Genomic DNA, 70,267 nt, shown 5'->3' on the forward strand with positions numbered 1-70,267 from the left:
TTCTGGTGGGCACAGATGGATCCTTGTATCGTTTCTACTAGATGTTTATTTTCATTCCGCTGTTTAATTATCGCACTTTGAGCCCTGGTATTGTAATAAATAATTTCTAAGAACTCTTTTTATATGAAATGGACTAAGTATTGTAAGCTCATACTCATTATTGGATTCTAGAGGTAAAACGTGGATTGATTTGAGTTCTCCCGTGGGGTGTGCTCGACGGAACTGTCCGATGTAGCTCACTTTCGGGGTGCTTAGTGTCTAATGGAAGACGAGCGTCTCCGAAAGCATGTTATTTCGGGCGGTTCTACCACAGTTTGTTAAACCCCTATTGCAGGTTTTGACTTGTGCTGCTAGTTGAGGTCATGTCGGTGGGCTCAACATGATCTGGACATCTCTTCTACCTTAGATGCTTTACCTAAGTCGCTTCCACAATTCTACTCACATTTTGGAACTTAAGTTAAGTATTGACTTGAACATGTTTTGTAAACTAATATTGTAAATCTTTGGCACTCTGATGTAAGCTATTTTTGTACCAAGTGTTGTAATATTGTGGTAACTCCATGTTGATCCTATATGAGTTGTAAAATGTGGATGGTTCGGGGTTCCCCGAGGACACCCGATAGACTACCTGAGTTATCTGGCTCTCGTATGCAGTAGTCAGAGGTCTTAAGGATAATAATAGGTGCACGTGGGCCATATAATTAGGGTGGTTCTACCACACTTGGTCTGATGGACCAAGGCGATGGTGAAGGGCAACCTAGTGGGCTTGAAGGACCGAAGCAACGGTGAAGAGCAAGTGAGACTAAGGTCGATGGACTTGAAGTCTATATGGTGGTTTAGGTGATCCACATCATCTATGAAGATCAAGCCAAAGATTCATTGTTCATATCAAGTAGCTTAGTGAATATGTCGGACAACATTTTCCTTGCGGGCATCACACATGTGGAATTTGGATTTGCGCAAGGCAAAGGTATGAAACACATGGTGTTTCATTTTATCGGCTATGAGGTATGTAGAAAAGATTAAGATAGCCGGATTTAGATTTGATAGCCATACTATCAAGAGGGGCAAACATATTTTGCATTACAGTTATCTAGTGCCACTTGTGAGCTCTAACGTTGAGATACGTTTAGTGGTAAGTGGTGGAATGTTATTAACCTTTGTGAAAAGTTTGTTAAAAGCTAACTGGTGGTGAGTTGGACGATCGTCTTGCGAGAGATCGTTACTTGGTGTTGGCTTACCTTGGAAAAGGTTTTGAGAAGCGCTGGGACTAACTTTGAGATGCTTTGGAACTCTCCATTGAGGTGTGAAGTAGCCATCCAAAGCAAAGGAGGCGATGCGCTTGGTAAAGTGTTTTCTAGGCAGTCGTGGACTGTCTACCCCCTGCTGGCGGATTGTTCGTCGGTCACTCCTAGAAAACCAAATAGATTGGAGACAATCTATTCTTGGTTGTCGAGGTAACGACGGACTGTTTGTGCCCTAGTGGCAGACAGTCCACCGATTGAAATTCTTGGGACACAAAGTTGCTGCAGACTTTGTCCAGGGGCCGTATGTAAACGGCGGATAGTCCACGCCCTGGTGACAGATAGTTCGTCGGTCAAAAACATCGACGAGCAGAGTTGCTGACCTTGCTGATCAGGGAGTCGAGGGACAATGGCAGACAGTCCACTCCCCTGTGGCGGACTGTCTGTGACCCTGGATTTTGAATCTAGTTAGTTAAGTGAACGACGGACAGTCCGGGAGTTGTACTGCGGACTGTCCGGAAATGTCTAATCAGCACAATAATGGCTAGTTTTTAGGTGCTCCTCTCTATATAGTGGGGTGCCCGGTTGGAGAGGGCTCTCTTGGCCATTCTAATAGCATACTCTTTGGGAGAGCACCTTTCTAGCACCTCTCATACTCCTTGCTTGAGGGCAACATTTGGAGAGAGAGAGTGTGCTCCACTAGTGCGAATCTTTGCGTGAGAGATTGCTTGTGACACTAGGTGGTCGTCGTGCGGGTGTGGTTGCTTGTTACTCTTGGAGCTTGCTGGTTCCTAGACGTCTTGGTGATTGCGTCTCCGTGAAGCACGCAAGAAGGATTGTGCGGTGCTCTAGAGTTGACTTTGTGAGGGGTTATTGAGCTCATCCCCGCCGGAGGAAGGCAAAGAGCATCTCTAGTAAAATCAAGGCTTGTGTGAGTGTCTAGTTGATTTGGCCGGCTCAAAGTTTAGTGTTCAAGTGGAGCCTACCTAGTGAGGCAGTCCGAAGCTTGCGGGCTTGGAACTAACAAGAGGAGACGCAATCCTAGAACTCGCCTCACTGTGGACTAAGTGACAGGCAAGTCACCGAACCACGTAAAAACATCATGTGTCATCCTCTACATTGTGGTTTGCTTATCTCAACACAAGTTTACTTCATTGCAATATATATTGTGCTTGTGTTGTTGAGCTTGTGTTTCTTGTTTACCGCTTCTATCACTAGCATGTGTAGGAGCTTCGGTGCGCTTACTCTTGTACTAGTTGCTTAGCTTGTTTGAACTTGCCAACTAGAATAGCTTAGGAGAACTCTCACTAGCTTGGTACCTTAGTTACTCTCTAGCTCAATCTTTTATAAGGGTGCTAGCAAAGATAAAGGGGTATAGTCGAGGCTAGACCGTAATTTCACTTACGCATTTAAATTGGTTAGCTCTTGCGATTATTTTTTAGAAATGACTATTCAAACCCCCCCCCCTCTAGTCGGCCATCTCTACCCTACAGGGGCTTTTCATCTCTGGGTTTTGCTCCCTCGTGCTTCCAAAAGAGCCGTTAGGCAAGCGGGCGCAGGAGTGTCTCTAAAATCTGTTGCCCCATCATTGTAGGTAGCCACAGTGACACCACAAGCAATGAGCTGCACAAGTAAGCAACGTCAATTGGCAAGTGAGAACTCGCAAAAGGTGTGAATTCTATCGGAATGGACCGAAGCACATGCTAGTCGAGGAATTGTGTCAGTAAATTGTCGATTTGTTTTTTGGAAATTGTAAGTTGTGAATGATTGATCGTATATCATGTATGAGTACAGGGGATTACATATAGGCAGCTAGGGTGGCGTACAAGCCTACCGCATGGGCCTAATCACATTCACTAACATGGGCCTAATTACATCATGCTAACACTCCCCCTCAGTCTAATCGGGAGCATCGCTAACGGTCAGGCTGGACCGAAACTCCTGAAACAAAGAAGTAGGAAGCCCCTTGGTGAAGACGTCGGCGTACTGTGATGTTGTAGGAACATGAGTAACCCGAACGTGACCGAGGGCAACCTTCTCTCGAACAAAGTGGAGATCGATCTCAACGTGCTTCGTCCGCTGATGCTGCACTGGATTGCTGGAGAGATAGACAGCACTGACATTATCGCAATAGACCAGAGTGGCACGGCGAGGAGGGCGCTGAAGCTCAAGGAGCAACTGACGTAGCCAAGTAGCTTCTGCGACGCCATTCGCCACAGCACGGTATTCAGCCTCCGCGCTGGACCGGGAGACTGTGTGCTGTCGCTTGGAAGACCATGACACAAGGTTGTCTCCGAGAAAGACTGCGTAACCGGAAGTCGACCGTCGGGTGTCGGGACAACCAGCCCAATCGGCGTCGGTGTAGACAACGAGCTCTGTGGGGGAAGAGCGGCACATAGTCAATCCAAGTGTCGTAGTGCCCTGCAAGTAGCGCAAGATACGCTTGAGGGCTGAAAGGTGAGGCTCTCGAGGATCATGCATGTAAAGGCAAATCTGCTGGACAGCAAACGCAATATCTGGACGAGTGAAAGTCAAGTACTGTAGAGCTCCTGCTAAACTGCGGTACTGAGTAGCGTCACCAATAGGGGGTCCATCTTCGGATAATTTGGAGTGGAGATCAACAGGCGTGCTGCACGGCTTGCACGCACTCATCCCGGCGCGCTCCAAAATGTCCAAAGTGTACTGCCGTTGGGAGAGAAACATACCCTTAGCAGAACGTGTCACAGAGATGCCCAAAAAATGATGAAGCTGTCCCATGTCGGTCATAGCAAACTCACGCTGAAGTGCCGCAATCACCTGGCGTAGGAACTGGGCAGAAGAGGCAGTGAGAACAATGTCGTCGACGTACAGCAGCAAATATGCGGTGTCAGATCCCCGGCGGTAGATGAACAGTGAGCTGTCGGACTTGGTTTCAACAAAGCCAATGGAGGACAAATATGAAGCAAACCTGTGATGCCATGCACGAGGAGCCTGCTTCAGTCCATAGAGGGATTTGTTGAGGCGACATACCAAACCCGGACCAGAGGAGTCCACGAACCCGGTGGGCTGCACACAATATACTGTCTCGGCGAGGGTGCCGTGTAAGAAGGCATTCTTGACGTCCAACTGATGAATAGGCCAATCCTGAGAGAGAGCCAAAGAGAGAATAACACGAACTGTCGCTGGCTTGACAACTGGGCTGAAAGTCTCATCATAGTCCAGGCCAGGACGCTGTGTAAATCCCCGAAGAACCCAACGAGCCTTGTACCGATCAAGAGACCCGTCTGCATGCAGTTTGTGCCGAAAAATCCATTTGCCGGTTACCACATTGACGCCAGGAGGGCGAGGAACCAAGCTCCAGGTGTCGTTGGCAATCAAGGCGTCAAATTCAGCCTGCATAGCTGAGCGCCAATTGGGATCTGACAGGGCGTCACGAACGGAGCGCGGGAGCGGCGACACAGGCACAGCGTGGAGGTTGAGACGATCCACGGGCTGTGCAATGCCGGCTTTGCCTCGGGTGCGCATAGAATGCGCGTTGTTGACTAGAGTGACGGAGACCGGTCTCGTGGCCAGTGTGCGGCCCGTGGCCGCGGCGCTACTGGCAGCAACCTGTACGTGACGTACAGGGGCAGCAGCGCCGGCCGGGGACGGACTGGGCGCCAGCGGTCCAGTGGGCGAGCCAGCAGGTGGCCCTGGCAGTTGCAGCCCAGCGACAGGGGAGCCGCGCGCCTGCTGCGCGAGTGGCCCGGTGGCGGGCATTTGCGGCGCTGGGGACGAAGGACCAGCGCGCGGCGACGTGGCTGCGGGTGTACCTGCATGCACGAATTTTGCTCCAGGAAGTGGAGTGGTTAGCTCATCATCATCAATAAGAAAATCCAAGGCGGAGGATGCCATGGGGGTGGTGGACATGTCGGCGAAAGGAAAGAAGGATTCATCAAAGACGACATGTCGGGAGGTGATGATGCGATTCGACTCTAACTCGAGACACCGATAACCTTTGTGCTCCGAGGAGTAGCCGAGGAAAACACATAGGGATGAACGAGGTGCAAGTTTGTGGGGTGCAGTGGATGACATGTTGGGATAGCAGGCACAGCCAAAAACTTTGAGGTGTTCATAAGATGGTTGAGTAGAGTAGAGATGAAAAAATGGGGTGGAGGAGGAGGCGAGCGTTTTGGTGGGGAGCCGGTTGACCAGATATGTGGCGGTGTGAAGTGCCTCAGCCCAGTAGACCGGAGGAAGGCTCGCCTGAAATAACAGAGAACGCAAGATGTCGTTAATGGTGCGAATCGAGCGTTCGGCCTTGCCGTTTTGCTGTGACGTGTAGGGGCACGACATGCGGAGTGCAACACCGTGAGAGAGGAAGAACGTGCGGGCCATGGAATTATTGAATTCACGGCCGTTGTCGCACTGGACACTCTTAATAGGGGTGCCAAACTGCGTGCGTACGTGAGCAAAAAAATTGGCAATGGTGGAAAAAGTGTCAGACTTGAGGCGAAGCGGAAAAGTCCAAATGTAGTGTGAACAATCATCTAAAATGACCAGATAATATTTATACCCAGACACACTGACAATAGGAGATGTCCAAAGATCACAGTGTATTAAATCAAAATTGTTTGTAGCTCGAGAGGTGGAAATACTGAACGGGAGTCTAGTATGGCGACCGAGCTGACAAGCATGACAGAGATGATGGGTGTCATCTTTATTACAGGAAATAGCACTGGAACTAATGAGGCGGGACAATGCTTCACGCCCAAGGTGACCGAGACGACGGTGCCATAAGGAGGTGGGTGCAGCGAGGAGTGCAGTGGCGCTGGTGGCTGGTGAGAAGAACGGGTAGAGGTCGCCAGAGCTATTGCACCTGGCGATCACGTTCCTGGTTTGTAAATCCTTCACAGAAAGACCAAACGGATCAAATTCAATAGAACAATTATTGTCGGTGGTGAAGCGACGAATGGAAATCAAGTTCTTAATGATATGTGGAGAGACCAAAACATTGTTAAGAACTAGATTACGATGTGGAAAAGAAAAAATACGGGATCCGATGGCTGTGACAGGAAGTAAAGCGCCATTGCCCACAATGATAGATGAAGGTGTAGATAAATTGGGCGGGGAGGTCGTGGAGAGTATACCAGCGTCCGCAGACATGTGTGATCCAGCACCAGAGTCGGCGTACCACTCCGCCTGAGCCGGAGGGTTGAGTGCCATCGTGTTGAAGTTCTGCACCAAGGACTCCTGGTTCCAAGCGCCGCCGTGCGTGGGGTTCCAAGGGGCCGAGTGATACGGCGTTCCCTGGAACGTCGGTGTCGAGGGCATGCTGCCCCCGTAGCCGTAGGGGTAGCCAACGCCGGCGCCGTAGAACATGCCGCTGGGACCGCCGCCGTAGGGCCCGAGACCGCCGCTGGGTGTGCCACTGAAGGGGGCACCATACTGAGGGGCGCTGGTGGTGAACGCCGGCGGTGGGGGCGGCTGGCGGCCGTACGGCCACATCTGCAGGGTGCTAGCCCAGGGGTGTGCGAAGCCAGGAGGCGCACCACCCAGGCCAGGCTGAGGCGGTGTCTGCTGCTGGTGCTGGTGGCCCGGACCCTGGCCGCGCCCGCCCCTGCCGCGCCGACGGCCGCGCTGACCACCTTGCTGACCACCTGTCTGAGCGCCTTGCTGGTGGCTGGGAGGACGGGCAGGAGCAGAGGGCGCTGCGGCCCCTTGGCGTGGAGCAGCAGGCGCCGGCGGCGTGTTGGCGATGAGGGCCGGAGGTGGAGACGGTGGGCGAGCGTCGATGTCGATCTCCTCAAGTAGCAAATGTGTGCGAGCGTCGGCGAAGGACGGAAACGGGCGATGCATCTTGAGGATAGACACCATGTGGCGGAACTTGCCGTTGAGCCCGCGAAGAAGGGTGAGCACCATCTGGCGGTCACCAATAGGATCACCGAACTCGGCAAGAGATGCAGCCATGGTCTCCAGTTTGCGGCAGTAGTCGGTGACCGTCATGGAGTCTTGACGGAGGTTGCGGAATTGCGTCTCCAGGAGGAGGGCACGTGACTCCTTCTGGCCAAGGAATTCATCCTCGAGATAGCACCACGCCTCACGCGCGCGGCGTTGCCGGATCATGAGCGACTGTTGAAGATCGCTGGAGACGGTGCCGAAGATCCAAGACAGCACGACGCAGTCCACCTGGACCCATACGGGGCGGTCAGGGAGGGCTTCGTCGTCGAGGACGTGCGGTGTCAGGGCATACTTGCCGAGCACAGTGAGAAACATGCCGCGCCACTTGGTGTACGTGCCGGTGGCCTTGTCGAGGATGATAGGGATCAGCGCTTTGACGTTGACGACGGCAGTGGCCTGCGCCCAGACAGCCTCATGGCTGGCCTCGTACTTCTCCAGGGCGTCGGCGCGGAGGCGTGCCTCCTCGGCACGGCGCGCAGCTTCGGCGCGTTCCTCGGCGGCGCGTTCCTCGGCGAGGCGGCGAGCTGCGGCTTCTTTGGCCGCCGCTGCGGCAGTCTCGGAGTCATCTCCCGCCATGGAGACGGCGGGGCGGCCGCGCACGTGAGAGCGCGAGGCGGCGGGACGTCCGCGCGCGGGAGAGCGCGACGGGACGGGGTGGCCGCGCACGCGAGATCGCGCAACGGTGGGTTGGCTGCGCACACGAGATCGCGGCGCGAGGGTGGATCAGCAACCGGACCAGGGGTCGGGGCGATCGAGGACGCGGCGAGCAGGTCGGCGACGTTCCGGGCGTGGTGAACGGCGGCCAGGGAACGGCGAGCTGCTCGGCGGCGCGCGGAAGCGGAATTAGCGGATCGTAACCGCTCTTTGATACCATGTAAGTTGTGAATGATTGATCGTATATCATGTATGAGTACAGGGGATTACATATAGGCAGCTAGGGTGGCGTACAAGCCTACCGCATGGGCCTAATCACATTCACTAACATGGGCCTAATTACATCATGCTAACAGAAATCACTGGTAGTTTCTGTGTCAATCAAGTTCGAGCTTCAGCAGGGATGTATAGCTTCTGCTAATTGCCAAAAATTAGGATTAGGACCGTTTAATCCAACACACTGAATAATAAACTATTAATTAATTCTTGTTAAGTAGTACACGAATAAAGAGCTTCATGAATGTTTTCGGTAACACATTCTTTCCCAGCCTGTACCCACTAGAAAGGAACTTATTTGACAGGGTATTACAAATACTCAGGAGTCAGGACAAACAGTGAAACGAGGCAATTGCTGTCTGGCACTTCAAAGGTATTCTATTGTGTTGCCTGAAGTTACACATCAAAGCTCAAGACAAATGCACACTATTATACTGCAATACTCAATTCTCTAGTCAAAAGTGCTCCGCTAACATTTAAACATTAGAAAATGCTATGGTACAATCTTTACTTAGCTGTCCGATCTCAACTACAGAACCATGGAATAGCGTACAGAAGGAACGCCCGCTCGCCCGCGTAACGAAACCACGAAACAGAAGGAGTGCCCGCCCGTGCCACTCGCGGCGGGCCCACCATGCCGCTAGCATCGAGAAGAAGGGGAGAGGGCGGCGTCCACATGCGCCTCTGGTTCGGATGTCCAGCCGGCGCCGAGAGAAGTTGGAGACACCAAGGCGAAGCACTCAAAGGCGAGGAGCGAGCGAGATGCAACACTCAATCTACTTTTAAAACATCCAGATGCAACACTTGCTACATACATCTAAAGACAGATAAAATATTTGAAACATGTATTTGAAACACTTGCAAAAACATCTAAAAACACTTGAAAACCATGTAAAACATACACAACATCCAGATAAATACTTGCAATATATGTGTGAAACATATGTAACATTCAAATAAACACACTTGCAACATATGTCTGAAAAAACAGCTGAAACATTGGGAACAAAAGCTTGCAACATACGTGTACAACCATTGCAACACGTGCATACTTTTGCAACATTCACATAAAACACTTGCAACATTCAGATGAAATATCTGAAACACTTGAAACATATTCTTGCAACACCCGTTTTTAGCGTGCAATGTTACCTTGCTGCTTGGACGAATCACGGAGCTCGACGCCGGCGAAAGGTCAGCAATGGCGCATGGAGCTCGTCGGTGCGCCCCTGGGCGAGGACCTGCTCGACAGCCTGAGTGAGCATCTGCGCGAGCACCCCTAGGCGAGCACTTGCTCGATGGCCTAGGCCAGCACACCATTGGCGAGTACCTGCTCGGCGCCTAAGCGGGCAGCGGAGGCGGCCGCGGCGGCGCATATGCCGTGGTGCAGGCAAGCAACGCGGTGGAGCGCGGAGTGGGGAAGGCGGGTAGCGCGGTGGAGTCGGGCGCGAAGGTCCGATGGAGCGGTGGATAAGCCTCGACGGTGGAGGCCGAGTGCGTAGAGAGAATTTTTTTGGTAAGAGGTGCGGACTGGAGCGAGCGGACGAATATGTAGCTAGTGGAAGTCGCGTTCGTCCGTCCCCGGACGCCCGCACAAGAGCATTACCGTTTTTTAAATTAATTAATTAACCTAAGAAAAAATATCTGACTTTAGAGTATCCAGATATGATTGATACCGATATTAAGAGTTTGAATTCGGATATTGAACTTTGAACAAATTGCTCACCCAGCCCATCAGTTTGTTCACCGTGGCCCAAATGTCCTGACATCATTAGCCCAATTCTGTCCCAAAACCAGCCTGGCTGAAGTGCTGATGCGTGCTACTCTCGCCGTCAAAAAAACACGTGATCATGTGGTTTAAATCTGGTCCAAAAAACATGTAAATCTAGATTAAAAATAAACTTTATGATGGAATCCACCAATAAAAAAATACATATGCAATTAGAAAATCATGTTAACTCTGTATTTTTAGTAAAGAATCTAGATGGTTCTTTTGAGTTCCAGGCGTGTATCGAGAGGAAGATAGCAGAGACATATGTGTAATTTTATATTTTCATTAATGTGACCTTGAAAAACGAGATTTCCATGTTGTGTGGGATCGAGGGGTAGCTCACTAGCTCAGTAGGGCCCCCCTCCCATATATATTAAAAAAAACTAGCTCTCTCAGTAGGGCTCGTCCGGCCCGTCGGTTAGCGGCTAGCGCACCAGCGTGGGATTCAGGACCCCGAACGTTCTGGCCAGATCGAAGTAGCTGATCGCAGATCGCACCGCGACCCTGCTACGTGGCGACGCAGGATTGGTACCTCACGTGGACCGTCTTTTACGGTGCCCTATGAGCTGTGAGGTGGAGGTCCGGCACGGGCCAGAACACTCTGGCGACTACCACGCTCATCGCGGCCACGGCCAGAAGCCCAGAACCTATATAATTCCAGCGCCTGCCGTTGCAGGATCACAGAAGAATCAATCAACCAAGGCACAGCTCGCAAGTGACTAGACGAATTGGACATCCGAACAGCTCATCCGGTGATGACGGCGATGAGAACGAAGCCAACTATTCTAGCTCTCGTTCTGCTCTCTCTTGTTTGCTCAGGGTACTTGGGCGGGGTGGCTGATGGCGTGGAGGCACGGAAGGGGAAGATGGGGAAAGCGGCGTCGGGGCCGGTGATCGGCATCGACCTGGGCACCACGTACTCGTGCGTCCGGGTGTACCGGAACGGGCACGTGGACATCGGCGCCAACGACCAGGGCAACCGGATCACGCCGTCGTGGGTGGCATTCACCGACGACGAGCGCCTCGTCGGCGAGGCCGCCAAGAACCAGGCGCCGCTCAACCCGCAGCGCACCATCTTCGACATCAAGCGCCTCATCGGCCGGAGATTCGACGACGAGGAGGTGCAGCGGGACGTCAAGTACCTCCCCTACAAGGTGGTGAACAAGGGCGGCAAGCCGTACGTGGAGGTGCGGATGAAGGGCGGCGAGAAGAAGACGTTCAGCCCCGAGGAGATCAGTGCCATGATCCTGTCCAAGATGCGGGAGACGGCCGAGACCTACCTCGGCCAGCGCATCACGGACGCCGTCGTCACCGTGCCGGCCTACTTCAACGACACGCAGCGGCAGGCGACCAAGGACGCCGGCACCATCGCGGGGCTCAACGTGCCGCGGATCATCAACGAGCCCACGGCTGCGGCGATCGCGTACGGGCTGGACAAGAAGGGCGTGCTCGTGTACGACCTCGGCGCGGCGGCACCTTCGACGTCAGCGTGCTCAGCCTCGACCACGGCGTCTTCGAGGTGCTCGCCACCAGCGGCGACACGCACCTCGGCGGCGAGGACTTCGACCAGCGCGTCATGGACCACTTCATCCGCCTCATCAAGCGGAAGCACACGGGAAGGACATCAGCAAGGACGGCCGCGCGCTGGGCAAGCTGCGGCGCGAGTGCGAGCGTGCCAAGCGCGCGCTCAGCAACCAGCACCAGGTGCGCGTCGAGATCGAGTCCCTGTTTTCGACGGCGTCGAATTCTCGGAGCAGCTGACGAGGGCCAAGTTCGAGGAGCTCAACATGGACCTGTTCAAGAAGACGCTGGGGCCCGTCAAGAAGGCCATCGCCGACGCCAAGCTCAAGAAGTCCGACATCGACGAGATTGTACTCGTTGTCGTTGTCGGCAGCCGGCAGCACCAGGATCCCCAAGGTGCAGGAGCTCCTTACGGAGATGTTCGACGGCAAGGAGCCCAACAAGGGGATCAACCCCGACGAGGCCGTGGCCTATGGAGCCGCCGTCCAGGGCAGCATCATCAGCGGCGAGGGAGGCGCCGAGACCAAAGGTAATAGTGCTTTCACTTGCTTGCTTTTGTGTGTAATCAATTTATGGTGATGTAATGCTTCGACGCTGACAAGCCATTCTCTCGTTGTTCTTGGACTGATGGCCATCCACGTGACGCCGCTGACGCTGGGGATCGAGATGGCCGGCGGCGTGATGACGAAGCTGATCCCGCGGAACACGAGGATCCCGGTGAAGAAGTCGCAGGTGTTCACGACCTACGAGGACCACCAGACGACAGTCTCGGTCAAGGTGTTCGAGGGCGAGCGGAGCCTGACCAAGGACTGCCGCGAGCTGGGGCGGTTCGACCTGACGGGCATCCCGCCGGCGCCCCGCGGCGTGCCGCAGATCGAGGTGACATTCGAGGTGGACGAGAACGGCATCCTCCACGTGACCGCGGCGGACAAGGCGGGCGGGCGGTCCAGGTCGATCACCATCACCAACGACAAGGGCCGGCTCAGCCAGGAGGAGATCGACCGGATGGTGCGCGAGGCCGAGGAGTTCGCGGAGGAGGACCGCCGCGTCCGGGAGCGCGTCGACGCGCGGAACCGTCTGGAGAACTACGTGTACCGCGTGCGCGCCACGGTGCGGGACGGCAGCGGCATGGCGGTGAAGATCGACGAGGAGGACATGGAGCGGATGGAGGCCGCCCTGGCGGAGGCGCTAGAGTGGCTGGAGGAGCAGGACGGCGCCGCGGGTCGAACGGCGGAGAAGGAGGACTACGAGGAGAAGCTCAGGGAGGCGGAGGAGGTGTGCGGCCCAATCATCAAGCAGGTGTATGAGAAGTCGGCCGGGTCGGCCGGCGCCGCGGACGAGGATGACGTGAACGAGCTGTAGAGTGTCCGCGACGAGCTCCATGTAGAGCATTCCGGTTGACGAGGGTGTTCGACTGTTCGGAGGGGATCATGATGCGTTGTAAATAACTTATCGCTGTAAAGTGAAGACCTTGCTATTGGTAGTAGTACTAGTAAGAATCATTTTCACTTCTTTTTCAGATAGTGCATCAATCAAATGGTACGTACATTAGCCTAGGCACACTAGAAATCAATGGAATTGGCACTTGCAACGACCTTGGATAGTTGGATCTATAATATTTGATCCGTGTAGACGAGATGGATTGTATGCATCGTCATCTACCACTCTACCTGGATGGCTGAAACACGCGAAAAACATCATAATATAAGCGAGGAAAAAACTGCGTTGTACGCGCCAGGCTACCGTTAGGAGGAGTATAGCTCAGCCGTGCTCCCCTTGGCACGCCACCGGGAGTGGGCGCGGCGCGGCGAACACCGCGGCCTCCGAGCCGAACACGTAGCGCGCCCACTCCGCGGCCTGCGCGTCCAACTCCTCCTCGGCCCCGCGCATGCCCCCATCCGCCCACGTCGATGCGATCACCGCGGCGACGAGCGCCACAACGAGCAGAGGCGCCAGCAGGGTCACCAGCTGCGCCGCGTCCTCCACCGCGATCAACGCGTACGCAGCCATTGGTCGTCACTCGTCAACAGAAGGGGGGGCCTGATGCATGCGTACGCGTCTTTCTGATGCCGGGGAATGGCAAGCGGGCAGCAAGAATATGTAGAGGACGGACGGACGGTCACCGTGTAGCTTTCTCGTGCGCAACCACCAGCGCCATGGATCGTGTGAGCGAGCTCTGCAAAGCGGCCGCCAGGCCGGCCTCGTACTCTTTTTTGTCTCGGATCATGAAAAGTCATGCCATGGCTCAAGAACAGCAGCGTGTAACGCGTATATTTGATCGTTCACCTTTGTACGATGGTTCCCCGTCTGCCTGGGAATTCCGTTCCGGCAATGACTCTTGTGTGTGCTCGGGTGCTCGACCCGTGGGTACTGGGTTGGTTGGGCCTTCAGCGGTTGAGCCAACTCAGCCAAGCTTTTAGCTCTGTATACAGCAGTGCCTCCCCTTTGGGTAACTTTTGGGCGCTCACTAGCTGTTGAGATATACAAAGATGATGTGCAATAAAGCACAAACTACATGCCAGACGATTCAGAAGTTACAGGCCATTCTATAGCGATAGTTGGGTAAGCAAATGCCGTTATAGGTAAAAGATCATCCAAACTGAATCTGTAATGCATTCTGAGAGTTTGAAACTGAACTGAGCTCCAGCCGCCACCTTGAACTCTAAAAAAAAAACTGAATCTGATAATGACACATGTTCTTTGAATTATGGATTGTGCTGGTACAGAATGTAATTTGTGAAACATATTTGAATTATACATTTCCATTGAACTATGTGCTAGAAAAGCCATCGTAGAGGCAGGATGAATGCAAAATACAGGGAAGACAGCAATGTTTGCTCTCTTTCGTTTCCCCCAACTTTTGGGTAATAAAGTACAGTTGAATCCTATCACCACTAGCCATCTATATTTGATTCTAAGGGAAAATTCAGCACACAATATTAACCAACCAATTTTCTTAGCATCAAGATTTCAAACAAGCCTCTTTACATGTCTTATTGCCTATTGCAAACGCAAAGCCCTATAGGCTATAGCTTGAATAGAGAGACAAGTCTTCTCCCCATGCCTCCTACTCAAGAACTGGTGCTACCTCAGTTGGATTGCCTTCAAACACATCAGCGCTTGATGATTCTGACTCCTCAGGGAACTCCTGTGATTGGGATTCCTTGTAAGCAGGCGTGTCTCTGAAATCTGTTGCCCCGTCGTTGTAGGTAGCCACAGCGACACCACAAGCAATGAGCTGCACAAGTAAGCAACATTGATTGGCATGTGGGAACTCGCAAAAGGCGTGAATACTATTGGAATGGACCAAAACCATGTTCGTCCGCTTTTGCAGTTTCCATGACAATCAAGTTCAGGCCTCAGCAAGGATGTATGGCTGCTGCTAATTACCAAAGTTCAGGATTGTTTCATTCAGTGCACTGAGCAAAGAAATTATTGATTACTTCTCGTTAAGCAGTACATGTTAGTGTTGATCTCTACAGCTCGGCCCAACGGCCGAGTTGGGTCTTTGACCTCGCGCCCTGATCGGGGGCGCCCATCTCTACATAGTTGGTGGACCCCCGTCGCACTGCGCTATAAAGAGAGGCGGAGGCCGACGGCTCTCAGTACGAGGTTCACCGTGAGCCGCCACACCCACCGACAAACCTAATCCGATCTAGTGAGGGGCGCAGCCAGCGACGGGAAGCTCCACTACCGTCTTCACCGCCGCCTCTGCGCCACCACTACACTGCGACTGACCTCAACACCGTCACCGCGACACCGCCGACCCGGACCGCATCACTTTCGCCATGGCTACGTCGAGCTCTTCCTCTAAGCCCGCGGATGGTCGGTGACATCTCACCTCCCTTTCTCTCTCTCTCTCTAGATCATGTTTTAGAAAGTTTTATCCCGTATGTAAGGTTGTACCAGCTAGATCTATGTCTAGATGATCCACTATGTCTATCATTGGTATTGGATGAGTCTTACCTAGTGTGTAGATCTAGATAGGGGTAGAAAATAGAAGGAGAAGATTCGAGTCAACTCAGATTGAAACCCTAACGCTAACCCGAAGTGAGTTAAGAACAGAGGGCCGGCAGGACCGACCTTTCTCACCTGCTGGCCGCCACCGCCGGCCGCCGGATGGCGCCACGCGGGAAGCAAAAACCGAGCCACCGCACGGCGCTGTTTCGCCGACGCACGGGCCAGGGTTCAGGGCACCGTCCCACGGCCTCTTGACGGCGGCGCGCTCACCCTCGGACGAGCGCGCGCGCCGGCGAGAGGCCTCGCGGCGGCGCCGGCGCCTTCCTCCGGCTGCCACGCGCGGCCGCCGCTTCGTCGCCTTCGAGCACCGCCAACGAAAGATAGGAGAAGGTGAGAATGAGGAATGAAGCTAGGGTTTTGGGGTGTGGCGGTCGGGGGGGGGGGGTGTTATTCCGAAATCTCCTCCCAGCCGTCCGATGAGATTGAACAGCTCAGATTGCACGGGCCAGATTTGGCCCAGGCGGGGAAGAAGTCTTCTGGCCCAGGCCTAGGTTGCGGCCTGGGACGCGGGGTGCGCCGCGCAGGCAGTGCGGCTACGTGCGTGGAGCACAGGGCTGCGTAGGCATTTTTCTAGGCCGCGCGCTGCCGCTGCGCGTGTGCGGGCCGTGGGCTGCGAGTTCTAGCCGGGCCAAAATGAAAAGTTTAGTCAGTTTAGTTTTATTATTTTTCAGAAGCATTTTTGATGAATTTTATTAAGTTTAGATGTTTCAATCTTTGCTCAAATTTGAACCAACGGGAAAATTTGTTCAGAGAGTAGATAAGTACTAATGAAATGCTTATGATAATATCATTTTAAGATTATTTTTTCATGTTTCCTCTGCAAAGTTGATGTTTATTATCTTCTAATTAAATTCGAACCAACGGGAGGATTTAATTTTGAAGAGTAGTTATAGTATTCAGTAAATTATGATATTGTTATTTTTCTGACCAACGTTGATAATATCAATATTATAATTTTTTTATTTATGAGTTTTTCCATGTATTTGTTCTATTTCTGCCCAACGGTGATGTAGAATTAATGTAGAAACATATTGTATGTTTTAATATTGACCAACGTTAAATTACGGCATGCAATTATTATGTCATGTTTTCTCGCTTTCCCTGATGATGTTTTCAGGACTCAACCCTATGGCATTCATCTCGCACATTCCGCCTCTTGAAGGGGGCAACTATCGTGTATGGCGAGAGAAGTATGAGTTGGCACTTGCGCTGTCCGAGAATGACCTAGCACTTACCTCTCCGTGTCCTACTGAGCGAGTGGACCCGGTGAGGGCAGAGAATGAAACTGATGCTGATTTCACTACTCGGCAACGAGATCATACAAAAGTGAGAATGAAATATGATCTTGATACTAAGAAGTGGACAATTGGAACCGTAAGTGCTTGATGGTGGCTAAGCCTACTATTTCAGATGCAATAAGGGGATCAATCCCAGATTGACCACCGAGTATCTAAAGAAAGTGGAGAGTTAGTTTACTGGCTCTTCAAAGGCTTATGCAAGCACATTGATCAAGAAATTATTCAATAAGAAATACTCTGGTAGAGGGATAAGAGAGCACATATTGAAGATAAGCAACACGGCATCCAAGCTCAAGCCAATGGATTTGGGGCTCAAAGATGAGTTCCTGATTCATTTGATTTTTGCTTCTTTGCCTAAAGAGTATGAAACATTGTTGTTAATTACAACATGCAGCCCAATAAAATGGGACATTGAGAAGCTCATTGTCATTTGTGTGCAAGAAGAGGAGAGGCTTAAAAGCTCACATAGTGACTCTGCTAACCATGTGGAGGACTATAAAAAGAACTTTAATAAGAATGTCAAATCTCAAGGGAAAGCCTCTTAGAATGATCACCATCAGAAGAACAACAATGTCCAAGTTGACAAGGATCAATGCAAATGGTGCAAGAAGCATAGACATTACCAGAAGGACTGTCCAGATTTCCTGAAGAGCATTTTGAAGAGAGGTGAGGACATTATTACATTCATAGATGAGTCCTTGTATTTAAGTTATTCATAATTTACTTGGTGGATTGACTCAGGTGTAACTATTCATGTTGCAAATTCATTACAGGGATTCCATACGAGGAGGACCCTGCAAAGAGGAGAAAGAAGAATTAAAGTGGCAAATGGAGTTGAAGCTGAAGTTGAAGCCATTGGAGATCTCTCTCTAGAATTAGATGATGATTTTGTACTTCAGCTTTCAGATGTCCTTTATGTAACCTCTTTATGTAGAAATTTGATAAGTGTTTCACGTCTAGACGATGATGGATATGATTGCCATTTTGGTAATGGCAAATGTCAGATTGTGTTTAATAATAAGTGTGTTGGTCTTGCCTTCCGACAAGACAAGCTTTATTTGTTATCACTTTCTGAGAATGTGAATGTTGTGAGCACTGAGAATGAGAATGCTTCCTCGTCTATGAATGCAAGAAATAAGCGGAAGAGAGTTCATGATGTATCATCGAAATTATGGCACTGTCGTTTAGGCCATATTTCGATGGGGAGAATAGAGCGATTGATTAAGAAATCAATTCTTCCGCCATTAGAATTTTCAGATTTAGAACAATGCATTGATTGCATAAAAAGAAAGTATGTTAAGAAAATAAAGAAAGATGTCAAACCAAGCGCATGAATTTTAGAAATAATTCACACAGACATCTGTGGTCATTTTCCTATGAAGAGTGTGGATGGTTATGATTCATTTATAACATTCACAGATGATTATTCTCGTTATGGCTATGTTTATCCAATTAAGAAAAGATCAGAAGCATTTGATAAATTTAAGATATTTAAGGATGAAGTAGAAAATCAGCACAATTTAAGAATTAAGATAGTAAGATCCGACCATGGAGGGGGGGAGTACTACGGTCGACACACCCCATATGGCTAAGTTTCTGGACCTTTTGCAATGTTTTTACAAGAAAATGACATAGTTGCCCAGTACTTTACACCGGACGAGCCTCAGTAGAATGGAGTAGCTGAAAGACGCAACCATACCTTAATGGATATGGTGAGAAGTATGATAAGTTACTCTACTCTACCGATAAGTTTATGGATGGAGGCGTTAAAAACCGTCATTCATATTCTTAATCGAGTGACAAGCAAGTCGGTGCCCAAAACACCATATGAGTTATGGACAGGAAAGAAACTCTCACTTAACTATTTACGTGTGTGGGCTGTCCAGCTGAGGCTAAAGTCTTTAACCCAAACATAGGAAAGCTAGACTCAAGACTGTCAGTTACCATTTCATTGGCTATCTAGAAAAGTCAAAAGGTTATCGCTTCTATTGTCCTGACAGACATATGGAGTTTATAGAAACGAGACACGCTGTGTTGTTGGAGTATGATATGGTCAGGGAGAGCATGGTAGTGCGAAAAATTAACCTAGAGAAGAAGCGGGTACATGTGCCTACTCCGATGGTTTAGGAGCCATTCTTCACGCTACCTATTGTTGCTGCACCAACAGTGCAAGACACTATAGTAACAGCACCTATTGTTAGTTCTCTCATGGTGACCATGAATGAACAGGAGGAACCTATCCTTCATGATCCTGTAGAACCCGTTGTCACACATGAGAAAGACAACAACAGCCTCATATAGAACAAACGTCAACTAACGAGGCCCCTATAAGGTCTCAAAGAGTCAGAAAAACAGCCATTTCTGATGACTACGAAGTCTATGAATGTGAAGAATCTCAAATGGAGGGTGATCCCATCTTATTTGAAGAAGCCATGAGAAGCGCTTACTCATCAAAGTGGCTTGAAGCCATGCAAGATGAAATAAGATCAATGAATACCAACGGTGTTTGGGACTTAGAAACAATTCCTAAAGGAGCCACGACAGTTGGCTGTAAATGGGTTTATAAAACTAAATATGACTTCAAAGGGAATGTAGAAAGATTTAAAGCGCGACTTGTGGCGAAAGGCTTCACGCAAAGAGAAGGCATAGATTACAATGAGATATTTTCTCCAGTCTCATGTAAGGATTCTTTTATAATTATAATGACGCTTGTAGCACATTACGATTTAGAATTACATCAGATGGATGTAAAGATGGTGTTCCTAAAAGGGGATTTGGAGGAAAAAATGTTTACATGGCACAACCAAAAGGTTTTGTTGTAGAAGAAAAAGAACGTATGTGATGCCGCCTGAAGAAATCAATTTACGGATTAAAACAAGCATCAAGACAGTGGTATTTAAAGTTTGATAGTACAATAAGTAAGTTTGGGTTTCAAGAAAATATAGAGGACAATTACGTTTATGCAAAGTTCAAGAATATGAAATATATTTTCCTAATCTTGTATGTGGATGACATCTTACTCGCTAGTAGTGATGTTAATCTACTACTAGAAACGAAGAAATTCTTGTCCTCGAATTTTGATATGAAGGATCTCGGTGAAGGTTCGTTCGTTCTGGGAATAGAGATTCACCAAGATATAAGAAAGGGGATTTTAGGATTATCATAAAAGGCATACTTAGAAAAGGTTTTGAAGAAATACAGTATGCAAAATTGTAAGCCTTTACCTGCTCCCATAGTGTAGGGCGATAGATTTGGAAAATTCCAATGTCCTAGGAACCAATATAAGATCGATCAAATGAAAGCGGTTCCATATGCTGCACTTGTCGGAAGTTTACAGTATGCTCAAGTGTGTACACGTCCTGACTTAGCATTTGTTACCGGGTTACTTGGCAGATATCAGAGTAATCCAGGAATAAAACACTAGAGACTGGTAAAGAAAGTTTTGCGCTACTTGCAAGGTACAAAAGGCCTCATGGTAACGTACAGAAGATCTAATTCCCTACACATAGAGGGGTATTTAGATTCAGATTATGCGAGAGATAATAGAAAGTCCACGTCAGGATATATATTTACTCTCACGGGAGGAGCTATATCGTGGAAAAGCTTCAAGCAAACTGTCACTACATCATCTATGATATATGCTGAGTTTGTAGCGTGTTATGAGGCCACAGGGCAGGTGAATTGGCTGAAGAAGTTTATGCACGGGTTGAAAGTGGTAGACGACATACATAAGCCACTCAAGTTATACTGTGATAATAATCCAGCAGTATATTATGCTCATAATAATAAGTCAAGTGGTGCTGCCAAACACATTGACATAAAGTATTATGTTGTGAAAGACAAAGTCCGGGATCATATAATTAGTCTTGAGCACATAAGTACAGAAAAAATGCTCGCGGATCCGCTTACAAAAGGCTTATCACCCAACGTGTTCAGAGAACACTTAGCCGGCATGGGTTTAAGGGAAAACCTATGATACCGGACAATAAGGGTCTAGTTCAGAATCTGTTTCAAAACAGAGAGATACATTGTGGCTGTTAATCTAATAGCACTAACCGTAACGATGAGACACGCTCTATGCACTGATATGTGAGGAATGGGAAAAAGATAAAGTTAGTTAAGTTTAAGTAATAAGATGAGATCAATGGAGAGATTGTTAGTGTTGATCTCTCCAGCTCGGCCCAACGGTTGAGTTGGGCCTTGACCTCGCGCCTTGATCGGGGGCGTCCAACCCTACATGGTTGGTGGGCTCTCGTCGCACTACGCTATAAAGAGAGGTGGAGGCCGGCGGCTCTCAGTACGAGGTTCACCATGCGTCATCACACCCACCGACAAACCCAATCTGATCTATTGAGGGGCACAGCCAGCGATGGGAAGCTCCACTGATGTCTTCACCGCCGCCTCTGCGTCACCATTGCACTGCGACTGACCTCAACACCGTCACCGCGACACCGCCGACCCAGACCGCATCACTTTCGCCATGGCTACGTCGAGCTCTTTCTCCAAGCCCGCGGATGGTCGGTGACATCTCACCTTCCTTCCTCTCTCTCTAGATCATGTTTTAGAAAGTTTTATCCCGTATGTAAGGTTGTAGCCGCTAAATCTATGTCTAGGTGATCCACTATGTCTATCAGTACAAGAACAAACAACTTCATGAATGTTTTAATCATGGGAAAGGAACTTATTTAGTCAGGGACTCAGGGTACTGCAAATAGTCAGGAGGCAGGACAAACGGTGAAACGAAGCAATAGTTGTCAGGCACTTCAAAGGGGTTATGTTGTGCCTGTGCGTGAAGTTACACATCAAAGCTGGAGACAAATGCACAATATTATACCACAATACTCACTGGTCTTGTCAAAAGTTCCCCGCTAACGTTTAAAACGTGTAGGATGGATTGTTTCATGGTTCTAATTAGCGTTTCTATATGCAGGGCAGTTCTACATAGAGACAGTTAAGCCATGGACATGTCCAATTAGCGTGATATCTTGCGGGGAAAAGATGTATGCTTCCACTTCAGAACACCCAGGCTAGTATAGTGCAGGAATGCAGGATAATGGAGAGAAGGAGGCACTCACGCCGAAGACGACCCCGAACGCCCACATGTACTGCACGAAGAAGCCAAGGGCCTCCCACTGAGGTCCCTCCCAGAAGTCGGGCGTCTCCGGGTCCGGCAGCTGCGGCATGGGCTCCGTCGACACCTCGAACCCCAGCGGCTCCCCTTCCCACTCCGCCGCCCCCGCCTCCGTCGCGTCCTCGTCCACGTCGGGCGCCGCGACCCCGCCGCGGCGCTTCTTGCCTCCGCGTTCCTCGAGGCGCCGCTGCGTGCGGGACGAGACCCCGCCGCGGCGCGCGAGGGCCACGTGCAGCGCGGCGGGACCGCCTCCAGGGAGGAGAGGAAGCGGGGCGACGCGGCGGCGGATGGCGGCCGCGCCGAACGGCGTGGGGGAGGCGAGGAGAGACATGAGGCCGGGGCTGAGGCTGCGGAACAGCGAGAGGCACTGTGAATGTGTGAGGTCACGTGGAGAAGCTGCAGCGTGGAGGCGGGGAGCTCCTGGCTGTGGCTGTCTCGAGCTGGGTGGGTGGGGAGAGAGATGAGATAAGGTATTTTTCTCCTTTTTGTTCTTGGTATATATAATTTGGGTTTTTTCTTTCATTTCCATGTATATACTAAAATGGAGTTGATTTCCTTTTTTTTTCAGGAAAAAGCTTCTCTTTCTTGTCAAGAACTTTGAGTCATGCGAATCACCTCGTGAAAGAAATAGAAGTATCTTCTTCCTCCTATAAACTACGTGCGAAGGTATAAAAGGCGTACTTGGTTTGTTTGCCCGTTACTACTCATGCTGAGCTAAAAAATGTTAAGCAGCTAACTTGTTTGGTTGTTGTATCTGTGCGAGCAAGATTATCCTTGCTAAAGCAGGGGAGCCAAATTGGCTCACCTGACCAGGCAAAGCAAAGCTTGCACATGTACAGTGCCGGAGCATGCAAGTAGATCAAGGGGGGCTAATTAGTAGTTGATGATTCTGGTTGGTATTGCTGCCTGCCATTTGCTCTAGCAGTGTTGGCTGCTAGCATTGATCTCTCTCAGGACACGAACAAACATAATCTGCATTCTATCTTCTAGCAGCCTGTTCGCTTGCTCGTAAACGATCGTAAATTTCCAGCCAGGAACAGTGTTTTTCTCTCACACCAAACCAGCCAGCAGTAAATAATCCATGATCGTTTACGGCCTCCCGAACAGGAAAACTTATGCATCCCAGTGCCCATGCAGATAAGGCTAGGCGAGCAGGCAAATCTACCGAGCACACACAAAACATTGGAAATATTAAATTATCTAAATTTATAGATATTATATAGTAAACTTGGTACACCTATACTTCATGTTAGATATAAATCCATGAAGAAGTTAAGACTTGGTACCAGCAACTTATCATTTTTTTTAGTTAAACTAAAGTGATTTTAAACTTTTATGTTTTTTGGATGTCTATCAATCTCAAATATAGATGTACCAAATTTCATATTTTTCCCAAAAACTTTTATGTATAGCACTACATAAATAAATAGTAGGTATTTAATTGATGCATGAACTAGCTTATAGCAAACATTGTTTCGTTTGAGAGTCCACTAGGCAATATATATTTGAAACACTCCATACTTGATTTTGGCACTTGACTCTCGCTTCTTCAGAAATGGCTATGGCTCTGACTTCTTTGATAGAGCCAAAGCACAAATTTTTAGTACATGTTTGTTTGCCTGGATGGCTCGTTCAAACAAGCCCAGTCAAGATAGGAGAAGGCCGGTCTACAAGCTGAAACCTGTTGTGTTGTTTCCAGCGGCCCAGGTAAACTAGGTTCATAGGAGATTATGTTTGTTTGCATGGTTTAGATGAGGTCCATGCAACAAATGAGTTGGGGAACTACATGTTGCCCAAAATGGCCCGAGAGAGTCAGCGCGTGGCTGAGCCCACGAGAAACGAAAGTTGATCCCATTTCTCCGACTGTGGGTGCTTTAAACACCGTGCGCCCAGGCCTACGCTGTTGCCTGGAAAATAAACATGTCCGGGTGCAGTCCAGCCACGTCAGGTGCACAGCCAGGTTGTGGCCCACGATCAGGCAAACAAACACGCCCGTAGAGAAGTTGAAATCTGGTTGGGTAGCTAGTTCTAGACTTCCAGGTAAAATAATTTACTTTGGCTTTGAGGGGACAGGGAAGGTGAGGAAGCTAGTAGAAGCCACTTATTTTTAGCTTCTCCATGATTGTCGGTGTTTTCGGACCACCGACGAGTAAATTTATATTTGCGTGTCTGGCTCGAATGGTGTGCTCGGAGAACACAAGGGTTTATACTGGTTCGGGCGGAACGTCCCCACGTCCAGTTCGCAGCTACTCGTGTTACCAGCACTTGGTTTGCAGTAGGGGTTACAAACAGGCGAGAGAGAGAAAGGATCCCAAGTCTCTGGTGGAAGGAGTGAACGGGTGCTGAGAGCTCGATTGCCGCTCAGCGGTGTGCTCGTGTCGTGCTCTTGTGTTCCCATCTCGTGTTTTTCTCCCTCTCCCTCCGCCCCGCGTGGAGCGTCCTGCTTCTCCTTTTAAGGCGAAGGGGAAACGTGGGTTACAGAGGAGGAAAAGAAGAAGAACGAGAGAGAGAATGCCTCCAGGGCTGCCGGGTCCTTCTTCTCCTTCATGCGGGTCCCGCTGATCCTATAGATGTCAACAGGGACGGCTCCATGTCGCGTCCCTGTTCGTCACTGGCACTATGCGCAGGCGTCATCTGCCGGTCATGGCGTTTCACTCTGTCCCAGCGGACGTCGTGGTGATCTGACGCGCCTGTTAGCGTCCGTACGAGAATTAGGCAGAACAGCACCAGCACGTCTGACACTGTTCTTGATGTGAATCCCCAAGTATGGCCCGTCATGGCCACGGGATACATCGAGGCTTGCTAGCCTCTTCCCTGGCGTCAGAGTTTTGACCTAGGCCCATATGCTTGGACCTGGAGTGGTTGGCGACGGTATGGGTCCCCGTCGGACGAGATAGAACTCGCGTCCTTGGGGTCGGGTGAGACAAAGCCCACACCCAAGGGGTCGGGTGAGACGAAGCCCACGGTCTCGGGGTCGGGCGAGACGGAGCCCGTGTTCCCGAGGTCGGGCGAGACGGAAACCGCACCTAAGGGGTCGGGCGAGACGGGGCCCTCACCCAAGAGGTCAGGCGAGACGAAGACCGCGTCGTTGGGGTTGAGCGAGACAGAGACCGCATCCTTGGGGTTAGGCGAGACGGAGCCTACGGCCTTGGGGTCGGGCGAGACGGAGACCGTGTCCTTGGGGTCGGGCGAGACGGAGCCCACGGCCTTAATGTCGGGCGAGACCTTTTAATACATCTTGAGCCATCTGGGGAAGTCAGCGTGGACGCTAACTTCCTTGCTTTTGGTATCCCTAATATCGATACCCGAAAGTAGCCCCTGAGCCCGCGGAGTAGAATACTCCTTTGGAGGCTTTTCCGGACGGGAGGACTCTGAGAGCTTTGGCCTTCTTTTTGTAGCCTGCGGCATGTCCTGGTAGGACGGCGATTCCCTTTTGTCGCGATAGATCTTCTAGGGGGCATGTAATCGTAAGATTCGGGAGGTCGGAAAGGTTGTTCTTGATTCCAGTCCCCTAGGATCCGATCGGTCTGCCATCATACTGCGACCGCGTGTTCGATCTCCTTGCGAGTCCAACTTCCCTCGAGCCCCCGCGCATAACAGAGGTCCGATCGAGGGTCGGCTCGTCTTTGTGATCGTCATCCCTCAAGCGTTTTTTTATAAAACAGAGGGGCTGAGCCGTGCCACGTTTTTTCTCGATGGACAAAATATGGTGCTCGGTGAGCTGCTAACGGGCTAGTCCGAGTGGGGCCCCGGCTTCCCGTTCATGGGGGTCCAGCATGGGTCAGCTGGTGACCGACTCCAGACTCTTGGTGGCCAATCCATATAGTTCCCGGGTCCGTTCGACCGGTCCTAAGGGCTCGTTGCCTTTTTCCAAAGAAAAACCATGGACTGGGAACCGACCAAGACTCGAACATGGGCCGGGATGCCCGTGGCGCTCGTGCGCTCAGGTACTAGCCGCTAGTGGGCCCATCTCTTTCCAGCCCTCACTCTAAGGGCGCCCCAGAGCGGATGTGAACCCATCGGTGGGCCAGTCTTCGAACTCCTAGGCCCGAATGGGCCGTAGGAGCATTTTCAGCTCTGTATCCCACCTTACCTGTGACGGTTCTCATGCCTATTTACACTGACGCCGAGCTGGACGACGTCGAGAAGGAGGTGGCCCCTCTGGCATAGGACTTACCCATGGAGATAGAGGATGAGATCATCCCCTCAAGAACTTAGTTAGGTAGATAAGTTAGGCGGCGAACTTGTAATAAGTGGACAAGCTCTTAAATTTCGTTATGGCCAAATAGATTTTTAGCTCTTCTCCCCTTTTGTACAAAAAGGTTAATGCGTTCTGACCCTTTTCGTCATTAAGGATGTAAAGCTCGGGGTGCAGGTGAAAAAACTCTGATCACGCTGGTGAGCAAAAATACCATAGCCACTGGGGCGTAGGATTCTTGTAGTCCGACCAATTTTACTCAGCGTTCATTTCTGCAACCCTTGCTTCTAGATCTTAACATAAGAAATGGTCAGGCACAGAGAATGTCTACCGGATAGATATGCTCTTTAATGCGTTCTGACTCTTTCCATAGTTAAGGCTAAAAAGCTCAGGGTGCGGGCAAAAAACTCTGATCACACTGGTGAGCAAAAACGTCATTGCCGCTGGGGCGTAGGTTTCTTGCGGTCCGACCAGTTTTACTCAGCGTTTATTTCCACAACCCTTGCTTCTAGGTCTTAACATAAGAAAGGGCCGGGCATAGAGAATGTCTACCAGATAGATATGCTCTTATCAGCCCCCGAGTGAGGCCCGACCCCTTGCCGTTGCTGGGGTTGGGTGTCACTAAAGATTGAGGAGTCGATAGCAAAATCGATAAGAGAAAGCGTGCGTAAATTAAGGGTAAAAGCAACATAGTTGTTTGATGTTCTAGGCATTAATGAAGACTTAATCATCGATGGTCCTAGGACCCTTGCCGTTGCTGGGGTTAAGTGTCACTAAAGATCGAGGAGTCGATAGCGAAACCGATAAGAGAAAACGTGCATAGATTTAAGGGTAAAAGCGACATAGCTATTCGATGTTCCAGGTGTTGATGAAGACTTTGCTGTCGATGGTCTTGAGCCTATAGGTGCCTGGTCGGAGCACCTTTGCGATGACGTATGGTCCCTCCCATGGCGGAGAGAGCTTGTGGCGGTTCTTGTTGCTCTGGACGAGGCGGAGCACCAGGTCCCTGACGTTGAAGGCCTGACCTCGCACTCATTGGCTGTGGTACCAGCCCAATGCTTGCTGGTACTTGGCTGAGCGGAGGAGGGCAACATCACGTGCTTCATCTAGCTGGTCTATGGCATCCTCGAGGAACGCCTTGGCTCCCTATTCATCGTATGCCCTGACCCTCAGCACTCCATAATTGAGGTCGATCGGAAGGATGGCCTCGGAACCATAGACCATGAAGAATGGCATGTAGCCAGTGGCCCGGCTAGGGGTCATCCTCAGGCTCTAGAGCACCTCGGGAAGCTCCGTGACCCATCGTCTGCCAAACTTATTCAACCGGTTGAAGATCCTAGGCTTGAGGCCTTGTAGGACCATGTCGTTCGCACGCTCGACCTGTCCGTTCGTGCGGGGGTGTGCCACGGTGGCCCAATCGATGTAGATGTGGAATTCATCACAGAATCGAAGGAACTTTGACCCGGTGAACTGCGTGCCATTGTCTGTGATAATGGAGATTGGGACTCCAAAGCGATGAACGATGTTAAGGAAGAACAACACGGCTTGCTCGGACTTATTCGCGCAGAACGGTCGAGCCTCTATCCACTTTGTAAACTTATCTACGGCAACAAGCAAGTGCGTATAGCCCTCGGGCGCCCTCTTGAGAGGTCTGACCAGATCGAGCCCCCAGACTATGAACGGCCATGTGATGGGGATTGTCTAGAGTGCTTGGGTCGACAGGTGGGTCTGTCGAGCATAGTATTGACACCTTTCATAGGTGCGCACAATCTGTTCAGCATCGGCTACTGCGGTCGGCCAGTAGAAGCCTTGTCAAAACATGTTTTCGACTAGGGTCCTAGGTGCGGCATGGTGCCCAAAAATCCTACCGTGGATATCACTCATCAACTGCTTCCCTTGTTCAATGGGGATGCAACGCTGTAGGATCCCGTTGTGGCTTCACCTATAGAGCTCACCATCAATAACGACAAAGGACTTGATGCGATGTGTGAGCCACCGAGCCTCTGTTTTGTCCATCGGCAGCGCCTCACGGAGGAGCTAGTCGAGGTAAGGCATCCTCCAGTTGGCTAGAGGGTCGGGCTCTGTCGCTGGATCCTCATCAAGCTCCATGACTTCAGGGTCGGATGGAGCCATCGACTGTTTAGCCCCCGTGCCTAGGGCAGGCGGTCCATCACCGGTCTATTCTAGCTTCTCGTAGAGGATCGAGGGCTTGTACTGATCGCTAGTGAAGATGCCCGTCGGCACCTGCTCTCGACCGGATGCCATTTTCGCCAGCGTGTCGGTCACCTCGTTGAGATACCTCGGGTGTGATTGAGCTCGAGACCATCTAACTTAACCTACAGCTGGCGGACTTCTCGGCAATACACAGCCATCTTGGCATTGTGGCAGCTTGATTCCTTCATGACTTGGTCGATGACCAGCTGGGAGTCGCCCCGGATGTCAAGTCGTCGAATACCCAACTCGATGGCGATGCGCAGGCCATTGATGAGTGCCTCATACTCGGCCACATTGTTGGAGGAGGGGAAATGGATGTGAACCATGTACCTCATGTGTACCCTGAGGGGCAAAATAAAGTCCAGCCCCGCGCTGATGCCTTTCTTCATCAGTGATCCATCGAAGTACATCGTCTAGTACTCTTGGTCGATGACTGCAATGACATTTGGATCTCGGTCCACTCTGCAATGAAATCAGCCATCACTTGGGACTTGATGGTTGTCCGAGCGGCATATGAAATGCCTTGACCCATCAGCTCGAGTGCCCACTTCGTGATTCTTCCTGTGGCATCCTGGTTTTGGATGACCTCACCGAGAGGGAAGGATGTCATGACCGTCACCAGATGCAACTCGAAGTAGTGACGCAACTTCCTCTTGGCGATAAGGATGGCGTACATGAGTTTCTGGATTTGGGGCAGCGAGTCTTGGAATCGGACAAGACCACCAGGGCAGCGCTGACCACTTACGTAGTGGCCATAATGTAGAGCAGAAGTGGTTCCCCGTCGGTTGGGGGGACTAGGATCGGGGCCTTTATCAAGAGTTGCTTGACCTTGTCAAGTGCCTCCTAGGCCTCGGGCGTCCATTCGAAGCGGTCGGCCTTCTTCAGAAGCCGATAGAGAGGAAGACCTCGTTCACCGAGGCATGAGACAAAGCGGCTGAGAGCGGTGAGGCACCCTGTAACTCGTAGTACCCCCTTTGTGTTCTGAATCGAGCCCATCCTCATGATGGCCGAGATCTTCTCCAGGTTGGCTTCGATGCCGCGCTCGGAGATGATAAAACCCAGCAGCATGCCCCTTGGGACCCCAAAAACACACTTCTTAGGGTTGAGTTTGATGCCATTTGCTTAGAGTTTGGACTTGACCAGGATGTCATCCACATAGGCCTCAACGGTCTGCCCGAAGAGATCCCCAAAACACTTGAGCATACAGCGTTGGTACGTAGCCTCTGTGTTCTTCAGAACGAATGGCATTGTGACGTAGCAGAACAATCCGAATGGTGTGATGAAAGATATTGAGAGCTGGTCAGACTCTTTCATCGTGATTTGATGGTACCCGGAGTACGCATCAAGGAAGCAAAGGGTTTCACACCCTAAGGTCGAGTCGACTACTTGGTCTATGCATGGCAAAGGAAACTGATCCTTTGGACATGCTTTGTTGAGACCCATGTTGTCAACACACAGTCTCCATTTTCCACTCTTTTTCGTACAAGAACAGGATTGGCTAACCACTCGGGGTGGTATACTTCCTTGATGAACCTAGCCACAAAAGCTTCACAATCTCCTCACCGATGGCCCTGCGTTTCTCCTTGTCGAAACAACGCAGGCGCTGCTTCACCGGCTTGGACCTTGCCTGATCCTCAAGGCATGCTCGACGACTTCTCTTGGAATGCCTGGCATGTCCAAAGGTCTCCACACAAAGATGTGTCTGTTGGTGCGGAGGAAGTCGATGAGCGCACTTTCTTATTTGGAGGAAAGCGTGGTGCCGATGCGCACCACTTTGCCCTCGAAGCTGCTAGGGTCTATGAGGAGTGCCTTGGCGCCCTCTATAGGCTTGAAAGACTCAACCGACCATTTAGGGTCGGGCACTTCTTCGATGACCTCCTCCCTGATGGTCGTAAGCTCTTTGGAGGCGATAATTGCCATGGCGTGTTCGCAGCACTTGACCTCGCACTAGTAGGCACGCTGGAAGGAGGTGCCAATGGGGATGACCCCACATGGACCTAGCATCTTAAACTTTAGATAGGTGTAATTGCGGACAGCCATGAACTTCGCGTAGCATGGACGTCCCAGGATGGCGTGATAGGTCCTGTGGAACCCGACCACCTCAAAGGTAAGGGTCTTCATCCTATAATTGGTTAGATTCCTAAAGGTGATAGGCAGATCGATCTGCCCGAGCAGTACGGCCTGCTTTCCAGGCACAATGCCATGGAAAGGCGCCCCGTTCGATTGGATGTGCGATCGGTCAATGCCCATGATGTCGAGCGTTTTAGCATACACAATGTTGAGGCCGCTGCCTCCATCCATCAGCACCTTGGTGAGCCGCTTCAGGCCAATAATTGGGTCAACCATGAGCGGGCATCTTCTTGGCTATGGGATGCTTTTCAGGTGGTCAGTCCGATCAAAAGTTTTGGTGGACTCCGACCATTAGAGGAAAGAAGGCGTGGCTGGCTCAGCCGTATAGACCTCGCGGCACGCAAGCTTCTGGTGGTGCTTGGAGTCGTAGGCCGCTGATCCTCCAAAGATCATGAGGCAACCATCCAGTGGCAGAAATCTGCCATCCTTCCCCTCGGTATCATCTATAGCCGGCTTGGGTTCCTTCCTATGCTCCCCCTTGTTGCAGCCTCCAGACAAGAACCGCTTCAGGAGGATGCAGTCCTTGTATAGGTGCTTGATAGGGAAAGCATGGTTTGGGCATGGCCCTTCGAGCAGCTTCTCAAAGTGGTCCAGGGTACCCTCGGCGGGCTTCTGACCCCCTTGTGGTCAGCAATGGCCATGAGTAAACCCTCGCACCGCTGCTTGTTCTTCTTCTTGTTAGGGCTATTGGAGGCACTTTTGCCGGTGTCCTCGTCCCACTTTGCCTTGCCTTTGGGGCAGTAAAAAATTGCCCCGACCGCCTTCTCGCCCGAGGCGTGGCTGGTGGCGATGTTGAGGAGCTCCTTGGTGGTTTGTGGGCCCTTACGTCCTAGCTTGTGAACCAGGGACTCGCAGGTGGTCCCAAACAGAAAAGCTCCTATGACGTCAGCATCGACGATGTTGGGTAGCTCGTTGCACTACCAGGAGAAGCGCCGGATGTACCCATGAAGAGTTTCCCTGGACTTCTGTCGGTAGTTTTTGAGATCCCATGGGTTCCTAGGATGCGTGTATGTGCCCTAGAAGTTTCCCACGAAGATCTCTTTTAGGTCCGCCCAACTTTGGATTCGGTTGTGTGAAAGGTGTTCCAACCACGTTCGCACCGAATCGGACAAGAACAATGGAAGGTTATGGATAATGAAATTATCACTATCTGCTCCACTGGCTTGGCAAGCAAGTCAATAATCCTCGAGCCACAGTCTAGGGTTTGTTTCCCCAGAGTATTTCGGGATGTTGGTCGACAGTCAGTACCGCGGTGGGAAGACGATGTTGAGGATATGTCGGCCAAAGGCCTGAGGTCCCAGCAAGTCAGGGCTTGGGCTTCAGTCCTCACCACTATCATAGCATCCGCCACGATGAGGGTGGTATCCACGGCTAGCCTCCTCCCTCTCATCGCTGTGGGCACGCCTGCGGGCATCTAGGCTATTATGCGTGTCATGGTGGAGGCCGAGACGCTCATGCACTAGGGCTGTGGCGCGCGGCCTGCTGTCTTGCTGCGCCTGGTGGACTGACATGTCCTTGTCAGGTCGCTCTGAGGGCGCACACTAGCTAGCGTCGATCTCGCATCGTCGGGACAATGAGCTTTCGGCTTGCTGTGCCGCAGCACGCTTGAGTAGCCTGCGAATCTCACGATGGGCTCGACGATCCTCTGGTGTTGCGGGCTCCGGAAGCCCATAGAGTAAGGCCGCTGCGATAGCAATGTTTTGGCTTGCCCGGGTGAAGTGTGGGAGGGCTTCGTCGTCCTCGATGATCCTTTGGTTCACATCGCGGGCCATGGCGCGCGCACGCCCACCATCTCCATGGCGCTCGATCTCTCGCTCGAGCTCTGCGTGTTCCTGCTCGAGCTAGAGTCGTGGTTCTTTGAGCTCTTGGTGTCGTGCCCTCAGCTGCTCTACCCATAGGCGAGGTGGGGACCCTGCATCCCCCTCGACCTCATCGTCGAAGTCATCTGTTGGGGTAGCCCCTCCCTCATGGATGCTTTCGATGTATCCCTCGGGGGTACCTACCATGAAACATTCTTGCGAGGGGTGATGGCTCCCCTTGCTGGAGTCAAAGTCAGAAGGCGACTTCAATTCTCCTGCGAGAAGGTTATGGAAAGATTCCACGATGTATTCGGTTATCCCCATGAACTCGTCGTTCATAGGGGATGGGGGCGTGCGCTGCGCCACAAGGTGGCCAACGGTCTCTGCGGCGTTGCGCAGACTAAATGGAAGCGTTGTCGGGGCGCTTCGAATGAGGTATTCTAGGGAGAGCGGCTCTCATGCGACAAGCTACATCATGACATTGGCGAACGAGAAGGTGAGGCAGCGTAGGTCCTCCCAGGACGATCAGGGTCCCAGGAAGGCATCGAGCTAGCGCTCTAGCCTCCCATAAACGAAGCCGAGGAGTTGGTCGCTCTTGGGGACGCAAGCCTCCGGTGCATGCAGCTACAGCTCCTCAAGCATCTCGGTGATCGTATCAAGGCTGGCGGAGTGGAGAGGCTGGACGGCGGCAGGAACATACGCCAACTCTCCCTCCATCGTAACGATGAATTCTAGGTTCCTAAAGCGCACGTGCGCACCTAGGACCCAACTGACGCCATGACTAGTCATCCGAGGTCTAACGTGGACGTTGAGACGTGCAAAAAGCACCTACCTGGCGCGCCAACTATCAGGGTTTTTGGACCACCGACGAGTAAATTTGTATTTACGCGTCTGGCTCGGATGGTGTGCTCGGAGGACACAAGAGTTTATACTGGTTCGAGCAAAATGTCCCTACGTCCAGTTCGCTGCTGCTTGTGTTACCGGCACTTGGTTTGCAGTAGGGGTTATAAACAGGAGAGAGAGGGAAAGGATCCCAAGTCTCTGGTGGAAGGAGTGAACAGGTGCTGAGAGCTCGATTGCCGCTCAGCCGTGTGCTCATGCCGTGCTCTTATGTTCCTGTCTCGTGTTTTTCTCCCTCTCCCTCCGCCCCGCGTGGGGCGCCTTGCTTCCCCTTTTATAGGTGAAAGGGAAGCGCGGGTTATAGAGGAGAAAAAGGAGAAGAACGAGAGAGAGAAGAAGGCCTCCAGGGCTGCCAGGTCCTTCTTCTCCTTCATGCGGGTCTTGCTGATCCTGTAGATGTCAATAGGGATGGCTCCATGTCGCATCCTTGTTCGTCACTGGCGCCATACGTAGGCGTCATCTACCAGTCATGGCGTTCCACTCCATCCCGGCGGACGTCGTGGTGAACTGACGCGCCTATCAGCGTCCGTACGAGGATTAGGCAGAACAGCACCGGCATGTCCGATAATGTTCTTCATGTGTATCCCCAAGTATGGCCCATCATGGCCACATGTTACATCGAGGCGTGCTAGCCTTTTCCCTGGCGTCAGAGTTTTGACCCAGGCCCATATGCTTGGACCTAGAGTGGATGGCGGCGGTATGGGTCCCCGTCAGATGAGACGGAACCCGTGTCCTTGGGGTCGGGCGAGACAGAGCCCACACCCAAGGGGTCGGGCGAGACGGAACCCGCGACCTCGAGGTCGGGCGAGACGGAGCCCGCACCCAAGGGGTCAGACGAGATGGAGCCCGAGTCCTCGGGGTCGGGCGAGACGGAAACCGCACCTAAGGGGTTGGGCGAGACGGAGCCCGCACCCAAGGGGTCGAGTGAGATGGAGACCACGTCCTTAGGGTCGGGCGAGACAGAGACCGCGTCCTTGGGGTCGGGCAAGACGGAGCCCGTGGCCTTAAGGTCGGGCGAGACGGAGCCCGTGGCCTTGGGGTCGGGCGAGACCTTTTAATATGTCTTGAGCCATTTGGGAAAGTCAGCGTGGGCGCTAACTTTCTTGCTTTGGGTATCCCTAGTATCGATACCCGACAATGATGCTTGATTTGCGATTTTGTTTTATTGCTAACTCATAATATCATTGGTGTCTTGAAGCTTATATGTCATCAAATTCGTGTGAAATTTGTCATTGTTACGACTATAGCAAATATACTCCATCCGTTTCAAATTATAAGTCATTTTGACTTTTTGGTACATAGAATTGGCTATGTATATGGACATTTATTATATCTAGATGCATAGCAAAACAGATATATACCCAAAAAAATCAAAACAACTTATAATTTAGAACGGAGGGAGTAAATATAAGATTTCGTTGCCTCTGCGCTCGAGTGAGCAACGGAGTAAGGCCCTGTAACGCGTGGGCGTGGGCTGTTAGTGGCTTGATCTCTTAGCGATCACACGGGTCTAGCCAAGATTTATTTATGATTAGATGTGTTATTATTTCGTTCTCCAACGAAGCAGCCTAGCAGAATTGCACAAATGAACAACCAACTACAAAAGGCACCAGGTGTAGGTGCAAATTTCCATAGAGGATAGCAAGTGGAAAAATAATATGTTTTAGCACAAATCGAGTTAGAGAGAAGTTGTTCCCAAAGTCTTGAGCCCAAATCTGTTCATGCCTCTCCTTGTCGCATGCCGCGGCAAAAAGCGCAAAACATTCTAAAATCCCTCCTTACGGGGGCTTTCAATTGCAATGCACCCCTCTTTCTCTCCAGGGCTTTGTGGAAACAAGCACCCCTCTTTCTCTCCGGGGCTTTGTCGAAACCAGAAGCTACCTAACGTGGTTAGCTTCTGGTCCACTACGACCTACCCTCTCCTCCTCATCTCCTTGGTCTTCCTCCCTCGCCGCCCCATTGGCCACAGCCCTGGCTGGCGACTGCTGCTGGCCATGGTGCAGCAGTAGAGGTACCCAAGGGTCTCCAGGTCTTTGGAGAGACTGACAAAGCCCTCCAGGGAGGGGTCATAGTGTCCATGGCCAGTGAAGGGGAACACCCAATCACCGCATAGTTTCCACACATGCTCCTTGGTGTCGAAGATGAAGGTGACGCCACTCTTGGCACTGACGAGGATGCATCCATCGGGTTGCACGCCGTAGGAGGAGACATCCGAAATCGAGAGTGGAGGATAAGTGACTCGCGCCCACACCCACAGTCCACTGGGTTTCGGCATCCGGAGGATTTGAAATGTGCCAATATCTAGAGTGAATAGCCTATCATCACTGACGGGGATGTAGATTGGAAAAGCCGGACCGTTTGGTGGAGGTTCAAAGGTGATGGTCTGATCCTGGACGTCGATAGTTGGGACTCCCCCTAAGATATCACCAGACGCGCCTGGATGCATCGCCATGATATTTTTTTTTGCCTCAACCTTCAAATACAAGCTTTAGTATCTAAACTTACAAAGAAACTCAACACCCACTCACTCCACACGTACGCACTCACACCACAAGTAAGCTAGATCTACAACTTATATTTAGATCTAGAAAATACACGACCGAGAGATATGACAGTTATGACCCATCCGTGCGAGGCATCCGAAAACTACCTAAAGGGAACTAAATCCCGGTAAGCACCAGCCTTTGAACGCTGGTGGGTAGGCTGCACACCACAAGCCGTTGCCATCCGAGCTAAAGCTCGGTCTCGCATCGCCATGATCTTGGTGCCAAAGGCTGACGTGAAGAGCTCGGGAAACCCACACGGCACCAGGATGATGAAAACTGGCAAGGGCTTGGGCTTAGCGCCATTGCCTATGTCATAAAACATACAGACTTTATCCTAAAAGGAAAGGAGAAGGAATCCTAATCCTAGTCTGTTTGTATGTTGGCTCTTATCAAACTCTTATGCCTTGGCAGGACTATATATACGTGAGAGCTCTATATTGTAATTACCAATATTCAGAAAAATAAAGAATAGTCTCCCTATCTTGTGTCTATTTGTTCTCTACTTTCATCTACTGTGTTGATAATGAGAGATGGAGAGGGAAATGTCCTAACCGTTAGTAACATGTTTTATAACACGTTATCGGCACGAAAAAGCTCTACGTCGACATCGCTGTTGAAGCTGCCGTCGACCTCGACACGGACGCTCGTGTCAACGTCTACACCGCGACTTCTTCGACGACGTCGACATCCTCGACGTTGTTAATGGAAGGGATCTACTATCTCTACCTGCTACCGATCTGCACTACATCGACATGCACTGTCGCTGTCAAACAGTTCTACGACAATGCCAAACGCCCTACGCGGTATGTATCTACTAACCACTGTCCTACGCGGCACGTGAGGTAGATCAAATTAGCATCCTTTACCGGTATTTTTACCGGTATGAAAGAATCGCATCTCGGAGGGTATGTCTCGACCATCGAGTTGGGTTGTATACTAATTATTTCTACATGAAGTAGATATTTGTACAAAAAGTACGTGCATAAATATGTATATGCAATTGCATCTACAGAGTTGCATCTAGGGTTAAAAAAAACAGTACAAACTAATGGTGTACACGAAGTACATACTGTTTTTGTACATGAAGTACACACGTGTATAAATACTATGTACGCTACAGACACTTGCGACAGTGGGTACCATGGAACTTGCACATCTCGGAATATCATGCTCCCGCACGAGCTTATCCCGCCGCTGACACGGGCACGGGGCATCAACGTGGCTTGCACGCCGCTATAACGACGCCTGCGCCGGCACCCGCGCCTGCGAACCAACTCATCGGCACCGAAATTGCTACCGTGTCTCTTCTGCACAGCCGTATGGGATGACGTAAACAAATCCGATATGTCGTGTCTTTGTTCGCACCTGTCGTGTACGCACATGGACAATCACCGCATGCAAGAGTTGTTCCATGCAGTGCCGCGCGCACGCATTGCTTTCAAGCACCGCAGCTAGCCCTAGTTGCAACTTGCAGTTGTCGCTCCTCCCGGCCTGAACGTCGACCCATACGCACCACTCGTCACCCATAGCTCGTAGCTGTTGTACACGCAAAAAGTGCAGCTCCCGCTGCCGAGACCTATGGCTCGCACGCCGTCGCTCCTAGTCCTAGCTCAGCAGTCACGAACGATTGTGTCTGCCTTGCGGTGAGACTGAAACCACCCATGTAACGGGACATATGAGCCAGGAAAAGACCGAGACACTCTTGCCCTCAGAATAGGCAGGCGATTTGGGATTCGAAAAGAAAATTGAGAAAATCCAGAAAATAAGAGAGTTCGTATTAATCTGAAATTTTTATGTTAGACCCCTGAATCCTGCAGATTCTGCATATAGATCTTGTATTATTGCACAGTGTCTCGTGCTTTCTGAAAATTATGGAATTAAGGGTCCGTTTGGTTGGGCTTTTGACTTTGGCTTTTGGCTCAAAGGGGCTGCTTTTCTAGACCGTTTTTTTAGAAGCAGCTGATTTTCCGTAGTACAGTTTTGAAAGCTAGTTTGATCATGCTTTTGGCTTTTGGCTTTCTGCTTTTCAAAATTGGTGGAATAAAAAAACTCTTCCATAGTTGTTTCAAGAGAGATAAAGATAGAAGGTATAGTTTATACTTGTTTAACCAAACAGCTTTCAGCTTTTCTACAGCTCACAGCCCACAGCAGCTTTTCTACAGCCCACAGCAGCTTTTTTCCACAGCCACAGCTGAACCAAACACACCCTAAGATGTAGCTCTACATAAATTTCAGTTTTTACAGCAATTTTTTTTTTCTGAATATCAACCCTAAACCCTCTGTATATGCATATTTACTGTATTTCTTATACCAGCATGTATAAGAGTTCATATACAACTCTGAATCTGGAAAATGCTAGTGCAATTCCGTTATGAATTTTAGACCATGTTTCTAGTGTAATTGTTCAGAAATTTTATTCTTGCAATTACATGGTATAAAGTATATGGGCTCTCTAAGTCCCGTAGACCTTAGACTTATCACTTTTGAGAGGCTCATATTTGTTATCCCTAGCATAATGATTTTTTGGATGCACGAATGTTTGGTATTAATTATGAAAATTTGTATATACCATAATCCTGAAAAATGCTAGGATGCTTCTAAAAATATTTTATATAACTATCCACTATCTTTTTGCACCTTGCTACTTGTTTACATGCAGTAAACCTGTAAGCACATGATTATTCCAGTTATAATGATATATATGCATATCTTCATGAAGAAAGAATATTCTGGACTTGCCCTGAATGATATAATTATATAGCATTGTCATTGTTAAATCCTAGTAGGATATTCTACTACCACTGAAGTAGAGTAGACTCAGGCACTATAGTTCCTGGTATTACTCTCAAGAATAAGTACGTGGCCATAATAAATCTCAAAGGTCTTGTGCGACTCGCTGAATGAGAAAATTTAGAAGATATCCCATATTATGATTGCATAATATCAGAAATATTAAAAATAGAATTTTCAAGCTTACATGACCATACCAGATATGTATGCTGCTCTATAAACAAATACAATGGCATGAAGCTTTGTATTAAATGTCATAGAAGAAAAGATGATAAATGAGATTTTATCGATGAATATTTTCGAAGAAATGTCTCTTATATATAGAATATCAAAAAGCAATGTAATACATGAAGTATTTAAATTTACCACCAGAAATTACTCAAATAGAAGTTGAGTTAGAATTTTTAGATAGCTCTATCAACCAGGATATATGACTTGCATATGTTGTACTCCTAGGAGGATCATGATCAGATATCACCACTATGAAATAAAGCATGCATGAAGCTGCTAAATGTCAAGCATAGAAGCTAAGACATGTAAGAATGGATAAGAATGTTTAAGGTTTCTCTAAAAGAACTTAAATCATGTGCTTATAGACTTATTTCGTCTTTAAAATTACTATCTAGAAGTATTAGTAGTAGCGGTGGTGCATTAAGTTTTGATTCTCGTTGAATTAGATGGTTCTCATGTACTTATAGAAGAGTTAACAGTTTATTTATTAGTATGAAGACTAATACAAAGCATTTAATATTCTTAGTTGCAATTTTTACTTGCAGTAATATATGTTAATCTTGCATGGAATGAATTATGTTTTACATATAAACAATTGCCTATTGCTTATCTAAATAAGTTTTGCATCGATTTTATCCACAAAGATGCCTCAGTTAACCATGAAGGTTACAGTTCTTTGTGCACTACTACCATGGAGGTAGAAGGAAACTGAAGTTCCTAGAAGCACATGAACAATTGGAGTATAATGGCATATTAACTGGTCTTAGAAGGATCAATTTAGCCAAGAAATTGTATAATCCTAAAACTAATTTTTTTCTCGCCTCAATCGGCTGAAACCGGGACACGGTGTCCTATGGCCTAATTTCAACGAACTAGAGTGTTTTCTGGCAAACTGCTCAAAACGGGATGTCCGCCAGCAAATGACCATCACTTTGGATGTCTGTCAGACAATTGTTCCTTAATACTTTAGCATAAGAACTAGAAGTTTATGTCTTACCCTGAATGTGTTGTTGTACACTGAATAGTACACTGGATATGTGAATTTCATGCCACAACCAATGAATACCAGAAGTATGATTGGATTCTATGAAACATTAAAAATGATTATTTATAGATGATGCATGTAGCAAATTACTACTTAAAGTAATTATGGCATGAAAAAGGAGGAGGAATTTTGGGTGAAGGCATGAGAAGATGTGGGTAATATATATTTAATAGGCATAGCCTTCCTAAATCTATCTTTAAGTGCATGTATCAGGACTTAAAGTCCTAGCTGTGTCCCTTCCGGCCGAGTTAACTTTCTCTACATTGCACTAATTGCAAGCAAGCATGTAGCTTTGCATTTTATCGTTATCTATTACGTTAGATTGAATACCAACATTCCATATTACACTCAAATGTGTATCACTATGTTGTGCTCTCGTCGAGCTGCAACTATCTCGACCCCTGTATGAATATTAGTATATTTATAGCTAGTAGCTACCTTGCACTTCCCTCATAATTAGATTGGCTAGCTAGTAAGATATGTCTTTAGTTTCTGTTGAACTAAGAAATATCTTGCTTTCAATATAGATCGCATGCATAAGCAATAAATTGGTCAAGGGCTAAGTAGCCTAAGATTTGGGGGAGTTGCTTAAATTGAAATTGGCTAAATGGAGAAGTGACCCAATTGAATGGGATGGATTATATTGGAAATTGAGTTGATAGATAAAACACTTATGATAATTTGGGATTTATGAACAAAAGGCATTTGGGGAATTTTGCATTAATGGCAATTATAAAATTCTAGAAGAAATTCCATATGATTTTGAATGTTGCGTATTCTATACTTTTAAAGTATATGGTTCATTTTTTTATGTATGAGTAATTTGATCAATTTTTTTGGCTAAACAATAAAGAAGCTAGACAATAAAATAGTTTTCTAAACTATGATATATGCAAATCAGGGGAAGAACATCCCTGAGTTTATAGGAATGTTGAACATTCTTAAGTGCACTTTATGTATTCTAGCTCGCTACATTTAATGAACAATAACCCCCAAATTTAAATATGTGTGTGAATATTTTTCATAAAATTTCATCATCATAGCATACATGAATGGGCCTCCACTTGTAGTTGGAGATACATAAATTTTAATTATTTTAAGCCCATGATAGGGGATATCTTTTGAAGTATGATATTAAGGATCTAATATTGGTATTAGGGGGAGAGAAAGTCTATTTTGAATGTCAAATATTATTTCCATAGAAGAAAAATTATCTTAAGAGAAAAATATTCCTTAAAGCTTGAAGCAGAAATAGTATCACGCACTAAATCAAACAATAGCTTGACTAATGCTCTTGTGAAGCATGAAGCAGAGCATGTGCCAGATATTTTTAAAAATGATAGTAACTTAAAGTTATAAAAAACCAGAAGTTATGTTTACTAGTAGTAACTAAATATTGTATACTATCAAGCTAAAATCTACGGGGACGTATGTAGGTTCTAGTTTAGTGTATACTTGTTAAATAACATAAGAACAAACTCCTCCATTCTCACGAAGAGAACACCTCATGAAGAAGGTTAAGCACCTCATGAAGAGGATCATCATGAAGATGATATCCAACACACTAAGCACACACATCATAGTGTTGGGTACGCAGAACAATAAATTATCTCTTGTTTGGGAAATGACAAAGAGATAGAACAATATTATATTGTGATAATATTAGGAGAAAATAATAGTTGTCGACAACGCTACCTCTATAATTATAAATGTTTCTCTTATGAGAACCCGGATCCAAAAAAACAAAGTCCATGGCAAAGTCGCATGTAGCGATTATATCGAGTCAATAAAGAAAGCAAATAAATATTCTGCTATATCTCTGGCAAATGAAATGATTAAATATAAAATAAGCGGTTAATAAGTGGATTATGAAAATCATAATTCTTGAAGAATAGAAATCACAGCATATAGAAATTAAACCTCATACTAAATATTAAGAAGTCTAAGGTAGAATATATTCCTGTATGAATATTTCAGTCTCAATAAGAACATATCCTAGAAGGAAGAGTCATCAAATGACTTTGTAGTGAATAATACTATCTCATTGTGTATATCACATAACAATCTCTCATAAAGTAGAGAATATATCTCATAGAGGAGAAATGTTATTCACCGAAAATGAGAGCATCCTTGAAGGAGTTAATCCATTAAGGATTTACCAGTCGATTCTTGAATAAACAACACTAATCCCTAAAGTGAATATGGATCCGAGAGAAAGCAATGAGAAATCATAATAAACACCATGAAGGCGCCATACAAACACTCAGAAAGTGTATATTGTAAAGCTAGCAACGAAGTATTTATATCCTCTGAATACCATAGAAGGTATAAGAATAATGGTGACTTTGGCAATTAAATTATCTCCTAAATGCCAAATGCAAGACTGGATTTATTATTTAGTGGTACAATCAAAATCTCAAAGATTTGTAGAACATATAATTTGAAAATCCACTAAGAAAGAATTATAAGTATTTAAATTCTAGTATAAGTTTGATACACTATCTAGAAGATATTGAATATTGTAAATTATTTACTCCCATAATCCTCTGAAAGGATTTATTACCCTGAAGGATAAATTTTATTTGTTTTGCACAACTAATAAGCGGTCACTATACATGAAGCATATTGCTCTGGTTTATACTCATATTATAATTCATAGAAGAATTGGGAGTCATCTTTTGAAAGATATAGTATTATGGTACTGCATATCATTAGTTAATCACACAATTATGAAAACTGAGATTTGAACAATGAAGTTCAAACTATGGCTTTATGAGGAGGAGCATATTTGATTAAATCTACCTTAAAGGTAAACCACTAGAATTACAAATATCAAGTAGATCATATTTGCCAAAACATTGAAGTTTATGCATAGATCATGAAGATCAATATCTATTCACGAAGAATAGAATAACTTGAAGAATACATGACCAAGAAGGTTAAATATTGTACTCTTTTTCCCTATATGAGTTTTTACTTGAAGGTTTCTGACAAGGTTTTTAATGAGACAACATGTGCAATGCAATTAACGAATGCGATATACTCTTTTATCCAAGAACTGTTTTTTCCCACTGGATTTTTGGATGGATTTTTTAACGAGGCATGTGCATATCGTGGTAATCGGCTAAGGAGGAGTGTTATAAAACATACGGACTTTATTCTAAAAGAAAAGGAGGAATCATAATCATAGTTTGTTTGTATATGGACTCTTACCAAATTCTTAGGCCTTGGCAGGACTATATATACGTGGGAGTTCTACGTTGTAATTACTAATATTTAGAGAAATAAAGAATAGTCTCCTTATCTTATGTCTATTTATTCTCTACTTTCATCTACTGTGTTGATTATGAGATACGGAGAGGAAAATGTCCCAGATGAATCGGACGATTGCTCAGAGCGTTTGCCTGAGCGGCGCGACAAGCTCACCTTGCGGATGGAGTATCCAGAGTTCCAGTCATCAAACACAAGGTAAAGCTGCTTACGCTGCTCCGGCATCCTCGTACTCGTAGATCTGGTTCCTGCGATTCGAATTTGAAGAAGAATCGATTGTCAAATAGAAATCAATCAGGCCCAATCATCCGTCCTACTGCAACTCAACCCGACAAATCAAAAGAAGAATCCGATTGTCAAATAGAAAATCAATCAGGCCCAATCGTCCTACCTACTGCAACTCAACCCGAGAAGCAGTAGCGAATCTAGGATTTTAGTTTAGGGTATGCCATCCAAAAAAATTTATATCAATTCGGTAAATTTATTTTAACCAATTCAGTAACAATTGTAAATTTTACGACGTGATTCGGTATACACACGCTAATTAACATGATAAGGCTTAAATTGAAGGATTAAGTTGAAACCATCCACTAAATACAACTGGACCAGGGAACGACCAGAAGGTTTAACTGGGAACGAGATCAGTTGTGAAAAAGAGATGCAATATCTAAGTTTCTCTTCGTAAATGCATGGCAAATAATTAAACAATTTATTGTTTGTGAGGTTAGCAAATAGCTATGAAAGTTGACAATAATTTTCTAAAAAACGAAGAGCAAAAATTAAATTTTACCTAAGCAAAATAGCGAATCAAAATGATAAACCCTGACTGACGAGACCATATATACTGCAGACGAGATGTGCCAAATAGACGACGATCCTCCGATTCAGGGCGGGAGGAGGCAGGACCAGCACTAGAGCCAGGGCTGCGGCCGGCAGGGCGTCACCGACTCACCGGTCACTCGGTCAGGCGGCGACGCGGCGTGTTGCTCTGTAGGCTCCGTGGAACTCCCCGATCGAGATTGGATTAGGAAATTGAAACGTCATGTACGGAGTATACTGGACGAATGGAGTTCACTTGCTTGTGGGCCGCGTCAGTGCGTCACATGGCCTCCCGTCGTCACGTTATGGCGTCCAGGTCTGTTTTTTCCTTCTTCTTTTTTTCCTTTTTTACAAATACAGCATATATACTATTATACAGTATATATATACTACTTGCCGCCAGATTTGCAGGGTATGCCCTGTGCCTCCGCCACTGCAAGAAGTCCAAGTATCCAAATCTTAATCGAGGGCAACAAAGGAGAAGAGGGAATCGCAGGAATGCACCTATACAAGTCGAAGATGGTGCGATGGTTGAGGTCAGGTTGAGGCGGAGGAGGGGAGGAGGCGAAGGGATGGTATAAAGATGAGCCAATTCCCTCAATGCTATCATAAATTTTAGCTCTTCCCTCGCTGCCATTGAAATTTCCAAACTTTCCTCACTGCCATCAGATAAGATTTCCGATTTCCTCAATGCCATTTCTGTCCATCTACCGTTAGTTTGCTGTTAAGTTGGTGTGCAAATGTCATTTTGCCCCTCCCAAGCAAATGAAGTGAAAATTTCCCCTTTTTTCAAGTGCCACTGAAGGCTGTCGCCATGATGGGATGGACAAGCTCGCTAGCAGTTCAATAATCAGCAAGCTTCCAGGGAGGAGCTGCCATAGCTCATCTGTCTCCGTTTGAGCATTGCATCGAGCAGGCGATAGCCTGATAGTTACCTTGGTGAGCTGGGAAGAGGCAAAGCGACGAGAAGCTAGTAGGGACATGGCGTGAGCAACTGAGCATGTCATATAATCGAGGACGCGTGCAAGGAGCCATAGCATGCGGTGCTTGCGGCAACTCGTGCAGCCGCGTCTCTCAGCGCCCACACCGTGCGTGCGAGCACAAAAGCAGGTCAGTGCAGCGTCGTTGTCGTCGCCTTATTCCTGTCTTGGCGGCCAGCGCCCACCATAGCATCACTCCGCCACGAACCTGCTGGCAGCGTCTTCGCCGTTTCGGCGGTGCGAGGAGACGAGCTCGTGTGCAGCAGCGTGGAGCAGGGCCGCGGCCGCAAAAGCATTGGAGCTTGCAACCGCCCCCGGAGCCGGTGGAGCGCGCCCAGGGCCGCTCGCACAGCCCCATCCCTCAGGCAGCAGAATGCATTCTGCGAATCGTTGAGAAAGCTAACGCACCTGTGATAGATATACTTGTCCACCGATGCTGCTGAGAGCGAAACCAATCTCCTGCAATCCTTGGTCGTATTCAATGACAGGCAGGTCCCACTTGTGAAGAGGCCAGAGCACCACAGCTCTGAGAAATGGGATGCCCTGCTCTATAGAAACCACATGGGCGGAGATAATCAGGTATTACGCATGAATCCCGATACCATTTTTTCTTATGAACCCAATTTTGAGTCTGACTCTGAAGCCCAAGACACAGCGGCAAGCCCAGCTACTCCTACCCCTTCTGTTGCCGGATCTCCTACACCTCCTCCAGTTGCAGGTCCAGCTACAGTACACCCAACCTTTGTCCAGAACTTCATCGAGGGCCTCAAGCTGCCGCTCGACAAGCCCCTCATTCAGTCGCCGCCGCGCCTCCGTGTCTTGTGTGTTCCGGTGGCGCATCTCGTCCCGCGTCGTAGTGACAGGCTTGCGGCGAAGTCTGTCTACCGCGACCCAAAGCCGGAGAAACAGGCCAAGCGGGTCATGCTGAACAAGTGGCGGCCCTCATCCAGTGCTCCACGGTCGTCGCCAGTGACACCCTACGCCTCCATCGCCACTCGTTTCCACGAGATGTTCCAGGAGCCGCTGTCTTCATCCAAGCGCGGCGCAATGCGGGAACTCTTCCCCATGCGTGGTGCTCACAGGAGGCGGGAGGTGGCGCAGGCGTCTTAAGCACGGGTTCCCTCAACGTCGCAAGCTCTTAGGTCGCACTTTTAGTTTCTTAGTTAGTTACAACGGCGAGTGTTCCATCTCCCAATGATGCCTTGTGTTCGTGTTCAACCTCATCGCTCATGGCACCTTGCCGTGATGTGATGTTGGACATGTAAACGTTCTAACTTCTTCTTAATGAAACATGTGCTACGCACGTTCTCGAAAAAAAAATTAAGTCTGACAGACTTACTGAACAACAATCCACCTTTGCAATGCTTGTTCAGGTCGATGCCATGCTTGACAAGACAATCTGCTCGCTGTCGAACGTGTTCATAGGATCATCAGGTTCCACCTTCACGGAGGACATCTTCCGGCTGCGAAGGGGCTGGGGTTCAGCGTCCCACTGCGACGAGTGTACCTCTGCCAGGGTGAGCTGCCCAACTACATAGCAGAGCAAGACTGAGAAAGCAACATCTTAGGAGGAAAGATCGATAGTTGTATTTTCCCCCGTCATGTTGTTAAGTTCTGTAAATTGGGGGCGTGTACATCTAGTGTGATTCCTGATATTTATCCATAACAACCAGTTCTGAATCATGCAGTTGTCATCACACAAAAGGACACCAGACGTTGTATACAGGACAAACAGACGCCTTGAAATGTTCAGAGTTTCGTGATGAGATGTTTGCGTTTGGTTGAATGTAACGAGACGTACTCGGTAGCGAGGAATTGCTCGAAGAGGGCCTTGATAAGGCCGAGGCCGAGGCGGACCCTGCGCAGGTTCCGGGAGTGGCTTCCCTGCTTCTTCACGCAGTCATTCTGGATGTCCTTGTCGAGGATGTCGCTCAGCGTGCGGTACGACTTGCCGGCACCGATGAGATCGTTCACCTGGAAGGATGATGGGTGATATGAGTATTCAGTATCCACACGGGGAAGCGCCGGTACGTTCCTTTGCCGGGAGTACGCGTGAGCAATTTTGATTGGTACTAATAACGCCGACCATTGAAATTTTGAAAGAGGCTGCACGCAATCGACTGCAAGTCAAATCAACGCGGCAACGTTCTTTCCTGGAGCTTCCTTGAAAGAAAAGAATGCAAAGTTTCGATTCTTTTTGTGGTGATGACGTAAGAAGGAAAAGGTAGAATAATCCAATCTAGAGTAATTTTTTTTGGCAACGTCGGTGGACGCTGCAAGATCCGACGAAAGTCAAAAACAGCATATGGAACCATGTTATCTCGTCAGCCGTGTAAAATCTTGGATCCCTGACACGGAGAGATCGCAACAACGGTACAAGCGAAGCAAACGATCCGGTAGGGGCGAAAAAAAAAAGGAAAGATCGCGCAGAACAATCGCGAAGGGGATCGATCGGCGGGACGGGATCGTCGGGCGCTCACCTTGGTGACGTACTCGATCTCGGCGAACCTGAAGGCCATCCCGAGGCTGCTGAAGAGCACGGAGACGAGGGCGCAGGTGTCGCTGAAGGGCGCGAGGCGGAGCTCCCCGCTGTCGGCCACCATCCCGCGCGCCAGCTCCTCGAACGCCTCCGCCACCGCCGTCAGCGGCGTCTCCATCCCCTGGCGCGCCGCCACGACGGCCGCCGCCCCTTCGCACAGCTGCTCCGACGGCGCCTGCGTCTGCGCCGACGACGACCACGCCATCTGCCTGAACCCGAGCATTCTGTCCCGTCCTCTCCCTGCCTCCTCCCTCTCTCTCTCCCCCGGAAACGCGTGACCGTTGGCGGGCGCAACGGAGGGAGGCGAAGGACGCGCCGCGAGGTGTGCGAACGCCCCACCTCCGCGCGCGGCTTGCTGGGCTGTGTGGGGGGAGGGTGAAAGGCTGGCTGCCTATGTATAGGAGGCGGCCGGAACGGAATTCTGCCGTGGGAGAGAATGAGGGAGAGGATTCGAGGGGCAACCGGTTTGGCGAATCGGATCCTGCTTTATATAGCCATCTCGTCTCGTGGGGAATTGTCGAATCGAGAAGACGATTGGAATTTTGGAAAGGAGGTGGAGTCCTAACCGAACGTACACTGACTTGGAGTAAGGGCGTGGCAGGCTAGCAGGGAGGGTCGCAAAAATACGTTTTTTCCACTTTTATTTTCATTTTCATTTTCATGAGGTGTTAATATTCCCGGGGTGCAATAGCATCCTAATTTTGGAATGAACTTCACAGGCTACGGTAATTTAACACAGATATCACTTGTTATAAAAAAGTGTGATAAAAAAACACAGACATCACGAAAGCCACACTGCAACTTTATGAATCACCTTTTTTGAATTGTTTTCAAAAGATTTTCACCCAAGAAAAACACATGCAAATACGTCCATTTGTATTTAGGACGGCATGTTCTCCCGAGTTAATTAAAAGAAGAGAATGGGTAACCAGCCAAAGACATGCCCTCTTGCGCCCGTGACATCACGCGAATCCCCCAATCTTCCACGCTAAGACCTTGTTTGTTTTGACTTGTACGTAAATTACATCTTGCAAATTGTTGCAATCTACGGATAGGGGGGGGGGGGGGGGGGGGGGGGGGGGAGTCAATTGTTGGATTGTAACAATATATAGCATATATGTATCATACAATCTAAGACCTTATATTCCATTTTTTTTAATTTTTGCGAGATCTAGTATGGACATAGACGCTAATATACATGAGCATACACTCACCTTTTGACGGGCATGTTTCTATCATTCAAAGAATAACGCCGTTAATTCTCAGAACAAATCTAGAAAAATACGAGTAGCCATGTCAAATAGAGAACTTAAACCTAGATAGATAGTGTCGGTGTTTTGGACCGGCGAGCCCTTAACCAACTAGTAAATTTGTAATGCGTGTTCCCAATCCTGGATGGTGATGCAAAGAGACACAAGGTTTATACTGGTTCAGGCAATAGGTGCCCTACGTCTAGTCTAAGAGATCGATCTTGTATTCCTTGCACCGAGGTGCATGTAGTAGGGGTTTACAAGCAGGACGAGAGAGGGAGCTAGTCCCAGGTCTCTGCGTGGAGCGGTGTGGATCGCTTGAGATGTTGATCTCGGGCAGCGGGGAAGTGTGTCCGTTACAGAGTGTCGAGCGTGTGTTTTTCTATCTCTTGGACTCGTCTATCTCGTGAGTCCGTCGTCTGTGAGCGGAAGTGTCAGTCTAAACGTAAGCGCCTGTGAGTTCGTCCTCTCTAGAAACGGTCCCGGTCTCTCCCTTTTATAGTTGAAGGGGGGACAGGAGTGATACATGGGGTTGCTACGTAGCGTCGTGCGAACAGAGGCAGCATGTCCGAGCCCTATAGCTTGTTGCTGTGGCGGCATGGTCGACGGAGTGGTTCTGTCCTTGATGCACTGGGGCGACGCGCCGATCACACCCGATCCTGTGCGTTGCGGGAGCTCGAGTGATAGCTTGACGCAGGGCATGGCGGACGACGTGCCGGTCGCTGTGCGTTGACAGTATGAAGAGCCGAGGCCCGGTTGGTGCCGAGGCCGAGCCGCCGTGGGGGCTCGGCGGGCGCGAATTCTGAGGTTGCCGAGACCCTAAAGTGGATTGCCAAGGCTTGGAGGGAGCAGTTGGGCCTGTACACTGATTCCGAGGCTATAGTGACCCGGACTTGACTCCCCGCGTCGCGTTGTTCCTGGAGCAGGGGTTAGGTAGCACAGTGTAGTGCGGGCGCTGGTCGTGGGCACAGTGCCGAGCACAGCGGCCGGTAACCCCTGCCCTGTCCCGTCCCGGACGGTATAGTGTTGATGCGACTTCCTGTCTCGTCGGCCGCTCCGCTGTGTCGAGCCGTCGTCCGGCTGATATCGCAGGAGTGGTTGGTCGCATTAATTGGACGCGACGCTCTGTCGGGGAGATCGGTCGAGGCAGAGGCAACAGGTTATTGCCGAGCTGGCCTCGAGCGAGACAGAGAATTGGCATCTCGTCAGAGGCTTTACGCGCGGGGCCTCGAGCGAGATGGAGAATCGGTTCCCGGTTCGAGGCCTTTCGTGCGAGGCCTCGAGCGAGGTGGAGATTTGGTAGGCCTTCCGAGGCCTCTCGTGCAAGGCCTCGAGTGAGGCGAAGATTCGGCAGGCCGTCCGAGGCCTTTCATGTGAGGCCTCGAGCGAGGTGGAGAGCCGGTGGCCTCAGACGAGGCCGGGGGTTAGCCAATGGTTCGTCTCTTGGCTTTGATTTTGATGGGGTCTAAGCGATTTTTTGGTATACGCTTAGGGAACCCCGTTTTATGGTACCCGGCAGTAGCCCCCGAGCCTTGGGGAGAGTGTGAGCGCTCTTCCTGAGGTTTTGATGAGGTTTGGCTCATAGGAGCTCCTGGCAGGATGGTGTTGCGTATTCGAAGCCTCGGTGAGTGCGCGCGAGCGCACTTGCCGGGTGTAGCCCCCGAGGCCCTGGAGGAGTGGATTTATTCCTCTATGGGCTTTTTCTCACATTGAGCGAGGGGTTTTATCGTATTTGTCGAGCTCATGAGTGTGAGTTCGGGTCGCTGGGTCTCGGCGCGGTTGCAGGAAGGCCCCCCGAGCCTTTGCACAGAGCGAGAGGGCGGTCAGGAGTTCCCCTAGCTTTTTGTGCGACCATCGCGCATCCTTTTTGTTCGGAAGGAGGGGTTGTTTGCCGAGCCCCCTCAAGTGCGAGTCTGGGTCGCTGGGTCTTGGCAAGGTTGCAGGAAGAGCCCCCAAGCCTCTGCACGGAGCCAAAGGGCGATCAGGAGTTCCCCTGGCTTTTTGTGCGACCCTCGCGCATCCTTTTCGTTCGGAAGGAGGGGTTGTTTACCGAGCCCCCTCGAGTGCGAGCCTGGGTCGCTGGGTCTTGGCGAGGTTGCAGGAAGAGCCCCTAAGCCTCTGCACGGAGCGAGAGGACGATCAGGAGTTCCCCTGGCTTTTTGTGTGACCCTCGTGCATCCTTTTTGTTCGGAAGGAGGGGTGGAATATGCTAGGCTACCCTCGGAGGGCGCGAGCGGTGACACTTCCGGTGAGCTATTATCGGGTAAGTCTGAGTGGAGGTCCGTGCCCCATTCGATAGGGGTCGGCTAGCGGTCTAGAGACGCACTCCAAAAGTACCAGAGGGCTTCTCTAGTTGGTCCCAGGGCCATTCGATTGATCCTGGGGGCTCGATGCCTCCCTACGATGGGATCCCATTCGAAGACCTCCCTGCCGGTCTCGGACATGACTTAGGGCATCTCGAGCGATCGCTCGCTCAGGCCTCGGCCATGTACGGGCTCGCCCCTAGTTGTCCCTGACTCTGTTGCCCTGGGGCGGCTGTCGAAACCTCTGGGGCCCAGCCTTCGAACCCCTGGACCATAACGGGCTCGGTGCCCCTTATCGCATTTTTCCCAATCCTCCGAGTGCGAGCTTGGGTTGCTTGTCTTTGTCCTAAGTGCAGGAAGAGCCCCCAAGCCTCCGCACGTAGCGAGAGGGCAGTCAAGAGTTCCCCTGTCTTTTCGTGCGACCCTTGCGTATCCTTTTCATTCGAACGGAGGGGTTGTTTGCCAAGCCCCCTCGAGTGCGAGCCTGGGTCGCTGGGTCTTGGCAAAGTTGTAGGAAGAGCCCCCGAGCCTCTGCACGGAGCGAGAGGGCGATCAGGAGTTCCCCTGGCTTTTTGTGCGACCCTCGCACATCCTTTTTGTTTGGAAGGAGGGGTTTGTTTGCCGAGCCCCCTCGAGTGCGAGCCTGGGTCGTTGGGTCTCGACAAAGTTGCAGGAAGAGCCCCCGAGCCTCCGCACGGAGCGAGAGGGCGATCAGGAGTTCCCCTGGCTTTTTATGCGAACCTCGCACATCCTTTTTGTTCAGAAGAAGGGGTTGTTTGCCGAGCTCCCTCGAGTGCGAGCCTGGGTCGCTGGGTCTCGGCAAGGTTGCAGGAAGAGCCCCCAAGCCTCTGCACGGAGCGAGAGGGCGATCAGGAGTTCCCCTAGCTTTTTGTGCGACCCTCGCGCATCCTTTTCGCTCGGAAGGAGGGGTGGAATATGCCAGGCTACCCTCGGTGGGCGCGAGCAGTGACACTTTTGGTGAGCTGTTATCGGGTAAGTTCGAGTGAAGGCCCGTGCCCCATTCGATAGGGGTCGGCTAGCAGTCCAGAGACGCACTCCAAAAGTACCAGATGGCTTCTCTAGTGGGTCCTAGGGCTGTTTGATTGGCCCCGGGGGCTCGATGCCTCCCTACGGTGGGATCCCATTCGGAGACCTCCCTACCGGTCTCGGACACGACTTAGGGCGTCCCAAGCGTTTCGCTTGCTTGGGCCTCGGCCATGTACAGGCTCGCCCATAGTTGTCCCTGACTCTGTTGCCCTAGGGCGGCTGTCGAAACCCTCGGGGGCCCAGCCTTCAAACCCCTGGACCGTAACGGGCTCGGTGCCCAATTCCTTCGTCTAAAAGGAATCGGGTGGGGGATGTCCCCCCCTCGGCTGACAACAGCAGGCGCGCCTTTTGAGGTGGTTTTCTCGGGGAGGTGGAATGGCGCCTGCCGCTGCAGCGGTCGGACATGACACTGTGTCAGCGGATGGGACATAACTGTTCACGTGATTAATAAGAAAAAGGTGGGCGCGTGGGCGGTTAAATCGGATCTGGATTAACTGTGCCGGATATGAGGGAAACTTCCCCAATTTTGTTGCCCATCCGTTTTGCCCCCTTCCTGCATAAATACATGATGAGCATCGCCCTTCTCCTCCTTACCTTGTCTGCCTTAGCTTTTACTGCCCTCGAGCCATTGCTAGGAACAGAGAGCGCTGGGGATAAGAAGGGAGAAGGGAGAGGAAGAGAGGGAGAGAGCGAGGCTTACCGTCGTAGTCGAATTCTCCACCGCACTCATGGCCAGCACTGTTGTTGTCATTGAGGCGAATCCTTGGGGTCGGTCCGACGTATCCGTGGAGACGCTGCAGTCGCTCATCGATGATGGCCTTCTCCGTCTGGTTACTGACCCCAACAGGCCGGAGTGGATTGCTCCATCGGGCGAGCCGGAGCTGAGGGCACGCAATGGCTACGTTGTGAGCTTCATGTCCTTTCATGAGCCCGGTCTCGGCTTGCCGGCGGATCGGTTCATGCGGGCGCTCTCGCACTACTATGGCGTGGAGCTCCACAACTTCAACCCCAACTCCATCGCGCAGGCGGCCATCTTCGTCGCCGTTTGTGAGGGGTATCTAGGGATTGCCCCCCATTGGGAGCTGTGGCTCCACCTCTTCTGGGCGGGGCATACCACCAAGCCGACAGGCACGACGGGCATGAGGAAGGTGGTGAGGGCCAGCGTCTGCACTCTCCAAGTGTGCTAGGATCGTTAGCACCTTTACATTCTGGCCCAGCTCACGTCAACCAATCGCCGCTGGTACACCAGCTGGTTCTACCAATGCAACGACGATGGCGGACTTCCCCCCTACACCGGGTGGATCGTAGAGAGCTATCCGGAGAAGTAGAGGTACGGCGTCCCGAAGGAAGATGTGCCCAAGCTGCAGCCGCTCCTGGAGGGCCTAGAGAGGCTGTGGAACCACAGCCTTATGGCAGCTATGGTCGTGGCTGCTTTCCACTACCGGAGGGTGCTGCCGCTGATGGCTCGGCGGCGGCGCTTGTTCGAGATGAGGCTAGAAGAGCCAATCGAGGGCATCCGGATGTCCGCCTCCGCCCTCTCTGACAAGGAGATTCTTTGTCGAGTGAGGGAGATGGTGGAGGGGCAGCTGAAGATCGGTGGTCTGACCCCGTTCGCGATGCGCCCATCGTGGGGGTACCTCTCTCTGGTAAGTCACACGTCGCTGCGGCCCCCAAGGCCTCCTTGTTCCTCACCATTTTCCAGTCCCTTATTTGTGTTCACCATCCCCACAGGGGATGAGGGACATGCGGGCCTCCCCGCCGCCCGTTCCCGAGGACACAGAGCGGCGAGCGGTGAACCGGGCGCACGCCGCGGCGTAGAAGAGGCGGAAGGACGCCAAGGTGGCAAAGCGCACGAGGAAGATCCTTGAGCGTGAGGAACTGGAGAAGCGCCGCCGACAGCAGAGGCAGGACGGTCTCTCGGTGGAGTCGTCTCCGTCGCCGTCACTGTCGACGGATGCTTTGGACGGAGATGACGAGAGCGAGATAGGGCGGGGTCCCTTGGACCATCTCCCTGACGTTGGGGAGACAGCACCCAGAGCGTCGGCGAGCAGCCCGGCGCCTCCAGGAGGAGGAGGAGAGGACGCCTCGGGGCCAGCGATCGCCCGCCCCGGGGCTGAGGCCGACATGCCCGAGGTGCGGGCGTTAGGGAAGCGAGCCGTCAGCCCAGTGGGCTCAATGGCTGAGGTAGAGCAGGCGGTGGTGGGGGTGACGCAACTGCCCCCGCAGAGGGTCGAGGGGGCACCGGAGTCTGGCGAGGGCCGGCCGGCACCGGCGGACACGGAGGCCGTGCCACCGCCGCCGCCACCGCCGTTGCAGAGGAGGGTCGTAGTGCCGAAGCGGTTGTAGCCCCACTCGAGGTAAGCGTTTTTCAGCAGAGTTGCAGCATCTCCTGTTCATTCTTCGGTCGTATGCTGACCCCGTAAGTATCTTGTCTTCAGCCGGAAGCGCCTTGCGGAGGTGCTCGCCTTGGCGCCACTTAAGGCGCTCAAGGTGAGCCCTAGCTCCACCGCCCACCGAGTGGTGGAGGCACAAGCCGCCATACAACGTGGCACGACATCGGCGAGGGCCGACCCGAAGGAGCCGGTCGCCCAAGGAGAGGCTACCGAGCTGGCCCCGACACAGGTGGGGGAGGGAGCGCCTACGCCCCGCGAGGCCGATGCTCGTGGGTCAGATGGGGCCAAGGCGCCCTTGGTCACTGGGGCCACCGAGGCCGAGGCCCCCCAGACCTCCGAGGTCGAGACGATGGAGGCTGGGGTGCCCAGGACCACCGAGGCCGCGGTGGCGGAGGCCGGAGCCCTCGGGACCACTGAGGTTGGGGCGGCCAAGGCTGGCGTGAGCACGGCGAAGCCGGCGGCCCAGGAAGTGGAGATGAAGGTGGCAGAAGCCTCAGTACCGCCCCTGGTCCAAGGCCTACCGCCGTTGCGGGAGAGTGCCCGGGAAGTGGAGGTCCATTCGATCTCCACCGACGATACTTCCCGAGGGAAGGAGGGGGCGGATGCCGAGGCGGCCAGCACCGTGGAGCAGCCAGCTCCAACCTCTGGTGAGGGAAGTTCAGCCCTCGTGCGGATGTGACCTGAGCCCCGCGGGTGGGATCACCCGCATGTCTTGTGGCGAAGCCGGGATGACCCTGAGGGGGAGCCTCTGTTCGCCCTTGAGGACGCGGCTGAGGGGGGGCGCTGGGACACCTTTGAGCAATACCGCCAGCTGGCAGAGCGATCATTGCGGACAGTGCTGTCCGTCGTGGTCGACGATCTGCCCAGGGTTGCCCAGGTACGTGCCTTCTTTTCTCGTGCGGTGTCATCCTTTTCTGAGTTTTCTTGCAGTGCATGATCCCTGTTCTGCCTATCCAGGAGCTCGAGGCTCGGTCCCTCGAGAAGTCGATCTTCCTCCGATGGGAGAGGGACGTCTGGGACCAGCTCTAGTGGCAGAAGGACTTGCTTGCTCAAGCCAATGAGCTTCTATCAGTGCGGAGCATTGAGGTGGAGGACCTCCGCCTTCGCTGTGTCGATATGAAGGCCGAGGCGGCCACGGCTTAGGAGCAGGTCGCCCCTTTGGTGGCGTGGGTCAAGGAGCTGGAGGAGGAGCTGGCTCGGGTGGCCAGCGATCGGGATGTCTTCAGGGCCCGGGCTAAAGAAGTGATGGCCTCGGCCAAGGCCCTCGCGGGGCAGCTGGGGGCGGAGCAGGGTGCGCACCAGCTGACAAAAGGCACCCTGGCTGAGGCCCTCAAGGTGGCCGAGGTGTCCTGGACCGAGGCTCTGGTCTGGAAGGGAAAGGCCGAGGGTGAGTCCTATTCCCCTTGTTTTATTTGTTTTTCTTATGTTCGGCCCCTAACTCCTTGATGTGATGCAGAGCTAGAGAAGGAGGTCAGGGTGGCCGAGGCCTCTCGAGTTGAGGTCCAATGCCTAAAGGAGAAAGCCGAGGCCTCTCAGGTCGAGGCCCAGCGCTAGGAAGAGAAAGCCAAGGGTGAGTCCCGTAGGCCCTAGCCCCTATTTAGCTTATTTCCCTTTGCGCTTAGCCCCATCCTGCTTGTCTTGGCGTAGGGTTGGAGAAGGAGGTTTCCCGGGTCGCCGATGCTTCCGTCATGGTGCAGGCAGTGCTCGAGGCTAAGATCGGGGAGCACACCGTGCTGCGGAGAGCCGCCCGTACCGCCTGCGAGGCCCTAGAGGTCGAGGGGGTCCAGTCAGGTAGCTCCCTTGGGAGCCGCCTGATTGCGTTGAGCGGCCAAGTGCACGAGCGACTCCGAGGGGCGCTGCACATGGGCGTCAAGCGCGCCCTAGCCGTCATCACCTCGCACTACATCGGCGTCGACCTCAAGGCCATCAGCGATGGCTACGTCCTGCCCGATGATGATGAGGAGGCCGATGAGGAGGTCGTGAAGCTAATGGAGGCAGTAGAGGGCCCCGGCACGGCGCTGGCCAAACTGTTCAAAGAGGAGGTGGTCCCTCCCACGCCGTCCGCCGATGCTAGAGACCCTGAGCCTTGACCTGGGCCCAAGAGACCATGTAAATAGATTAGGGATTATGTTACCCTATCATAACGCTGGTGGCCGTCGAGGCCCTCTTAAAGTATTCGTGCGTCTATGTTTCTTAATTGTTTTTTATTGTATTCCTGAGCCTCTACCCTCTGTCTCGTCTCTGATCATATCTCTTTGCAAAAAACTTCCTCGGAGCCTAAGCTACCCCTTGGGCGAAAGGTGGTGAGGGAGTGCCGTAGCCCGGAGGCATAGGCCGTCTCATGACTCGACCAGCCTTTTGGCCTTGAGACAGTGTTTTGGTCCTTAGTTTTTTTACAATTGATATGTCAGAGCACGCTAGAGAGTTTGGCATAGGATTTTTTTTGAAAAATGACTAAAAATGGTATGTGGGACTTAGGGGGGAGTCCCCCCCTTTCTAGCCCCCGAGGGAGGCTCCGTTCTACAGAGGTAGAGCCATGTCCTATTCGAGCCCCGCAGTGGGCACCTCTGCAGAGGCAGAGCTGAGTCTCCCTTATGGTGTTATCGTAATGCCGAGGCCCACGATGGGCTCGGGGGGTTTCTCGAAAAATTAGAACAACTAAAGAATGCTTCTTAATTGTATTTCGAGAAACAATGTATACAATGCTTGGAAATTTAAGGGTAAAAGCGACGTAGCTGTTCTATGTTCCAAGCGTTGGTGAGGATTTTGCCCTTCTCATTGGCTAGCTTGTAGGTCCTGGGCTTCAGCACTTGGGCGACGATGTACGGTCCTTCCCATGGCGGGGTCAGCTTGTGGCGGCCCTTGTTGCTCTGCCTCAGCCTCAACACCAAGTCGCCCACCTTCAGGTCTCGGCTTCAAACACGCTGGGCTTGATAGCATCGTAGGGCTTGCTGGTATGTGGCCGAATGTAGCAGCGCAACGTCTCGGGCTTCCTCTAGTTGGTCGAGGGCATCCTCATGGGCAGTGTGGTTGCTCTACTTGTTGTAGGCCTGAAGCCTTGGGGAACCGTATTCCAAGTCAGTGGGGAGGACGGCCTTGGCTCCATAGACCAGAAAAATGATGTGAACCCTGTGGCTCGGCTCGGGGTGTTCCTCAGGCTTTAGATGACCAATGGGAGTTCGGCGAGCCATTTCTTGCCAAACTTCTTCAACCGGTTGTATATTCTTGGCTTGAGGCCTTGTAGGATCATGCCGTTGGCACGTTCTACTTGGCCGTTTGTCTTGGGGTGTCCTACGGCCGACCATGCCACACGGATGTGGTGGTCGTCGCAGAACATCAGGAATTTTTGGCCGGTGAATTGTGTCCCATTGTCAGTGATGATGGTGTTCGGAACCCCAAACCTGTGGATGATGTCAGTGAAGAACAACACTGCTTGCTCGAACTTGATTTGATTGATCGAACGAGCCTCGATCTATTTGGAGAATTTATCGATTGCTACCAGCAAATGGGTGTAGCCTTCGAGGGCCTTCTGTAGAGGCCCAACCATGTCGAGCCCCCACACGACGAACGGCCATGTAATGGGGATGGTTTGGAGGGCTTGGGCCGGGAGGTGCGTCTGCCGCTCATAGTACTGGCATCCCTCGTAGGAGCGTACGAGCTTGATGGCGTCAGCAACCACCGTTGGCCAGTAGAATCCTTGGCGGAAGGCGTTTCCGACGAGCGTCCGAGGCGCTGCATGGTGCCCGTAGGCTCCTACGTGTAGGTCCCAAAGTAGGGCTTGGCCTGCCTCGGTGGTGATGCATCGTTGGAGCACGCCAGATGGACTTCGCCTGTACAACTCGCCGTTGCTGAGGACGTAAGTTTTGGCTCGTCGCGCAAGCTGTCGGGCTTTGGCCTTGTCTGTAGGAAGCTCTCCTCAGACGAGGCAATCAAGGAATGGGACCCGCCAGTCCATGCCCTGGTTGGCCTCGGGAGGCTCCGCGTTGATTTTCATGACCTCGGTCTCGGCCACGGTGGTCTCGGCGATCGAGGGGCCTCGAGCCCTGTGGTGGGCTCGATCGATGGGCCCTCTTCCACTGCCGAGGCGTAGTCGATGGAAGGCTTGTGGAGATCTCTGGTGAAGACGTTCGGGGGGACCGGGGCCCGTGCCGACACTATCTTTGCCAGTTCATCCGTAGCCTCGTTGAATTTTCGCGCGATGTGGTTGAGTTTGAGACCATCGAACTTGTCTTCTAGGCGACATACCAGCTTGCAGTATGCCTCCATTTTAGGGTCATGGCAGTTCGACTCCTTCATTACTTGATCGACGACGAGCTATGAATCGCCCCATACGTCGAGACGCCGCACTCCAAGTTCGATGGCGATCTGCAAGCCGTTGACGAGGGCTTCGTACTCGGCTACATTGTTGGAGGCGGCGAAGTGGAGCCATACCATATAGCGCATGTGTACTCCGAGGGGTGAGATGAAGAGTAGACCCGCACCTGCCCTAGTCTTCATCAGGGACCTGTCAAAGTACATGGTCCAGCATTCCGCCTGGACTTGAGCAGGTGGCAGTTGGGTGTCGGTCCACTCAGCCACAAAAATTGGCCAAGACTTGAGACTTTATTGCTTTCCGAGGCACGAAAGCCAGGGCTTCCCCCATGAGTTTGACGGCCCACTTAGCTATCCTACCTAAGGCCTCTCGATTATGGATTATCTCTTCCAGGCGGAAAGACGACACCATGGTCACCGGGTGGGACTCGAAGTAGTGACGCAGCTTACGTCGAGCCAAGACTATGGCGTAGATCAGCTTCTGGATGTGGGGGTAGTGTGTTTTGGTCTCGGAGAGCACTTCGCTGATGAAGTAAACAGGTCGTTGGATGGGTAGAGCGTGCCCCTCTTCCTGCCTCTCCACTACTACGACCGCGCTGACCACTTGGGTCGTTGCGGCGACGTAGAGTAAGAGGGCTTTGCCTTTGGCTAGCGGTATTAGGACGGGAGGATTAGTGACTAGTGCCTTGAGCTTGTCGAGGGCTTCTTTGGCCTTGGGGTCCAAGAAAAGCGTTCCGATTTTCTCAAGAGACGGTACAGAGGCAAGCCTTTTTCGCCATGGCGCGAGATGAAGCGGCTCAGGGCCGCAAGGCATCCCATAACCCTCTGCACTCCTTTGAGATCTCAGATTGGTCCCATGTTGGTCATGCCCGAGACCTTCTCTGGATTGGCCTCGATGCCATGTTCCAAGACTATGAATCCCAAGAGCATGCCTTGGGGGACCCTGAAGACACACTTCTCGGGGTTGAGCTTAATGCCCTTCTCTCTGAGGCATTTGAAGGCTATCTCCAGGTCATCGACGAGATCACCAGCCTTTCTGGATTTGACCACAATGTCGTCCACATAGGCCTCGACGGTTCACCCGATGTGCTCGCCAAAGACCTAGGTCATGCACCGCTGATATGTGGCCCCTATGTTTCTGAGGCCGAAAGGCATAGTCACATAGCAGTACATGCCGAATGGTGTGATAAAAGAAGTCGTGAGCTGGTTGGATTCTTTCATCTTAATTTGATGGTAACAGGAATACGCATCAAGGAAAGATAGGGTTTCACATCCCGAAGTGGAGTCAACGATTTGGTCGATTCGAGGTAATGGGAAAAGGACTTTTGGACAGGCTTTATTCAAACCGGTGTAGTCTACACACATCCTTCACCTCCCATTTTTCTTTTTGACTAACATAGGGTTAGCTAACCACTCCGGATGAGACACTTCCTTGATGAATCCGGCCGCCAAGAGCTTCTGCACCTCCTCACCGATGGTCCTGCACTTTTCCTCATCGAATCGGCGCAGGCGCTGCTTCACCAGCCGACCCGGATGTCCAAGGCATGCTCAGTGACCTCCCTCGGTATGCCTGGCATGTCCGAGGGACTCCACACGAATACGTCGGCATTCACGCGAAGAAAGTCAACGAGCACGGCCTCCTATTTGATGTCAAGGGTGGCGCTGATCCTCAGCGCTCGGTCGTCGGGGCAGGTAGGGTCGACCAGGACGAGTTTGATGGCCTCGGCGGGCTCAAAAGTCCCGGCATGATGCTTGGGCTCGGGCAGCTCACTGCCCAGTCGGTCGAGGTTGGCGATGAGGGTCTTGGCCTCCACGAGAGCCTCGGCGTACTCAATGCATTCGACGTCGCAGTCATATGCATGCTCGTACGTGGACTCGATCGTGATGACGCTGTTGGGACCCGGCATCTTGAGCTTGAGGTAGGTGTAGTTGGGGACCGCCATGAACTTGGCATAGCACGGCCGCCCTAGGATGGCGTGGTAGGTTCCCTTGAATCCAACCACCTCGAAGGTGAGGACCTCCTTGCGGTAGTTGGAGGGAGTGCCGAAGCAAACGGGCAAGTCGATGCGCCCGAGGGGTCGCGTGCGTTTCCTCGGCACGATGCCGTGGAATGGCACGGCATCACCCCAGAGCTACGACCGGTCGAGCTCCAAGAGCTCTAGGGTGTTGGCGTAGAGGATGTTGAGGCCGCTGCCTCCGTCCATCAACACCTTGGTGAGTCAGGTGTTGCCGATAATCGGGTCGACAACGAGTGGGTACTGCCCAGAATTTGGGACATGATCGGGGTGGTCATCCCGATCAAAGGTGATCGCCTCCCAAGATCAGTCGAGGTATCGAGGAGTGGCCACCTTAACCGAGAAGACCTCTCGGCGTTCCCTCTTTCGCTGGCGCGCCGTAAGGCACGCCGAGGGCCCGCTGAAGATCATGAAGGTGTTGTGCACCTCAGGGAACCCGTCGTCCTTGTCGTCGTCCCTATCGCCGGCGTCCCTCTTTTTGGCATCATCATAGGGGAGCCCAAGCTTGGCGTAGTAGCATCGAAGCATGGTGCACTCTTCGAGGGTGTGCTTCACTGGGCCCTGGTGGTAAGGGCAGGGCTTCCTAAGCATGTCGTCGAAGAGCCTAGGCCTCTAGAGACCCGGAGATTCTTACGCTCTGCGGCCATGACTAAATCGGCCTCGAGGACCTCCTGCTTCCCTTGGCGACCCTTTTTCTTTTTCTTGAGGAGGTGGCGAGCCGAGGCCTCGGGGGCCTCGTCTCTCCGCTTCCCCTTGGCGTCGTTGTCGGGGAAGATGGCCCCAACAGCCTCTTCACCCGAGGCGAAGTTGGTGGTGATGTCGAGGAGTGCGGCAGCCGAGCTTGGCACGTTCTGGCCTAACTCTCGGACCAAGTCTCGGTAGGTGGTGCTGGAGAGGAAAGCCTGGACAATTTCTAAGTCGCCGACGCTGGGCAACTCGGTGCATTGCTTGGAGAAACGTCGGATGAAGTCTCGGAGAGACTCATCCGGCTTCTGGCGACAACTCTTGAGGTCCCAGGAGTTCCCGGGGCGCACATATGTGCCCTGAAAATTCCCGACGAAGACCCTCACCAAGTCGTGCCAGTCGTGGATTTGTGAGGGAGGGAGGTGTTCGAGCCAGGCTCGCACCGAGTCTGACAGGAACAAGGGGAGGTTGCAGATGATGAGCAGGTCATCGTCCACACCACCTAGCTGACAAGGCAGGCGGTAATCGGTCAGCCAAAGCTCAGGGTTGGTCTCGCCGCTGTATTTCATGAGGTTGGCCGGTTGGCAAAACTGGGCCGAGAACTGAGCGCCGCGGATGGCCCTGCTAAAGACTCGAGGACCAGGTGGCCTAGGGGAAGGACTACGGTCCTCCTCGCTGTCGTAGTGACCGCCTCGGTGTGGTTGGTAGCCTCGGGCAGGCCCCTCATTGTCGTGGCACCGTCACCTGCCGACCATATTGTGGTCGCCTTGTCCCTCATGTCAGTCACCAAGGCGCTCGTGCACCGAGAGGGTTCTGTTGGTCGTTGGTGCCCGAGCGGGCTTAGAAAGAACCGAGGCCTCTCTATCCTGCCGAAGCAATGACGTGGGTAGTTCTGAGGAGCCCCCGTGCTGTCGAGAGGCAGAGCTCTCGGCCTGCTGCACCACGGCGGTCTCGAGGAGGTCCCGGAGCTCGCCGTGGACCCGTCGCCCGATCGTGGTAGAGGGCTCGGGCATCGTTTGAAGAAGCATCACCGCTGCCGTGACGTTCTGGCTAGCGCGATTGAAGATAGGGGGCTGCTCGCCCCCTACGTCGTTGTTGATGCGGTGGTGGACGTTGCAGGCCCTCCGCCGGGCTGCTCCACAATCACCGTGACCCTGCTGCTCTTGCTCGAGAGTGTTTTTGGAGCTGCTACAGAAGGAGTCGGTCTTGTTCGACCTTAGCCTGAAGCTCACGGAGCTGCTCCAAGTCAAGGCGTCGATGTTCCTCGGGGGCGAGGTTCTCATTCCGCGCCGTAGGGTGCTCGTTCCGTGGAGGTGCGGCCCCGCTCGCCCCCACGGGGGGCGGGGAGCGAAAACCTGTCCCTTTGTCCTCATCGCCCGTGCTTGGCATCCCGAGCCCGATGTGGAAGCACTCACGAGTGGGGTCATAAGTGCCTTTGTCATCAGAGTCGGAGAAACCAAAGCAGTAGTCGCTCACGGCCAGGAAGCGGTGCATGGCTTCAGGGTCGCGGAGCCCAGAGAAGTCCGCTCTGGTCCACGCCTCGTCCTCCTCCAAGGAGTCAGCGTGGGTGTGGATCGAAGTCGTGGCGTCGAGGTCGAGGGCGAAACGTTGGTGGCGTCCTGAGGGCTCTGCGTGAGCGGAAGCGTAGGCGAAAGCATAGGAGGCGGTGACATTTCTCAACCCGAATGGGTACGGGGATGGTGCCATCGCCGGGCTTTGCTCCGCCGACGCCGGCACCTCAGGAGGCGGCAGGGTGGAGCTTGATGACAGGGCGCCGCTGCACACCACCGGCGTCTTTCCCTTGTCCAAGCTCAGGCTAGATAGGTCCCCAACCAGGGACCTTGTGCCAATAGCTAGGCATGGGATACCGGTGGAGCGTGGTGCGTCGCCCTGGGCTTGCGCAGTGTCGAGGTGGTCCCGCCCACGTCGTGCCTGGCGAGCGTGACGAGAGCGGGGGCTCGGGCGCCACCAGCGCCTGGGCTGCTGGTGCGTGGTGTCATCGTCGATCGGTGGGGCTCGGGGTGTGAGGAGTACCATGTCGTACTCATGCCCTAGAGACATGAACTCTAGGCTCCCAAACCAGATCACCGTGCCGAGACGCAGTGGTCGTACGGGGTCTGCCATCCGGAACTTGTTGGGATGACGAAGCTAACACGCAGCGTGCCCCTACCTGGCGCGCCAACTGTCGGTGTTTTGGACCGGCGAGCCCTCAACCAACTAGTAAATTTGTACTGCGTGTTCCCAATCCTGGATGGTGATGCAAAGAGACACAAGGTTTATACTGGTTCAGGCAATAGGTGCCCTACGTCCAGTCTGAGAGATCGATCTTGTATTCCTTGCACCGAGGTGCATGTAGTAGGGGTTTACAAGCAGGGCGAGAGAGGGAGCTAGTCCCAGGTCTCTGCGTGGAGCGGTGTGGATCGCTTAAGATGTTGATCTCAGGCAGCGGGGAAGTGTGCCCGTTACAGAGTGTCGAGCATGTGTTTTTCTATCTCTTGGACTCGTCTATCTCATGAGTCCGTCGTCTGTGAGCGGAAGTGTCAGTCTAAACGTAAGCGCCTGTGAGTTCGTCCTCTCTAGAAACAGTCCCGATCTCTCCCTTTTATAGTTGAAGGGGGGGACAGGGGTGATACATGGGGTTGCTACGTAGCATCGTGCGAACAGAGGCGGCATGTCCGAGCCCTGTAGCTTGTTGCTGTGGCGGCATGGTCGACGGAGTGGTTATGTCCTTGATGCACTGGGGCGACGCGCCGGTCACACTCGATCCTGTGCGTTGCGGGAGCTCGAGTGATAGCTTGACGCAGGGCATGGCGGACGACGTGTCGGTCGCTGTGCGTTGACAGTATGAAGAGTCGAGGCCCGGTTGGTGTCGAGGCCGAGCCGCCGTGGGGGCTCGGCGGGCGCGAATTCTGAGGTTGTCGAGACCCTAAAGTGGATTGCCGAGGCTTGGAGGGAGCAGTTGGACCTGTACACTGATTCCGAGGCTATAGTGACCCGGACTTGACTCCCCGCGTTGCGTTGTTCCTGGAGCAGGGGTTAGGTAGCATAGTGTAGTGCGGGCGCTGGTCGTGGGCACAGTGCCGAGCACAGCGGCCGGTAACCCCTGCCCTGTCCCGTCCCGGATGGTATGGTGTTGATGCGACTTCCCGTCTCGTCGGTCACTCCGCTGTGTCGAGCCGTCGTCCGGTTGATATCGCGGGAGTGGTTGGTCGCATTAATTGGACGCGACGCTCTGTCGGGGAGATCGGTCGAGGCAGAGGCGACGGGTTATTGCCGAGCCGGCCTCGAGCGAGACGGAGAATCGGCATCTTGTCCGAGGCTTTACGCGCGGGGCCTCGGGCGAGACGGAGAATCGGTTCCCCGTTTGAGGCCTTTCGTGCGAGGCCTCGAGCGAGGCGGAGATTCGGTAGGCCTTCCGAGGCCTCTCGTGCGAGGCCTCGAGCGAGGCGGAGATTCGGCAGGCCATCCGAGGCCTTTCGTGCGAGGCCTCGAGTGAGGCGGAGAGCCGGTGGCCTCGGACGAGGCCGGGGGTTAGCCAATGGTTCGTCTCTTGGCTTTGATTTTGATGGGGTCTAAGCGATTTTTTCGGTATACGCTTAGAGAACTCCGTTTTATGGTACCCGACAGATAGATCTACCACGAGGAACATAACCAACTGATCTATGCTTAGTTCATAAAACCTTCTGTTTCAGCTTGCATTTTATAGCCTCCTCAAATGCAACAACCTGGCGTTCAATGATCATTTTATTCCGGTGTCTGTCTTGTTCTTACTGTAATCAAAAGCCTGACGGGTGGAGGAGAGGTAGCTAGGCCAGATTGTGCTTAGAAATTAATTAGAGATAAGAAAGCTATACATATTGTATGAGTTGGCTATTTAGTGCTTGTCTTACGGACCAAAACTTCTCTCAGCTCTCAACTATTTGCCTTGCTCTCATAGGACACACCGATGTGTGGAAGTAGCTGCACCCCGAAAGTTTGTACTGCACATGCACATCCTCAGTAGATTATCAGTCTGTTCGTTTCGGCTGAATTGACTTATAAGCTATGACTGAAAATACTGCTGACTGGTTTGGTGTGAGAGAAAAACACTTTTCAAGCCGTAGATTATAAGCCAGATACGAGCGAATAAGCCGAAACGAACAGACTGTATGTTTGCTTAGAACTTTCTCTAAAAGTCTAAAGCACTATTTGATAGGGCTTCTCTCTCGTTGTGGCTTTGGCTCCTCTAGAGAATTACTACCAAATGGTTTAGCAGGAGAAACTGTTTAGAGCCATTTATTTAGTGAAAAAATGAGCAAATTACGGCTCCTTTAAAATAGTTCCGGCTTCTCTGGGATAGCTCTCGATGAGCTCTCCCAAACAAACATAATATTGAAAGATTCGTTACACAAATCGTCCATTAAATAAGCCATAATGCTTTATTTACGATTGGACCATGCTTTACGTACCATTGCAACTGAAACCGGATGATTTGTCCCATCGATTCCGCGGTTCATAAACTGAGCCACCGTTCAAGTGATTTTTAGCCATCTGATCTCCTAGTTGTAAAGGAGTTCTACGAATGAATTAACACACTGTGTATATCAATCCAATTTCATTGAAAAAGCATGTGAATGGTCATTTTTGTTCCGAATAAACTTCCGGGCACTCGTCTCCCTTATCATTATGCGTTTCGTTGTACTCTGCGTTAGTTATTTGTATGTATGCCATGCCAACGGAGCGTGTGCCCAGTTGAGCACGGAAGGAGCTGTTCCCACGTCAGATGACTGATGCGAGCTGCATGCACCGGTGGACACAGTCTGACTCTCAGCCTTTTTCGCTGGCTCGTTTCTAGGTCGATAAGCTCGACTGGTGCTGATTTATTGTGAAAGAAAAACACTGTACCCTAATTGATAAACCTTGGTTGAAACCAACAAGTGAACAGGGCCTCTCAACCTACCACCCAACGAATGAAGACGAAGGAATCAGCAGTTCAGCGCCACCACATCCTGAAAGCGATCACTGTCGTCTTAAAGAAATACTACACCAATATAATCTCCCATCATCATCACAACGAACGCCATACTTGTAGGCAACCCAGCCAACCTGGCCGGCAACCTCTGCCGCCATCGCCAAATCGTCTGCGCAATGCGCATGCGCCCGGCCACGGCCCCGCGCCGGCGGTCGACCGCAGGCCCCGTGACAACTCGAAAGCCCAGCAGCCAGAGCTGGTGGCGCACAGCCGGAGATTAGCTGCACATGCTGCGCATTGTTGGGGAAGGGTATTCCTTCTTGTCCAGGCTGCTCAGCTGCTGCACCCCCAGAATATTCATAGGATTTTCTTCTGTTTTAGAGCATGTTTGGAACGTAGGAATTTTACAGGAATCGTGCAGGAATTTTATAGGAATCAGTTTAATTTCACATGAAAAACGCAGGAACAGAAAATATTTTTCGCGTTCCAAACATGCTCTTATGCCTTTCATTCCTCTCTCTGGCCCTTCTACCCTAGTACTTAAAAGAATGCAATTATCAAATTTTAAGAAATCAAACAATTCAAACTTTGACTAAAATTATATGAAAAAAGTACTAACATTTGTGAGACAAGATAAATATCATTAAATTAATGATAGAATATATTTTTATAATAAATTTATTTCGAGACATAAGTGTTAATATTATTTACTATAAATTTGATTAAACTTGAGCTAATTTAACTAGCATAGTTTAGTTAAGCATTAATTACTTTTTTTTTGGGACCGGAGGGAGTAGTACGTAGTAGGCTAGTACCCTGTTCTGGAAGCACCCATGTTTAGAGACGCATGGAAGCATGGAGCTGCAACAGCAAGCTCTCAAGCCCAAAATATAACGCAAAAGGCCCTCCGAAATTTCAGTCCAACCAAGGAAGCGACACGGTGTGGTGCCACAAGCTATAGATACTGTTATGTAGCACTATTTCAGCAATATTTTTCAGTGAATAAATAATGTTTTTTTCCCATAGCAAATCAGCATAAGCCAAATTCCAGCTAAATATCAAGTTTCAACTCAAGGATCCAGAAAAAAGTTGTGCGGCGCTGATGTGCAGTGCGGGTCGTTCTTTCTTGAGGGGACCCTCTAGATGTGCTATGTGCTGAAAACATTTGCCAGTTTTGTTGGGCCACTAATTTGTTTGCTATTGGGCTTCACGGCCTAATAATTCAGACACAACGAGTTGCCCATTAGCCATCATCGCAACGGAGGCACTGAGGTGACTCTGTGAGCAAAATCCGAAAATGTCATTTCTTCGCCCTACCAGCACGATAGTCTAAAGCAGAGGTCACATAAATTCATTTACAAGTACTTTGATTTTGAAATTAGTTGAAATTTATTTTTAAATAAAAGAGCGTATATTAAAATATGGGTAGAATAAACCCTTTAAATTAGAGATACCAAGCGACAAGCAAATTTCATAGAAATTATTATTATTATATCTAAGTTCTCCGCTCATCTTCTAGTCTCCTGTCTACATCGCATCGCTCCAATTGGACACTGCAAGGTAGCCCATTCAGGTTGCGATCGGCTCTCTAATTAGAGCTCTGTTTAGATTCACCCAACTAACTATTAGTTACAATCAAGTTGAGATCGACTTTTCAATTAGGGCTTCGTTTGGATCCACCCAACAAACTACGTTATGTTAGCTAGAAAAAAATAGCTAATAGCTAATTCTTAGTTCGATGGTAGGTAAGATATTAGATGATTTATTAGTTGAGGATCTAAACAATACCCACAAACTAATTTTTAGGAGCTAATCGTTAGCCGCATGGATCCAGATAAACCCTAGATTTGCCAAACAACCTTGAACAAAGTATAATATATGTTGTAGGCAGGAAGGGTGTATTTTTACATCATTTCATCATTACAAACGTTTACTTTTTGAACCTTCGACAACCAAATAGGAAAAAGACATATCTTACGTTACAAATATAACACTCGGTCATTTATATCTAAATGTATCGACGAGGCACGGGATCATCATGAGGATTTAATTCTTCACGCGAGGATAATGATGGAAATTAATCGAGACTAAAGCTATCACATGAGGTTTGGAGGGAGAGGGGATTGGGATGAAAAGCTATCACCGAAAGGGGTATTTCCCGTTGTCATCTCTAGATGGCAATACCTTTAACTCTACTTATCGTTGGCTATTAGAGATCACATTGTATTGCCATCGTATCCGTTGTTGGTTGATACAAGGTAGGAACAAGTGAACGGTGCCTTCAAGGCCTTCAAGTCAAACTTATTTCCAAAAGGCTATAGGGCTGTAGAGGAGCACAACTTGTGCCCTCACATTGGCTTCCAAAGGGCAAACTTTTGATACCCTCCCTTATATTGATCTAGTCCACCTAGTTTTTATGGAGTTGGTGGTGGTCCATTCTCAGCTCTCGCCAATAACACCCTCCTACCGAGTTAGCCTTTTGTCTAAGATTATGTAGCCAAGGGTAGATGGAAACCTTGGTACTCCAGACTCAGCAGTAATGACATCGATGCATCAACGCTTTTTGGTTTTTATGGCGAACGAGGTTGAGGCAGACACTACTCTTGTGAAGGCAACTGTGGAGGAGGTGAGTTTCGCCTTTCAGGGATGGGGGGGGGGGGGTTAATAACTGAATTAAGGGCATGTTTGGATGGGGCATACGGATGTTGTTGCCATAGTTGTGACCGCGCCAAAAGTTCGGCGTACAAATTGTGCACCACAATTTTGGTGAGCTTTGGCTAAAAAAAATATCTTGCATGGCGTTGGCGAGATGCGGTGGCACCTTAACTCTGACAATGAACCAAACATTTGACAAAACCGTGGCGCCATAGCCTCATAGGTGTGCCAGATTGTGGCACGGTTTGGTAACGAACCAAGCATGCGCCTAAGCATTTGGTGTTATCCAAATTTGTTGCTCGTAAAATTAGCGTTTGCTCTTGAATGTTTAATAAGGTAGCACAATCTGGTAGCACATGAGACTGTGGTATAGGTTGTAAAAGTCCTAGTGGAACTAGGACCACATGGGATGATGTTCCTTATGGGTTGGACAATTGGTGTCCAACGATTTAGCTGAGACTGTTGAGTAATGGAAAACATCTCCACTTTGTTTAAAAAAGCAAAACCAAACACTGTGATGTGTTCTCCTCTCAGTAACATTTTGGTGCTAAATTAAATGGAATGCTTGCATTTTCTTCCAATTGTATCTACCACGGAAACAGCAAATAATACGAGTAACACCTTTGGGCGTCCGAAATCCTGCGGCATCGCTGCGACGACTACACGAAACCCACTTCTGATTTCTGAAAAGCAAGGTCGCATATATACCGGCTCCACCCGGCGCGTCGTCGCCGTCCGTCCCACCACCGGATCCCGCCCGCCCTGCCAGATCCAGGTGTCTAGATCCCCGAAGAGCGAAGTCCTGAACCCCTGCGCTTACCCCCATGGAGCCCTCGCCGGCGCAAGCGGGCGCGTCGGACCGCGACCGCTCGCCGCCTCCGCCTCCGCCCCCGTCGTCCCAGTCGTCGACCGCAGCGACGATCTCATCGCCGCTTGCCGTCGTCTGCAGTTTCTGGAAAGGTGCGCCTCCGTCCTTGCTTGGCCTTTTGGTTCAACTCGTCGAGTAAGCGATGTAGGTTCGAGTTGGTGAGCTCCGGGGATCAGTTGAATGGGATGTTTCGAACTTGTCTCTTATTACGATGTTTAGATCGTACTCATTACCCTGAAGCGCGGACATGCATTTGCCATTTCCATAGCCATCTGCTGGCATTTGCTCCGTCCACTTTGTCAAATTGCTTGGAGTCAATCTGAATCTTCTCTGAGAACGTATAACTTTGCTCGACCACATTACTCAGCAATCACAAGTATGTAAAAGCAGTTTGAGTGCAAAAAATGCTAGTCTTCGTACCTGGCATGATATTCCTGGAAACCATTCACTATCCTAGTGATATGCTTGTTAGGGATTTATGTAATTGTACCGTTA

At 50.8% G+C, this 70,267-nt stretch overlaps 4 protein-coding genes and 1 pseudogene across 7 annotated transcripts in view; 3 read left to right on the top strand and 2 right to left on the bottom strand.

Annotated features, from left to right (window-relative positions):
• The first annotated feature begins 10,335 nt into the window (after positions 1-10,335).
• Positions 10,336-12,753, top strand: LOC136452662 (heat shock 70 kDa protein BIP2-like; annotated as a pseudogene).
• Positions 12,754-14,060: 1,307 nt separating this feature from the next.
• On the bottom strand, positions 14,061-22,288 carry LOC136452562 (uncharacterized). The gene is made up of 2 exons (XM_066453201.1): positions 21,779-22,288; positions 14,061-14,623 (listed from the first exon to the last, which is right to left on the bottom strand). The coding sequence occupies exons 1-2, from the start codon at positions 22,163-22,165 to the stop codon at positions 14,453-14,455; spliced, it is 558 nt and encodes a 185-aa protein (XP_066309298.1). The 5' UTR covers positions 22,166-22,288; the 3' UTR covers positions 14,061-14,452.
• A 19,617-nt stretch (positions 22,289-41,905) lies between these two features.
• LOC136452757 (ACD11 homolog protein-like) lies at positions 41,906-47,760 on the bottom strand. Of its 3 annotated transcripts, none has more exons than XM_066453497.1 (3): positions 47,237-47,760; positions 46,558-46,730; positions 41,906-43,205 (listed from the first exon to the last, which is right to left on the bottom strand). In XM_066453497.1, the coding sequence occupies exons 1-3, from the start codon at positions 47,516-47,518 to the stop codon at positions 43,166-43,168; spliced, it is 495 nt and encodes a 164-aa protein (XP_066309594.1). In that variant the 5' UTR covers positions 47,519-47,760; the 3' UTR covers positions 41,906-43,165. The 3 variants fall into 3 exon arrangements, with proteins under 3 accessions (XP_066309594.1, XP_066309537.1, XP_066309480.1); XM_066453440.1 differs by lacking the exon at positions 41,906-43,205 and adding an exon at positions 44,171-46,286; XM_066453383.1 differs by lacking the exon at positions 41,906-43,205 and having other exon boundaries at positions 46,391-46,730.
• Positions 47,761-54,019: 6,259 nt separating this feature from the next.
• Positions 54,020-54,967, top strand: LOC136453009 (uncharacterized). Its single transcript, XM_066453590.1, has 2 exons — positions 54,020-54,234; positions 54,334-54,967. The coding sequence occupies exons 1-2, from the start codon at positions 54,020-54,022 to the stop codon at positions 54,965-54,967; spliced, it is 849 nt and encodes a 282-aa protein (XP_066309687.1).
• A 14,531-nt stretch (positions 54,968-69,498) lies between these two features.
• Positions 69,499-70,267, top strand: part of LOC136475288 (protein CASP-like) — a 9,299-nt gene continuing 8,530 nt past the window's right edge. The window contains exon 1 of one of the 2 annotated variants that reach the window (XR_010763148.1): positions 69,499-69,864. Coding sequence is in view for 1 of the 2 variants with exons in the window: in XM_066472841.1 (XP_066328938.1) it covers positions 69,729-69,864 (136 nt within the window). In the remaining variant the exon portion in view is untranslated. The remainder of the gene's footprint in view (positions 69,865-70,267) is intronic. The other variant, XM_066472841.1, reaches the window with a different exon arrangement.

Source organism: Miscanthus floridulus, chromosome 1, assembly GCF_019320115.1.
Source record: "Miscanthus floridulus cultivar M001 chromosome 1, ASM1932011v1, whole genome shotgun sequence".
NCBI lineage: Eukaryota > Viridiplantae > Streptophyta > Magnoliopsida > Poales > Poaceae > Miscanthus > Miscanthus floridulus.

Excerpts from the sequence above, each read along its gene's own strand:
- LOC136452562 (XM_066453201.1), bottom strand. The coding sequence starts at position 22,165 with ATGTCTCTCCTCGCCTCCCCCACGCCGTTCGGCGCGGCCGCCATCCGC. Across the intron at positions 14,624-21,778 it reads CGTTCGGGGTCGTCTTCGGC|CTCATTGCTTGTGGTGTCGC; the intron begins GTGAGTGCCTCC and ends TTACTTGTGCAG.
- LOC136453009 (XM_066453590.1), top strand. The coding sequence starts at position 54,020 with ATGCCCGAGGTGCGGGCGTTAGGGAAGCGAGCCGTCAGCCCAGTGGGC. Across the intron at positions 54,235-54,333 it reads AGGGTCGTAGTGCCGAAGCG|CCGGAAGCGCCTTGCGGAGG; the intron begins GTTGTAGCCCCA and ends TCTTGTCTTCAG.
- LOC136452757 (XM_066453383.1), bottom strand. The coding sequence starts at position 47,518 with ATGCTCGGGTTCAGGCAGATGGCGTGGTCGTCGTCGGCGCAGACGCAG. Across the intron at positions 46,731-47,236 it reads AGATCGAGTACGTCACCAAG|GTGAACGATCTCATCGGTGC; the intron begins GTGAGCGCCCGA and ends TCATCCTTCCAG.